The sequence below is a fragment of the Benincasa hispida genome, chromosome 11, assembly GCF_027475165.1.
Source record: "Benincasa hispida cultivar pf3 chromosome 11, pf3_genome.v1.1, whole genome shotgun sequence".
In the NCBI taxonomy this organism is placed as follows: domain Eukaryota; kingdom Viridiplantae; phylum Streptophyta; class Magnoliopsida; order Cucurbitales; family Cucurbitaceae; genus Benincasa; species Benincasa hispida.
This window is the reverse complement of record NC_143488.1, coordinates 71,578,368-71,650,456: the sequence shown is the minus strand read 5'-3', so window position 1 is coordinate 71,650,456 and position 72,089 is coordinate 71,578,368. Positions and strand designations below refer to the sequence as shown.

Genomic DNA, 72,089 nt, shown 5'->3' with positions numbered 1-72,089 from the left:
AAAGGACTTCATAATTTTTAGAAATTAAACTAAAATAATTTAGAAAATTGATTAAAACATCCTTCTCAAGGCTCAACATGATTTTTGTTTCAGTTTTTTAAAACTTGAAAATTTTGGTCTTTTGCTTACTTCATCATCAAGCAATTTTACAAATCTTTATTTCTTCTTCCGATGCAATCAACTTCGATGAGACCACACACTAGTTTCGACGAGTCTACACGAGTAGCTCCGACCGTCATCGTCTTCTTCTTCTTCTCTCCCTCTATTTAATTTGCGTTACAAAGAGAGACTGCCCACCAGAGTGAGACCAAAAAATGAGAGTAACAAAGTGAGACCTTAAGAGAATGGGAGAGATGCGAGTGACCTGTTAAAGGAAAGGGAACGAGAGAATGATAATAACGATCCAGAAAACCCATTTTACGTGTGCGAAGTTCCTTTTTGATAATTTCATCCGAATTTAACGTAATTAAAACGTCAAAAAACCTCATTTTCAAAAAGCTGGACAAATTTTATTTTTTCACCAAAATTTGGGTAGCCCAAAATAATTATCCTTACAAAAAAAAAAAAACTAAAATAATTAAAAGAGAAGATTTGGGGCAAATTCATAATTCAAGGAAACTCGGAGGACGATCAGGTTATTTCACCTTGGCCCTCATTCTGAAAACCCTAAATATAAAATACAACATCTTCTTCCACCGGAAGCTTTAGACCGTAGAAGGTTGAAGGTTCAGACAAAGTTTCGAAAACCCTAATCTTCACCTGCAGATTCTAGTTTATTACTCTTCACCATGGTATTTAATCATTTTCATCATCTTCTTTTTCTTTTCTATTATGATTACCGTATTCAATCACTGAGAATATAGTTTCAGTTACCGGCAGATTATAATGGCTAGATTCTAAGAAAATGTAGGAAGTCTTATGAAAAATTTTGTGGTTATCAATCTACTCGAAGTATAGTATCTGTTTGTATAGTCCCTGGAAAGAAGTGCCACGAATTTTCATACCTCTGTTTAATTTTCTCTCGTTGCCATTGTTCTTCCTTCAAATTTGTATTTCAAACACAAAATTTGAGGTAGCATTACACTTTGAAGGTTAGCTGATGGTTTACTCCCTTTGTGATGTGTATTATGTAGTCGAGAAGGAAGACAAGAGAGCCTAAGGAGGAAACTGTCACCCTTGGCCCTGCTGTTCGTGAAGGAGAGCATGTCTTTGGTGTCGCCCACATTTTTGCTTCGTTTAATGACACTTTTATTGTGAGTCATTTCACTGGATTCTTCATGTTGTTTTTTTTGTGTAATACTGATTGTTCTGTGCTTGAAACTGCAGCATGTGACTGATTTGTCTGGTCGGGAAACACTTGTCCGCATAACTGGTACGAAATCAATTCCACTCAATGTTAAAATTGATTGTGGCATTGCTTTTGGCTGCGTCTTGTGGTCACAGGCATGGTTTTTGGTCGATCATGGCTCCTGAATTTCATAATTGACCGTCATCGTGAATTTACTATTTTCCATCTTGTGTTGTTGTACTTGAAGTAATATCTTTTCTTTGTTCAGGTGGTATGAAGGTGAAAGCTGATAGAGATGAATCATCCCCTTATGCTGCCATGCTTGCTGCACAGGACGTTTCTCAAAGATGCAAGGTTTGGTCACTAATTGGATTTTATGTTTCTTTTGATCTGAATTTTCTCAGTCTAAATGGTGAAAACTGCTCTGTAAATGGCAAGAGTAATGCATTTGTATGAATTGGCTTGCTTGATTCAAATCTCAAACTTTGTTGGTTAGAAGTATACACTCTGTGCTAGTTGAATTATGTTCTAAGAAGCATGGACACTTTAATTTGGCTAGCGTGTCGGACAGGGACACTCCGACACTTGTTGGATACGTATCGAACACTTGTCAGTGTAATAGATATGTTAGACACTTTTGGTACAAAGCCAAAATAGGACCAACTTCTGGTAGACATGTGTCAAACTCTTCTTACATATACTGAGTCAACACATTTATGACAAAAGTAATAAAATTTGAGAGCGAAATACATTGAATTAATTGTTTTAAGCATAGAAATAAATAAACACATTAACTTTATTTTTTTTTTCTTGTATAAAAATGATATATATATTACGAAATATATATTTTAATAAAGGTGTCCTTGGTGTGTTCGTGTCCTAAATTAAAAAAAAATGGGCTGTCGCTGTGTCATTGTCGTGTCGTATCCGTGTCTTGTATCTGTATCTGTGCTTCCTTCATGAAGATTGGCTTGCTTTTGAGATAACTGGCTCTGTACTATTGTGGTTATTCTTCTGTGAAACAACATTCTTTGATGATCTCCCTGACTGCTGAGTTTTCTTTGCAGGAACTTGGCATTACTGCTTTGCATATAAAGCTCCGGGCTACCGGTGGAAACAAAACCAAAACTCCTGGGCCTGGTGCTCAATCGGCTCTAAGGGCCCTTGCTCGTTCAGGCATGCGAATTGGCCGTATAGGTACATCATATTTATACTTTCTTCACTTGTGGCCATTAGTTCTTGTATAAAACTGAAACATTTCATTCACCTAAAAATGAAATATAAATGAGAGAACTCCTCAAAAGCCAATAATGGAACTGTAGGAAAAACTTCTCCAATGACATATCATTGATTGCTAGTTGCTACAGTATTAGGCATCTAATGTATACGATAGTGCGTATTGGAGGCGTAATTCTCCTGAACGTATTCCCATTACATACTACTTCTGGCTTTTATGATTCCGTATGATTATGCATAGAATTCAAGTGGTGTATGAACGTCACCCGATTTTGAAGTTGGATATATTATACTCTCTAGGGAACAAATCTTTCAATGCTCATCATGTTCCATACATAATTCCATGGAGTTTTGAAGTTCATTATCTTTCGAACTAAGGATGTGTTTGGGCGTGAATATGAAATTATTAATATAATTTTTGTCATTTTCAAAATCACTCTTAAACATATGTTTAATCATTTAAACCATTTTGGATAATATTGAAGTGGATTTTAAAAGTATAAAATTAAATATGCAATTAATTTTCGGTGATTAAAGTATGTTTAAAAGTGATTTTAGCATTTGAGATTGTTGTGTTGATGCAATTTATTCCATCTTTCCAGAGGATGTAACTCCGATTCCCACAGACAGTACTCGTAGAAAGGGTGGCAGGAGAGGAAGAAGGTTATGATTCCGAGCCTCCTTCCAAATTGTCGAGCTCTTACCATGGATGTGGTGGCGGTTGAATACCGTAATAGGTTTTGGAGGAAAATTCGCTCTTTCTTATCTGCTAAATTGTGAGAACCTTGATGTTCTGGTTATTTGTTTCTCTACCAACATTTTTGCCATTTTTGATTTCATGGAATACCGTCAAAGACTACGAGTATAGTTCAGTTTTTGCTGCCTTTTAATTAATCTGATGACATCAATATGATGACTCGTTCGCATAAACATGCCGTACTCACTTTCAATTTCCTGATCTTGTTCTCTCCAGTTTGTCATTTCATCATTATTTGTGACTGACTGCAAATTGATATCGTTAAATTGTAAGTATGTGATAAGTAGGATCAAGAAGCTAAAATCGTGTTCTGTTGTTTTTATTAGGTTGGATATGATACTAGTCCTGTCCTGCCCACCTTTTCTATTTTTGAACTTACCATTTGAAATCTTTCAACTATAGTAGCTTTCATTTGTTTTGTTTTGCTATTGTTTTTTATTTTAACTTCTCAATCTTTTAATTTAATCCTCCAAGTTCGAATAAAATTTACATTCAGTTCTATATATGATTACTTTGATATGATAATATGGAGAATTTTGGTTTGAAGTTTGAAGTTGATGGTTTGAAATTGAGATTTTATTTTTATTTCTCATTTTTTCTGACTAAAATTTTGGCATGACACTTTGTTCTCGAATTTACTTAAATTGTAGTCACTAATTTATATTAAAAGATTTGTATAAAGGCTGTTTTAAAATTTTATAATTGAGATTAAATTTGTCACCTTTTTAATTATAAGCACTAAAATGGATATTTCAATAGTACAAAGTCTAAAATAAGCAAAAAGAAGTACGAGGTTCGAAAAGAGTATTTCATCTAAAATAAAACTAATAAAATCAAAACTTGATGTAGTTAGTAACTTATAACCTATAAGTTATAACATCTTTTCAATATTTTTTTTAAAGAAGTATTTTAAGATCATGGTATTAAATTATCATCATATTTCTAACGATATGAGAGATGAATGGATATTTGTATTATATTGTAGAAAAGATTTACAAAACACAAAAAAAATATGCATTAATATAAATCATAGATAGTTTAACTTGTATAAAAATTATAAAATGTTTATTTATTAATTTAAATTTGTATTTTTATAAATTTTTTAAAAAATATCTAATCTTATTATTTGTAGATCACATAATTTTAATTTTGAATTAGTTGATAAAGCGATTTTCTATAAGAAACCTCAAAAGTCATTGAATTTAGATTTTGGTCTTTACTATGTTGGTGGTTGACATTTTACCTTACATTCATTTTTTCAACCCATGTCAAATGTGATTTCACTCTTAAAGAGATTTCATGCTTAAGAGTTAAGAGAATCTTAAGAGCAAGGGCAAAAAAATACATATTTCAAAAGTTTAGTGACTAAAATAGATGTTTTTGAAAATTAAGAATCAAAATAGAACAAGATTCAAATTTCAGAGACAAAGATAGGATTTAAACCTAAAACAAACTAATATATTAATCATTATCTCATAAATTTTATGGTTTGATCTCCCGTCACTAAAATTGTTTAACTAAAAAAAAGGAGTATACTCGAATCCTGTCTAGTTATAATTAAATAAAAAAATTTGTGAACTTAAAAAGTAGAACATGGATACCAATAAAATATAATATTAAAATAAATATAATATAATATAATAATAAAATAAAAATAAATATTAAAATAAATTAAACATAATATATAAGTAAACAAAATAAAGTAAATTAGCATAATATAAAATAAAAAATTTCTCTAAATTCTCCACTTTCTCTAATATTTATGGAATTTACCCAATGTGTGTCTTCCAAAACCATCAAATACCACCATTTATAGGCAATTTGGCAGAGGTGAATTACATGGACACTAATAATGTTTAATATTGAGACACATGGACAACATTTTGGAAAATGGGGGCATGACACATAGTCAAATGGACACTAAGCATGAGCATCTATTAATTATCATAATATTTATAATACGTCCCCTTAGTTGCCCATTACGTAAATGAAATATGCCTTGTTAAAATAATACTCGAAAAAAATCCAATGGGAAAAGAAAATCATAGTGAAGAGAAAAAAGTACATAGTTCATATAATTTATACTCCTAAAAAGAATATAGTATATTTGCTCCTTCACATGGAAACATCACTTGAGATCTATAAGTCGCCGCATTCCAATATTGTGCACAAATTTTTCAAAGGTTACGATTGGTAATGATTTTGTAAATAAGTTTGCTAGGTTATCATTCGAACAAAGATGTCACCATTTTCTTCAAGATCACGAGTGTAGAAACGCTTTGGTGAAATATGTTTTGTTCTATCTTCTTTAATATATCTTTCTTTAATTTGGGACATGCATGCTGTGTTGTCTTCGTATAATATCATTGGAAGATTTTTACTAGAAGACAAACCACATGTTAACGAATACTGGTGTGACTCGATAGTTAACGAATACTGATTACTTTGGTCTAAAGAGTTTTAGCCATTACTCTTAATCGTTGGAGCTCATGATCTGTAGGTTCATAAGGCCCTCTACTAGCTCATAAAACATGAACACCTTGAATTATTTTAGGATACTGATTCTTGAAATCTTTACTATCGTAATGGGTTGGTACAATCTTTCAGAAAAGCAATTAAACGATGAACAACTTTATTAAACGATAAGAGTCAAACAAGACTAAACAGTCGCTTATAGTAGTTACTCGATCACTTACCAATTTGCTAAATGATCGTTTACAAGTTCTACACGATTGCTCAGTATTACTAAACGATCACTTACAAAATACCCCGCGATCGCTCACAAACTTCTACACGATCGCTTACCAAACTATTACACGATCGCTTACCAGTTTCTATACGGTCGCCTACCAATTGCTATACGATCGCCTTCCAAATGCTACAAGATTGCTGAGCTCTACTACACGATCGCCTAGTGGAAGTAGACGATGAGCGACACACTGCGATGACTTCTCCACGACAGTGTCTTTCGAACTCTTACTCTCGAGAGCTCCTCTTCCTCACTCTTGATATTCAGAATTCCTTCTCCTTTCTTTCTGTTTCCTTCTTCTTTTAAAACTCCACTTCTCCCAATGGAATTGGAAGTCATCCTTAACCGATTCAACCACCTCTCCTCTATTCTTTCTTTCTTGATATTGCCACATAATTGGAGTCCTATCAAATTAATAAATTGAGTGAATTTGGAATGATATCAATTTGAATTGTTCAAATTGAATTTTAATTTGACAATGTTGAAATTGAAACTAGGGTTTGAATTTGAATAGGTTCAAATTCGAATTAGTGTTTGTATAATTATATATGATATAATTAACATTTAGTTTATTGAAATTAAAGAAAATTGGAGAGTTTATAATATTTAAATATCGATTTAAATATTAATTACATGAATATGATTCATGTTTAAAATTAGTTGTGTAATTAATTTAATATTTGATATTAAATTAATTAATTAATTAAATATGTTTAATTAATTATAAATTCAAATGAATTCCAATTTCAATTCAATTTGAGAAATTGGATTTTTATTTAATTAAATTATGGATTTATTAAATCATGTTTTAATTAATTTAGAATTAATTAAAAGAAATTGAAAATTTAAGAATTTTGAAAAAATTGGAGAAAGTAGGTTTTTTCCACTTTCACCTCCATGCATGAGGTGTTCTTCATGCAAAATCACACATCAATTTTCACTTGAATCTGATCAAGCTGCTGGCATTCATGGCTAATGAAGTGCTTACATGTTGAAGAGTGATAAAACACTCAGAATTGAAGTGGAAGAGGTAGTGCTTTGAGCTGAAGAAAGCATTTCTGCACTCATCTTCTTTTTCCTCTCAAACCTAGAAAAATAACTTCACAATTTCACTCAAGTTCGAGTTTCACCACTCAAATTCTAGGTTGAGAATAGTAGAGAAGATCTCTTGGTGGTTTACGGTTGATTTGGAGCTGAACTGGGAGTGAAGAGCACTTGGAATTGGAAGAATTCATCAAAGGTATGAAATTTGAAACCCAACTTTTGATTTTCTGAAATAGCATGCTTTAGAACTCAAATTAATTAGAGTGCTTATTGATTCTGTTTGCTTCCGTTGCACGCTTGTTTATTCCATCATATGCTTAAGATCTAACTTGTATGGGTTAGATAACTAACCTGCATCTTCACAACCAACTAGATCATAATTAGATTTATAAGAATAAAATAAATCAATGTAAACTAATTCTCAAATAGAACATACCATATGGTTAACTCTAGTCCAATATCCTTCTTTTAAAGAAATATCATATATATGTAACAAAATTAATGAAAAATAGTACAAAGTGCAATGTATAAACTAGTAAAGCTATATAAGTGCATTTATTTTTCAAAATTTATGGTTCTTCATGACCTAATATTTTTCATCATCTTTATGAGATCAGATGATATATCCTTTTCGCACTGAGTGAATGAACTGCTATAGAAGTATTCAATGATGTATATAATCCACAAAAGATCTTTTATGTACAAATTGATGCAATTCCATTTGCTCTATGCTTTATTTGCAAACTAAGGTAAAATATATCACTTCAATTTCTTTCTTCAGAAATTTTATTGTCTTTGAAATCTCTTGAGGAGTTTCTGCTCAAATCATCAACATATAGTAAATCTCAGGTTATGATTTCTTTATAAAAACATGTGGACATATTGAGCTATTTTGATATCCTTCTTTTAACAAATATCCACTCATGCGATTGTACCACATTCTTCCTGATTGTTTCAATCCATATAATGATCTCTGTAACTTTATTGAATACAATTCCTGGGAATTTGATTTATATGTTTCAGGTTCCTTAAATCCTTTTGGGATTTTCATATAAATATCATTATCAAGAGATCCATACAAATATGTTGTGACTATATCCATAAGATGCATGTCCAAATTTTCATACATAGTCAGACCAATTAAGTATCTTAATATAATTGCATCCACCACTGGAGAATACATCTTCTCATAATCAATACTAGGTCTTTGCAAGAAACTTTGTGCAACTAATCTTGCTTTTTATCTTGTGACCACATTATTTTTATTTCTTTTTCTCACAAATACCCATTTGTATCCCACAGGTTTGACACCTTCTGGTGTTTGGACTATTGGTCCAAAAACCTGACGTTTTGAAAGTGATTTAATTCTACCTCGATTGCTTCTTTCCGCTGAAGCCAATCTTTTCTATGTCGATATTTTTCAACAGATTTTGTTTTAGAATCCTTATTTTCATATATATAATGGGCATATAAGGGAGAGCATTATAAATATTATAATAACGGATGCCTATTAGACATTCATGCTTAGTGTTCATTGACCATGTGTCATGCCTTCATTTCAAAGTGTTATCCATATGTCTCAACATTACACATTATTAGTGTTCATGTAATCCACCTCATACTTGCCAAATTGTCTATAAATAGTGGCACTTTCTTGCTTTATTCAACTATCTATCATAGACAACAAAAGCATAAATTTATTAGGAATACCTGCACCCGTAGCTCCCATCATCACACCTATCTTATAGATTTTTTTTTCCTGATTGAGCATTTCGGGTGAGTTTTCCCCAATTCACACATGATCGTTATTCTCATTTCTGAAGGATCCTAGATGAGGAGATCCTTGAGCGGAAGTGGATTGTCCCAAATCCCATTTTTACAAAAGTCATAGTTTTACAAGGATAGAAAATAATCATGCATTTAACAACAAATAATTACAGCATGCTAATAACGAAATTGCAGAAAATTAAAATGGGTTAGAAAACCCTTATCTTTTGAAGAACGTTTCTTCAATAGGAAACCTCGATCTCCAACCGGACACTACCACACACGCAATCTTGATATTCTCGAACCCAGGAAGAGTGGGCTTTGACTATTTTTGAAAGGGAAGGGAGATTGAGAGGAGAGAAAAAAAATGGTTTTTCACATAACTCTTCTGTGTGTTGAATCTCATATATATATATATATTTGCAAGAAGAAGAAGAATAATCAGGAATAATCCTCCCACTTAGATGTAGAGAGAATTAAGGGGAGGGAAGTTATTTCCCTCCTTTTAATTTAAAATAAAATAAAATAATATTAATAAATTAAAATATTATATATATATATATATATAATAACTAATTTATTATACATACATAACTATATGTTATATTATATATAACATATAACCTCTAGTTTCAATTCTCTCTCACAAATGGCTTTTAATATAAATCACATTTACATTAAATTCAACTATATGAATTTAATTCATATAATTAATATTTGGCTCATATTCAAATATTTATTTCCTCTCATAAATACTTAATATAATGTGTCAAATACATTATAGTAGTTAGTATCATATAAAATTAAATTAACTTAACTATATCACATATAATTAATTCTCTCAATTAATTTGAAAAATTTAAATTACTCCAAAAAATTATTCTCATTTATTCTCTTTTGAGCTACCGGGGGACCTCATGGACCTGTAGCTTGAAGCTCCAACGGCACGTGAATAATTAATTAAACTCTTTAATTAAATTATTCACTATCCATTAATGGATGGGCACTCTATGAAAGACCTATAGTTGCACCCTTCGCACTACATATATACTTCTATGTCCATTGGATATAACCAATCAACAGTACGATGACCATTCACAAATTGTTCGTAAGTACAACTGGATCAAAATCACCAATTTGCCCCTCTAGTTATATCTAACTCCTTAAGTACCATTGATCTCTCTAATGAACAATAAATCATAGTCCAACTATGACCAAACCCCTCTCGGGCCAGGTGTGGTGCCACATTGTTCAAGCCTTAGAATCAGCCCTTAAGGGAGCAATTTATCTACTTGACTCAACATTGGGAAGGAGTGAATTCCTTCTTGTGTAGTTGTGTTTCCAACTCCCCAATCAGACGAATCCCCAAAATGATAGGCTTATTGAGTTAGCGATTTGGCCAGTCTCACCCATACAAATCAAAGGACCGCCCTCATAGGCAGGAGTTTACAACTCATTCAGGATTCAGATCATGTTACCTATGACCATCCTAGCGAAATGTTAGTCTCTATTATGAATGAAGTTAGATAATGAGACTAAACATTTCGTGGTCCAGTCTTATACACACTCCTTTGTATAGAATATCCCCGCTCACATGTCTCCACATGAATGATTATGATCAGATTATTTGTAGCAATTTACAACAATGTAACATCTACAAAGTGGGCCATACTCGTAGTGTCACCAGGATAAGATATCCAACCTTATCCATCTACTACATACCATTTAGGTTATCACTTAAACACGATCCACCCGTATGTCTCTTCATACATATTTAAGCTACAAAATAACCTTGGATATTAGTTTATTAGTTTGTTGTTAATGCAACTAATCTTGAAATAAAACATCACATATTTTATTATATATAAATAAAATGTATGTACATTATAAGTACAAACTATGAGATCTTAAGAGATTTAGGGCATCAACCCCAACAATTTCATCTTCGAGCCCATATTTTTAGGACAGGATAAAGACTTTGCGCCTATTGGCTTTTTGGCCCTTAATCTCAAACTAATTAATTAATTAATGTTTTGATAATAACAAACTCAATTTTTAATTACTGAAAATTTTAGTGTTTTAATATGTCCATAGCGTCGAGCTCGGAACAACGATTCCAACATCTCTTGAATCACTCAAATCAGAGCTAAAACGAAGACGATATGACCGAAACAAGTCTATAGAGAAAATACCGTAGTGGATGAAGTGGCATAACCAAATCATTTGTATGTAGACATGTGGCAGCATATTGGTTGAATGGTGGATAATTAAGAGATTAACATATGATTGACTTTTGATCTTTGGATTGATTTAAAAAGAATGAATTTAAAAAGAAAATGAATTAAAAAGAAAATGAATTTAATATTATTTTATATCTGTGTCTAACGGCTTGTTTTTGACACATGGTATGTTTTTTTTGATTAATTTAAAAAAGAAAATGAATTTCAAAAGAAAAAGGAATTTAATATTATATTTTATTTGTATCTAACGACTAGTTTAGTTTAAAATCTTCACTATTAATTTTTCTTTTCCAAAATCCAATGGTCCAAATTAATTGTGGTTTCTAAAAAAATTTTCATCTCTATATAAACCATCTTCCTCTCCAAATTTTGTACGAACAAATTTTACATTTCATAATCCTCAAAAACTCAAAAGTTTCCATTGTTGTTCTCTCTAAGCTCCCAATTTTTTTGTTTTCATCTTATTATTGAGAGAGTGTTATTGTATTGTGAGGATAAATTTGTTGAGTGCTTAAACTTATAAATCCACTCTAGTGAGAGTTGTATTGTGTTCTTAAAAAATTCCAACATTTGTAACGGTTTGATCCTAAACCGTGGAAAGGATTGGGTTTGCTCTTGAACCCATAAAAGGAGTGGTGGTGTAACGGTTGGGCTCTAATCCATGGAAAGAGTCAGAAAGATTTTATTCAAATTTCCAAGAGGCACTTAGGAAGTGGAGTAGGTCGAGTTCGACTGAACCACTATAAAATTACGGTGTCTTCTTCTCTAACTCTTTCATTTTTATTTTTGCAATTAATTTAAGCAATTTATTGTATGTTTTAGTTTGTTCTTATTTATTTGCTAAAATTTGATAGAATTAAATTATCACACTTTTGTCATCTTATTTGTTGCATAAATTGAATTTTTCTTATTATTTATAAAAAGTGTATTAATTAGTTTAATTGGGTTAATTAAAAAAAAAGGTTTAATTAAACTCTATTCACCCACTCTCTAGGGTCGCCATATCGTTCCAACAATTGGTATCAGAGCGGGTTGCTCTTCTTGAAATATTTATTTCTTGATAAACTTAATTGTTTTTGAGCTATGACAACTTTAGGTTTTATCCCTTTTACCGATAGTCAATCTATTACAAAGCCTAATTTCTTTAATGGTACTAATTATAGTTATTGGAAAAATAGAATGAGATTTTTCTTGCTTTATATTGATTATGATTTATAGGATATTGTTGAGAAAGGTTTTAAAATTCCAACAAAAGATGTTGATGGTGTTAGTACTATAAAACCTAAGGAAGAATGGTCAATAAATGAAAAGAAAGCATGTTCTTTAAATGTCAAAACTATTAATTACTTATTTTGTGTCTTGAATGAAGTTGAGTATAATAAAGTGTCTATTTGCAAAACCGCTAAAGAGATATGAGATAAATTGAAATTACTCATGAAGGAACTAGTCAAGTAAAAGAAACAAAGATTGACATATTAGTTCATCAATATGAAATGTTTAAAATTGATGAAAATGAAGTTATTTCTGATATATTTATTAGATTTACTAACATTGTCAATGCTTTAGAAGGACTTGGGAAAAAGTACTCAAATCTTGAGAATATAAAGAAACTATTGTGGTCTTTGCCTAAACAATGGGAGCCTAAAGTCATCGCCATTCAAGAGGCAAAGGATCTCAAGTCTCTCTCCATTGATGAACTCATGGGCTCGTTATTGACGCATGAGATAAAGATCAAGAAAAACATGGAGGATGAGAAGAAAAAGAAAGAAAAGAGTATAGCTTTAAATACCATATCTTTAGAAGTTGACTCCAAAGATGAAGATGACCTTGATGAAGATGATGTTGCTTATCTTTCACGTAAGTATAAGAACTTCATCAAGAGAAAGAAGCAATTCAAGAAGCATCTCTCCAACCAAAAAGAGTCAAAAGGTGAAAAGAGCAAAAAGGATGAGGTAATATGCTATGAATGCAAGAAGTCGGATCATATTAGAACTGATTGCCCTCTTCTCAAATCATCCAAGAAATCCAAGAAGAAAGCAATGAAAACTACTTGGGATGATAGCGATGAAAGCGAAAGTGGGAGTGATAATGAAGAAGTGGCCAATTTTTGCTTCATGGCTCATAGTGACAAAGAGGATGAACAAAATGATGAGATAACTCTAGAACTTCTTTCTTATAATGAATTGTTTGAAGACTTTGAAAATATGCAAAATGATTTAGAAAAACTTAGTTCTAAGTATGTTGTGCTTAAAAAGAAATACAATGTTTTATCTAGTAAAAATAAATCTTTACTTTAAGAAATTGCTTGCTTAAAAGAGAATGAGCATGATGCTATGCATATTGATGAAATGAACATCTCTTGTGGCAAACATGCTTTTGATTGTGATGAGAAAAATGTCTTGCTTGACAAAGTTAAATTTCTTGATCATGATAGTTGTGAAAAAGATAATTTGATTAAATTACTCAAAGAAAAAGAATTTAGTGCTTTGCAAGAACCTGATAAGGCTAAAGAATCTATTAAAAAGTTGACAATAAGTGCTCAAAGATTAGACAAGATAATTGAAGTAGGTAAGCCTTTTGGTGATAAAAGAGGTTTAGGCTATATTGATGAATGTTCTACTCCTTCAAGTTCTAAAACTATCTTTGTTAAAGCATCTCATAATATGCCTAAGCTTAATATGCCTAAGGTTTTGTCTAAGCAATGTTAAATCTAATTTTGTGCCTATATGTCATTATTGTGGTGTTGAAGGCCATATTAGACCTAAGTGTTTTAAATTGAAATATGCTCATACTACTTCTCCAAGAAGAAATTTTTCTCAAAGGGCAAAGTTTCACAATGCTCCAAGGAATAATTTTTCCAAGAAAAGTAGAGTGCATAAATTTGTTGTAAGAGATAAATCTTTTCATAATGTTGTTTGTTTCTCGTGTGGAAAGTTTGGACATACAACTTATTCTTGTTACTTGTCTAAATCTAATGCCTTAAATGTCTATGCAAAAATGAAATGGATTCCCTAGTTTATCAATGCTAACCATCTAGGACCCAAACAAATGTGGGTACCAAAGAATCAAACTTGAACATTTGTGTTTGTAAGTTTGTTTGAAAGCCTCTAAGAAAAACAAGTGGTACTTGGATAGTGGTTGCTCGAGGCACATGACGGGAGACCCATCCAAGTTTGTCTCTCTCTCCAAAAAGGATGGAGGTCTTGTAACATTTGGTGACAACAAGAAAGGTAAAATAATTGGTAAAGGTAGTATAGGTAATGAATCTTCTATTTTAATTGAAAATGTACTTTTGGTTGATGGTTTGAAGCATGATTTACTTAGTATTAGTCAATTGTGTGATAAAGGCTTTAGAGTTGTGTTTGATAAAAAGAATTGCATCATTGAAAATGCCAGTGATAGAAAAGTTATATTTGATGGAAATAGAGATGAAAATGTTTATACTATTGATTTGAATGATTGTCCTATTAATGATAAATATTTATCGGCTTTGTATAATGATTCTTGGTTATGGCATAGAAGTCTAGGACATGCTAGCATGCACTTAATTTCAAATATTTCCAAGAATTCTTTGGTTAGAGGTCTTATCAAATTTAAATTTGAAAAAGACAAAGTTTGTGATGCTTATCAAATGGGTAAGCAAATTAAGTCCTCTTTCAAATCTAAAAATGTGATCTCTCAAACTAAGTCCTATTTCAAATCTAAAAATGTGATATCTACAACTAGACCCCTTCAACTATTACACATAGACTTTTTGGCCCTTCTAGAATTGCTAATTTTGGAGGAAACTATTATGCCTTTGTGATAGTTGATGATTTTTCAAGATTTACTTGGGTTTTGATGCTAAAACATAAGGATGATGCTTTGAAAAGCTTTTCTAGTTTTGCAAAAAGAGTTCAAAATGAAAAAAGTTTTTTGATTTCTAAGATTAGGAGTGATCATGGAGGAGAATTTGATAGCAATGCTTTTGAAACTTTTTGTGAAGAAAATAGTTTTTCTCATAATTTCTCCGCTCCAAGAACTCCTCCACAAAACGGTGTAGTTGAAAGGAAAAATCGTACTTTGCAAGAATTTGCTAGATCAATGTTGCATGAGTATGGTTTACCTATATACTTTTGGGCAGAAGCGGTTAACACCGCTTGTTATGTTTTAAATAGAGTTTTAATTAGACTTTCTTTGGATAAAACTCCTTATGAACTTTGACATAACAAAATTCCAAATATTGGGTATTTCAAAGTTTTTTATCGCAAATGTTTTATTTTGAATAACAAAGAAAAACTTGGAAAATTTGATTCTAAGACGGATGTTGGTATTTTCCTTGGCCATTCCTCTACTAGTAAAACTTATAGAGTTTTCAATAAAAGAACTTTAGTAATTGAGGAATCTATGCATGTAGTATTTGATGAATCTTGCAATGTTATTTCTAATGAGCCTATTTATAGTGATGTTTTAGAAGAAAATTTTGGAGATTTACTTGTTAGTGACAAAGGCAAGGAAATTGTTTCAAGTAAGCAAGAGGTGAGCTTAATTGAAAAGAACGAAGTTGGTTCTTCATCCATGCCTAACGAGTGGAGGTATGCTCCTTCCCATCCCAAAGAATTATTTTTTTGGTGATCCTGAACAAGGTGTGAAAACTCGTTCCTCTCTTAATATGTTTAATAATCTTGCTTTTGTTTCTCAAATTGAACAAAAAAGTTTTAAAGATGCTGAAAATGATGAATTTTAGATTTTAGCTATGCAAGAAGAATTAAATCAGTTTGAAAGGAATAAAGTTTGGGAGTTAGTCCCTAGGCCCTCTCATGCTTCTATAATTGGAACTAAATGGGTCTTTAGAAATAAAATGGATGAAAATGGAAATATCATTAAAAATAAAGCTAGACTTGTAGCTCAAGGTTATTGTCAAGAGGAAGGAATAGATTATGGAGAAACTTTTGCACCCGTTGCTAGATTAAAAGCTATTAGAATGTTGCTTGCTTTTGCTTCTTATAAGAATTTCATTTTGTATTAAATGGATGTGAAAAGTGCATTTTTAAATGGTTATATCATGGAGGAAGTTTATGTTGAACAACCTCCGGGGTTTGAAAGTTTTGATTTTCCTAATCATGTCTATAAGTTGAAAAAGACTCTTTATGGCTTAAAACAAGCTCCAAGAGCTTGGTATGATAGACTTAGTAATTTCTTGTTTGAGAATGGATTTAAAATGGGTAAAATTGATACTATTCTTTTTATTAAGACTAAAGAAAATGATATGCTTTTAGTACAAATATATGAGGATGATATTATTTTTGGTTCTACTAATCCATCTTTGTGTGAAGAATTTTCTAAGTGTATGCATAGTGAATTTGAGATGAGTATGAGGGGAGAACTTAGCTTCTTCCTTGGACTCCAAATCAAACAACTCAAGGATGATATTTTCATAAGTCAAGAAAAATACACGAGGGATTTGCTCAAAAGGTTCAAATTCAATGAAGGTAAAATTGCAAAAACTCCTATGAGTACATCCACTAAGCTTGACAAGGATGAAAAAGGTAAGTGTGTGGATATAAAAACTTATAGAGGTATAATTAGATCTTTACTTTATTTAACTGCTAGTAGACCCGATATTATGTTTAGTGTATGTCTTTGTGCTAGATTTCAATCTTGTCCTAAGGAATCACATTTACATGCCGTTAAAAGAATTTTTAAATATTTGCTTGGTACTATTGATTTAGGCTTATGGTATCCTAGAAATGTTGAATTTAATTTGGTAGGATATTCCGATGCGGATTTTGCGAGTAGTTTACTTGACCGTAAGAGTACTAGTGGGACTTGTCAATTTCTTGGTAGTTCCTTAGTTTCTTGGTTTAGTAAAAAATAAAATTCGGTTGCCTTATCCACTATCGAAGCAGAATATATTGCCGTTGTTAGTTGTTGTGCTCAAATTCTTTGGGTGAAACAAACTCTTTGTGATTTTGGATTAAAGTTTGATAACGTGCCTATATTTTGTGATAATACTAGTGCTATTAATTTGACTAAAAATTCTATACATCATTCTAGGACTAAGCATATTGATATTAGGCATCACTTTATTAGAGAGCATGTGCAAAATAATAATATTGCTCTTGAATTTTTAGGCTCTAATAATCAATTTGCGGATATTTTTACCAAGCCTTTGAATGAAGAAAACTTTTACAAAAATAGGCTTGAGCTCGGTATTATTCGTTGTGATGTCTCTTGATTTTATAATTTTTACTTGTTAAATCTTTTAGAAGGCATTTTGATAGGGGAGATATGAAAAGCATGTGTTAATATTCTTAGGGGGAGTTGTGCTAAATTTATGTTCATGTTTTTAAGGGAAACATTTATGTAGTTCTAATTTTTTTTTTAATTATTCTTTTTGATGATTCCAAAGGGGGAGAAGTGTAAGAAAAATATGCTATAAATTTGTTATGATTTTGATTGTATTACTTAGGGGAAGAATTTGTTTTTTTGAGTGAATTTCAAGAATGATCTTTATGGTGATATGTTGAATTTTATTATGTGCTACATATGGTTTACATGTATCTCAAGCTATTTTTGTTGAATGATTTGTCATCATAAAAAAAGGGAGATTGTTGGCCTTTTGGCCCTTAATCTCAAATTAATTAATTTTAATTAATTAATTAATCAATATTTTGATGATAACAAACTCAATTTTTAATTACTGAAAATTTTAGTGTTTTAATATGTCCATAGCGTCGAGCTCGGAACAACAATTCCAACACCTCTTGAATCACTCAAATCGGAGCTAAAACGAAGACGATATGACCGAAACAAATCTATAGAGAAAATACCATGGTGGATGATGTGACATAACCAGACCATTTGCATGTAGACATGTGGTAGCATATTGGTTGAATGGTGGATCATTAAGAGATTAACATATGATGGACTTTTGATATTTGGATTGATTTAAAAAGAAAATGAATTAAAAGGAAAATAAATTTAATATTATTTTATGTAACGGCTAGTTTTTGACACATGGTTTTTTTTATTAATTTTAAAAAGAAAATAAATTTAATATTATATTTTGTTTGTATTTAACCACTAGTTTAGTTTAAAATCTCCACCATTGATTTTTCTTTTCCAAAATCCAATGGTCCAAATTAATTATGGTTTCTAAAAATTTTTTCATCTCTATATAAACCATCTTCCTCTCCAAATTTTGTATGAACAAATTTTACATTTCATAATCCTTCAAAACTCAAAAGTTTCCATTGTTGCTCTCTCCAAGCTCCCAATTTTTTTCTTTTCATCTTATTCTTGAGAGAGTGTTATTGTATTGTGAGGATAAATTTGTTGAGTGCTTAAACTTGTAAATCTACTCTAGTGAGAGTTGTATTGTGTTCTTAAAAAATTCCAACATTTGTAACAGTTTGATCCTAAACTGTGGAAAGGATCGGGTTTGCTCTTGAACCCGTAAAAGGAGTGGTGGTATAACGGTTGGGCTGTAATCCATGGAAAGAGTCGGAAAGATTTTATTCAAATTCCCAAGAGGCGCTTGGGAAGTGGAGTAGGTCGAGTTCGACCGAACCACTATAAAAATTATGGTATCTTCTTCTCTAACTCTTTCATTTTTATTTTTGCAATTGATTTAAGCAATTTATTGTATGTTTTAATTTGTTCTTATTTATTTGCTAAAATTTGATAGAATTAAATTATCACATTTTTTGTCATCTTATTTGTTGCATAAATTGAATTTTTCTTATTATTTATAAAAAGTGTATTAATTAGTTTAATTGGGTTAATTTAAAAAAAAAAGTGTAATTAAACCCTATTCACCCCCTCTAGGGTTGCCAAATCGATCCAACAGCGCTGAAAAGTTTTTAGAACTTTTGGTTGAGCTCGAGCTTAGTGGAATTCTAATGTGCATAATGTTGGGTGAAGGGCCCATGGACTGTCTTGGAGGTATGATTTTTGTCACCAAGGAATGAAATATCCAATTTGTGGAAAAAGAGGACTTGGATTGCAGGTCTTTTTTTGTAAAGCTAGTTATACTATTATTATGATGCTCTTTTTGATGTGATGGAAGTATTGACCAGTAATTGTAATATGCCTATTCTGATGAAGTGCAAATTTCCTATTTATAGTGATAAGAAAAGGGGCACACAAGGCTTCCCTTGTAGTCTTTGGTATGGATACCGAGTCACAAGTGGAAGAAACTCATTGATAATGGAAACGAAAGTAAAGATTTTAGAATTACTAAGAAACTAGTAGATTTACAATGTGAAGCACCCTTTAGGGTGGGGGTGTGAAGGAACAACTCAGTAGGGTTTTGTCTTGTTTAGGCATTTGGTGCTTGAAAGGTTCTAGAATATACTCTAAAAGGTTATCTAATACATTCGACTAAAGGGAGAGGATCAAAATGGGAGCTTGATAAGTAAGTGCCTTACTCAATGCCTTTCTTCTTATCTGTAGCCCAGAGTTCATGCTATTTTAGCTGAGTAGCTCTAATCCTGCTATCTAGCTTTGTACCTGGAAGTAGTATCTCAAGCAGAGTTTTCTTTTTCTCTTTTTTTAATATTCTAATGAATCTTTTTGAATGAAAGTCAAGTAGGAACTCTTACAGATGTTGTAGCTCTTTGTTGAGATTGATGTCCTAATTCTCCCGGAATCTCGTAGTTTATAAACTTTGTACACATTGTTATTGATAAAATAAGAGTTATTTTATTTGCATTTACTCGTATCAAATAAACAAGGATATGTGGTTATTTTATGTAAACTTAAGCATGTATATAAGATATACAAGTGAAGGAAATCAGACATGAGGATTTCCATGAGCAGCGAAATGATCGTTCTAAATTCCATTTGAAATTGATCACTAACAATTACAATACAAAAAATGGAAACTAACAGGTCATGCACAGTATGAAATTACAGTATGCTTACAGATAAGATTAAGGGATAAAGTATACGTATCTTTGAAGACTTATTCTTCAAACTCCCTCGATCATGAATGCTCGTTCAGTCTACAAGATAGCAATACATGAATACTCGAACACAACAACCGCAACATAACACGATCAACAGCAACCACCACACGAACAATGCGAACACACAACGAACGACCTCTAAAACCTCAAACTCAATCGAGTTGAGTGAGGACACCACCTCAAAAGTTACATTGGTTTTCTCGATGTGAGAATCCAAAAGTGTGGGCTCTGTATGGACTTGGTTAAAGGAAGAGACTGGAAGAACAACAATCGTGTAGACGATTGAGCAAGTGGGAGATGAAAAGTGTCTCTCGTATAGACGAATTCTCAATCATGTAGAAGAAGGCAATCTATCGTATAGATAATGGCCTACGATTGTTTAACTACGACCAGCTGAGTGAACTATTATATAGTAACACCCCACGATCGTTTAATCTTTCAATCAGCTATCGTTTAGTGAAACAATTTCACTTGATAGTCTTTTCGTGAGTTTCTTGCCGAATTGAGTAACTCTCCTAAATTTAGGAAAATATTTTTTCTTTTATCTCACGGTTACCATAAAAACCATCAATAACCTTCCACTCAATTGGTTATTAGAGAAAAAGAGATGATTATCCATAATTAATATTATTATAAATATATATGATAACCAACTTACTATATTATATTTATAACCTATAGTTTTAATATTTCATCTCATGAAACATATAAACCATAGCTCTTTTTCTATTTTATGGCACTTAATGTAAATCATATTTACATTAAAATCCTCCACTTGATGTATCTCATACATCACACCGATTATATCGTATATAATCAATTTCCTTTTGTCAATTTGAACATTTCAAATCAACACCAAAAACTGATTCTCAACTTGAATCTATTGCGCTACCAAGAGAACCTTATGGACTTATAGTTTGAAGCTCCAACGGTACATGAATAACTGACTAAACTCTTTAGTCACGGGATCCACTATCTAGTAACTGTTGGACACTCCATTAAAGACCGACAGCTGCACTCTCCTTACTACAGATATATTTTATGTCCATATCAACCAATCAACAATGTGATAACCCTTCACAGATCGCTCGTGAGTACAGCTGGGACAATATACCGTTTTGCCTCTATAGTTATATCTAACTCCTTAAGTACCACTGATTTCTCTAATGAACATAAGTCATAGTCCTACTCTGACCGAGTCTTCTCTTCCAAAGAGAAGCTGTGACCACTATGTTCAAGATCTGGAATCAGCCCTTAATAGAGCAATCTATCTACTTACCCCTGCTTCGAGGAAGGAGTGAATTTCATCTTGTGTAACTGAGTTCTCAGCTCTCAAATAAGACAAATCCCCAAAAAGGTAGGCTTGTTAAGTTGGCAATCTGGCCACTCTCACTTATATTAATCAAAGGATCGCTCTCAAAGGCAGGAGTTCCCAAAACACTCAGGATTAAATTCATGTCACCCTTGGTCGTTTAGGTGTGATTTAAGTCTCAAGTATCAATGACATTATATAAAGAGACTATTCATCTCGTGGTCCGGTCTTATACAAATTCTTTGTATAGGACACCCTCGCTCACATGTCTCCACATGAATGGTTAGGATCAATCATTTGTAGTAGTTCACAATGCTTGTGAGCCTCTACAAAGCGGGTTGTATCCGTAGTGACACAAGGATCAGGTAACCCTCTTTAATCTTTATACTACAGACCTTTTTAGGTTATCACTTAAGGCATGATCCACCTTGATATTGACCTACCCAAACACCATATTTTAGAGGGACACTCTTAGGGTGCCACGAGGCCAATGGTAGATCTCACGGTCTAGACTATATGAAAGAAACTTGAAAGGTTTAAATGAAACATCATATGCCTCAAGTACCTCCCACTGAATGTTCTACCTAGGGGTTCATTAACCTAGACAATCTGTCTACTGATTTTAGTTTAAGTCGTCTTTTAAGTCCACTCATGAACAACTTTTGTCTATGAAATGAACAAGTTTAAGTAGTCACAGTGAAACACTTTAATAGACTGTCCTTAACTTGCATGCTTTCATCAAATCTATCTAATACACCTTTCCAGGTAGGTTTTCTGGTAGAGGTGTTATGTTTCCCGTCAACTTAAATACCCCAGCCTAGACAGAACCCACCTTAGACAAAAGGTCCCTTATAGATAGATTTGCTACACTTTAATCTTTTATTAGTCAATTTAATCCTATTAAACTGATTAAAAGATTAAAGCCTAAGGGTTACTAATCATATTAGAACCGTGATCTTAGGTCTATCTCATCCAAGTTTTAAACATTTTAAAACCATGAATTAAACCTAAGTGAGCATGCATGTCTTTCTTATTGCTTTTAATTCTAGTTTCTTTTTAACTATTAAAAAGAAATAACTAAAACACATTGCACATAACAAGGTATTTATAACGCTTATAAAGTAATCTATGTATCATGCTTCATGCAATGTCCGACCATTACTATTCATAACTTTTATATACAAGTAATAACCAAGCAAACATGCTTTCCATACACCCTTATACTATAACAATTATAATATAAAGATGATGCATGCCATTGCTTTTTATGCATGTATAAATATAACTTTTATATTATATGATGCATGAGCATGCTCTTACATAATTTAAATCATGCTTCTCTAGATTATAACATTTATAATAAAGAGATGATGCATGACCAATGCATAACCTAAGGTGGGATTTTCTATATGTACATACCATATGACATATAAATAAACATACATCTCATGTATTAAACCAAAGATTAATGGACCGAGATGAACCTTTACAAAAATCGAAATGAAAAATTCTATCTATTACATTTTTTTCATCGAGCAAACCGGTTCACAGACGAACCGGGTCTTAAACCGCTTGACGAAGCTCCATCGTTTAGTAAATGCCTTAGTTAAATTATCGCTTAGCCCACACTAGACGATAGTGCGAAAATGTTAAACGATTGCTTAGATGATAACGAGGCTGCGAAGTCTGATCGTCTAAGCAATCACTTAACGCGGCGAAAGGTAAATGATTTACCATGCAATACTCTGCGATCATATAGTCGAAAATTAAGCGATGAGGCTTACTGAACTATAAGATCGTCTAGTTTGCGCGCACGTTAAACGACAACCGAGCATCTGATACTCAGCGATCGCTTACCCATTGTTTACATGAACCGACCAATGCTTGGTCGTCTTCTTCCTCGAAGAACAGCAACCTTTGCTCCGAAATTCTTCACAAACGACTCAAAACTCAAACTAACTTTAAATTATAGACTCGATAGTAATTAATTATGCCAAAAAACGCAGGGGTCTTACAATTAACTGAAAATGTAAAAGAATTATTCAAATCGAGGTTTCATCCCAGAAAACTCCATTAATCTCCACATCCGCGAACGAATTAATAATTAAAACGAAGACAGACATGCCACACCCACCGAGAATGTATATGCAATTCTTTGCATCAATGAAATTGAAATATCAGAAACCTGGCTCTAATACCAATTGAAGGAACTCTTATACAAGAGTGCCTATGAGCACAAACGGATATTTTTGATTTCATTGTGACAAAATTTCCACACATACATTCTAACAAACAGATATGCATTGTAAACACTAATTACTGGCATGCTTTAAAAGATAAATACAAGAGATCGAGAAAACGTACCAGTTGAAGACTTTCTTCAATCGAACTCGGTCCAACGTGATCGAACTCCTCTCGTTCTTACTCGTCTAGCAAGCAACCGCCTAGCAGCACCACGGTCGTTTACACGATCAGTAGCGCACGAACAAAAAGCATCCGGGGATGACACCACCATTCGAAGCCATCAGTATTCTCGGAGTGAGAATCCAAAGGGTGGACTTTGATGGAATTGGTAGAGGGGAGGAGGAAAAGTGATTGTGTACTACGAACAAGCAAGTGGAAGAAAGGATAAGACTATCGTATAGTCGGGTGTGCTTGATCATTTAGAGCGGGGTACACGATCGTGTAGTAAATGTTAAGCAATCGTCTATCAAAATGTAAGTGATCGTTTAGTTACGCTTGGCGTGCTAAACGATTGTCTAACAAACATAAGCGATCGTTTAAGAAATCGACAGCGATCATTTAGGAAGGTGGGCGCTATCGTATAGGCTCTCAATGCTAAATGATCGAAGGCTTTCACACTGTGAACGAATTTTCGGATCTATGCAAAAATGAAAACTATTTTCATTTTATTCTCCAGTTACAAGAACTGAATCAAACTTCCCACTTTTGCACGAATTTTGGAGAAAAACTCGACAAATTATCTCATAACTGCCCAATTATTAAAATAATGAATATAATCATATTATATTCTTAACCTATAGTTTAATATCATATATCAACTTTAGTGTTTTCTCCTCTAATTTATATAAATCATATTTATATCCGATTTTCTCCAAAATAATGTATCTCATACATTTAGTCAATCATATCATATATAATTAACCAGTTCAATTATATCATACATAATCAAACTCCCTCTTGTCAATTTGAACATATCAAACTGACCCAAAAACTGATTCTCAACTTTTATCCAAGCTACCAAGGGGACCTTATGGATCTATGGCTCGAAGCTCCAACGGTACGTGAATAGCTGACTAAACTCTTTAGCCACGAGATCCACCATCCGTTAACTGCTAGACATTCCACTAAAGATCGACAGTTGAACTCTTCTTACAATAGATATATTTCTATGTCTATCGGATATAACCAATCATGAGTACAATAACCCCTCATATATGCTCGTAAGTATAGCTGGGCCAAATTACCGTTTTGCCCCTATTATTACATCTCACTCCTTAAGTACCATTGATCCCTTTAATGAACAATACAACATAGTCCAACTACGTGTGATTCACACCTCTCGGGCCAAGAGAAGGTGTGTGACGTTACATCGTTCAAGTCCTGGAATCAACCCTTAAGGGAGTTATCTATCTACATGCCCCTGCTTGAGGGAAGGAGTGAATTCTATCTAGTGTAGCTGAGTTCTCAGCTCTCAAATCAGACGAATCCCCAAAGTAGTAGGTTTAAGTCGGCGGCCTGGCCACTCTCACCCATACAAATCAAAGGACCGCCTTCAATGGGAGGAGTTCCCAACTCACTCAGGATTGAGGTCATGTCACCTATGGTCATCCTAGTGAAGTGAAGTCTCTATCATAAACAGTGTTATATAACGAGACGTTAACACTTTGTGGTCAGGTCTTATACAAACTTTTTGTATAGGACGCCTCCGCTCGTATGTGCCCTACACAAATGATCAGGATTAGATCATCTGTGACAAGTCATAACACTTGTAACTATTCCACAAGGTGGGCCGCATCCGTAGCGTTATCAGGATAAGGTTTCCCTCCTTTATCCATATACTACAGACCATTTTGGTTATCTCTTAAGACATGATTCACTTGTATGTCACCACATACATGTTTAAGTTACATAAAGTTAACCAAGGATTTTAGTTTATTGATTTGTGGTAAAGCAAATAAAACATTCAAATGAGCAAAATCAATAAGTGAAGTAAATATCATATATTATACATCACAAGCATTCGTACAAACTGTTTACAAACTACAGGATACGAGACTTTAAGGCATCAACCTCAACAGAAACATATGCAACAATGAACTTGAAGTTCATGATTCCAGACATATTTATAATTTGGCATGATAGATTAGGTCATCCAAGAATTATAATGATGAGGAGAATTACTGAGAATTCAAATGGATACCTATTGAAGAGCCAAAAGATTCTTCAATCTAATGAATTATTATGTGATGGTTGCTCTCAAGGAAAATTGATAATTAGACCATCACTAGCTAAGGTGGGGATTGAGTCATTTTCATTTTTAGAACGAATTCATGGTGATATATGTGGACATATTAACCCACCAAATGGACCATTTAGATATTTTGTGGTATTAATAGACGCATCCAACAGATGGTCACACGTGTGTGCTTATTATTAGGTCGAGATCTTGCATTTGCAAGGTTACTTGCTCAAATAATTAAGTTAAGAGCACAATTTCCTGATTATACAATTAAGACCATTCATCTTGATAATGCTGGAAAATTTAAATCTCAAGCTTTTATAATTATTGTATGTCAATTGGGATAAGTGTTGAACATTCTGTAGCTCATGTTCATACATAAATTGGTGGTTTCAAACCCCGGTTCAAACAGGAGAAGTACGCCCGAATAGCATTTCCTGCTACAGTTTGAGCGGATAGGGATAGAGAAAGAGGAAAAAAACGTAGCATAATTATTCATAAAACATTTATAGTTAATTGCTAGACCATTGCTTATGAGGACATACTATTTTGCATGCAACGTCACTTGTACGCATTAGACCACTAGCTTATCATAAGTACTTACCATTACAATTAGCTTATGGCTTTGAGCCAAATATACTCTACCACAATGCACTAAGATGGGTTCTTAAAGAAGGTTGGGAATATATATTGGATATGATTCCCCATCAATTATCAAATATCTTGAACCCTTGACGAGTGATGTATTTACTGCATGATTTGCTGATTATCATTTAATGAGACAAATTTTCCAACATTAGAGAAGTTAGAAAAAGAAATTACATGGAATGCATTGTTATTATCTCATTTAAATCCCCGTACAGATCAATGTGAACTTGAAGTTCAAAAGATAATTCATTTACAAAATATAGCACATCAGTTACCAGATGCATTTATAGATGTAAAGAAAGTAACTAAGTCACATATACTCTTTGCAAATGTTCCATTGAATATTGATATCCTAGACACAACAAGTTATCATTAATTAGTCTGGAACACGCCTGAAGTGTGATAGACCATTCAATTTCAAAGATAAAAATCATCAAAAAAAATAATCAATAAATGACTTAGCTAAAAATATGGATGTTCTAGAAGAAATCCTAGATATGGGTACTCATAACAATATTGAAGTAAATGAGGATAATAATGAGATCTCAATAAATTATGGAACCATATAAGTTGACAACATTTTTGTATACAATGTTACTCACAATATTATTTATGAAAGTGAGTATGAAAAATATCGACATAGAAAGGATTGACTTATGTGGAAAGAAACGATCCAATATAAATAAACTCATATTTCAAATCATGTGGCCTAGTAGTCTAGACATCAGAGAATGTCAAACATGTGGGATACAAGTGGAGTATTTGTAAAACAAATAGAGTGAAGTCACAAAATATAAAGCGAGACAGATCGCATAATAATTCTTGCATTAGACTAGTATTAATTATGAGAAAACATATTCTTTAATGGTCGATATACAATACCATGAGCTATTCAATTTATCTGATTGTGTATGAAAAGTTTAATATACATCTTATAGATGCAATCATACCACATGTATATGAATATCTTAATAATGATATTTATTTATGAAAATTCTTGAAGAATTAAAGGTATCATAATCTTATAATTCAAATATTAGAGAACCATATATATAATAGAGATTCTTATAAAATATTCTTGTTGGGATTGGTGTCCTAATTCTCCCGGAGTCTCGTTGTTTTGTAAAGATACACATTGTTTAATGAATAAAATAACTGTTATTTAATTATGACATTTACTCATATCCAATAAACAAAGATCATTGGTTATCTTATGTGAACTTAAGCATGTATATGTGATATACAAGTGGATCATGCCTTAAGTGATAACCTAAATAGGTTTGTAGTATAAGGATTAAGGTGGGATACCTGATCCTGGTATCCCACCTTAATCCTAGTGACATTACAGATACGACCCGCTTGTAAAGGTTTGTAAGTGTTGTAAAGTACTACAGATGGTAGATCTTTACCATTCATGTGGAGACATGCAAGCGAGGGTGTCTTATATAAAGAGTTTATATAAGACCTGAACCACGAGATGACTAGACTCTATATATAACGTCGTTGAAACTAGAGACTTACATCTCACCTAAACGACCATAGGTGACACGACCTCAATCCTGAGTGTTTTGGGAACTCCTGCCTTTGAAGGCGGTCTTTTGATTAGTATGGATGAGAGTGGCCAGATGAATAGCTACCCAGGGGACTTAATGGACCTATGGCTCGAAGCTCCAACGGTCCATGAATAGTTGACTAAACTCTTTAGCCACGAGATCCATCATCTGTTAACTGTCAGATATTCCACTAAAAACCGACAGCTGAACTCTTCTTACCACAAATATATTTCTGTGTCCATCGGATAAAACCAATCATGAGTACAATGACCCTTCACAGATGCTCATAAGTACAGTTGAGTCAAATTACCATTTTGCCCCTGTAGTTACATCTCACTTCTTAAGTACCATTGATTCCTCTAATGAACAATACAACATAGTCCAACTATGTGTGAACACCTCTCGGGCTAAGAGAAGGTGTGTGGTGCCACATCGTTCAAACCTCGGAATCAGCCCTTAAGGGAGCTATCTATTTACTTACCCTTGCCTTGGGAAAGGAGTGAATTCTATCTTGTGTAGCTGAGTTCCCAGCTCTTAAATCAGACGAATCCCCAAAATGGTAGGTTTGAATCGACGACCTGCACTCGTACCTATACAGATCAAAAGAACGCCCTCAATGGCAGGAGTTCCCAACTCATTCAGGATTGAGGTAATGTTACCTATGGTCATCCTAGTGAAGTGAAGTCTTTGTCGTGAACGGTGTTATATAACGAGACGTTAACACTTCATGGTCATGTCTTATACAAACTCTTTGTATAGGACACCCCCGCTTGCATGTCCCCAGCACGAATGATCAGGATCAGACCATATGTGACAAGTCACAACATTTGTGACCATTCCATAAAGCGGGCCGCATCCGTAGCATTACTAGGATAAGGTTTTCCTCTTATATCCATATACTACAGACCATTTTGGTTATCACTCAAGACATGATCCACTTGTATGTCACCACATCCATGCTTTAGTTACATACAGATAACTAGAGATTTTAAGTTTATTGGTTTGTGGTAAAGAAAATAAAACATGCAACTGAGCAAAAAACAAGACGTGAAGTAAATATCATATATTATACAACACAAGCGTTCGTACAAACTGTTTACAAACTACAGGACACGAGACTTTAGGGCATCAACCCGAACAATTAGTGGTTCATGGTAACTGTGAGATAAAAGGAAAATTGTTTTCCTAATTTTAGTAAGTTTTTTCGTAAAAAATTATTTTGAGATTTCTCTCTCGCAAAAAGAAATACACGGAAGCTTGTCAAGTAAATACAGATTTACTGAGCGACAGCTTGAGCGAAGTAAACGATCGTGTAGTGTTTTGTAGACGACAGACACTGAGCTAAACGATGAGCTAAACGATTGCTTAGCTTTAGCTATACGATTGGTCATCGACCTATGCGATAGGTTTCTGTCTTCTCCCACTTTCTCAATCGTGTACACGATTGTTCATTCCTCCTTCTTCTTCCTTAATCCAAGTCCGAACAGAGCCCCCATATGGATCCTCACACCGAGGCGATCGCTGAGGACGAGTGTGAAGTGTTCGTACAGTGTTGCGGTCGTGTTGTTCGAGCGTTCGAGGTTGCTGTATTCGAGCGTTCGTGAACAAGGAGTGTGGAGACGAGTCTACAAATGTTTGTAGCTTTCGCCTTGTTCATTTGTAGTTATCATGCTAGTTATCATGTTGTAATTTCTATATTAATTGTATAACCTCATGTTTCTGTTTCGACTGTATTTTGTAATGTGCATTCATTATTGTAATTTGGAATGATCTATTTTTCGCTGCTCATGGAAATCTCAGATTCAATTTCCATCACTTGACGAATGTAATATAATCATCTTATTCAATATTTGTTGGTGTGAGGGTACAAAATAACCCTATTTATCCATATCCTTTTATAAAGAAATCATAACTTGAGATTTACTATATGTTGATGATTTGAGCAGAAACTCTTGAAGAGATTTCAAAGACAATAGAATTTCTGAAGAAAGAAATTGAGATGATAAATTTTTCCTTAACTTGCAAATAAAGTATACAGCAAGTGGAATTGCATCAATTTATATATTTAAAGATCTTTTGTGGATTATGTACATAATTGAATACTCCTATGGTGGTTTATTCATTCAATATGAAAATGATATATCATCTGATCTCAGAAAGATGATGAAGAATGTTCGGTCTTGAAGAACCATAAATTTTTAGAAATAAGTGCACTTATATAGCTTGACTAGTTTATACACTGCAGTTTATAATATTTTTCAGTAATTTTATTACATATATATGATATTTATCCAAAATAAGAATATTGAAGTAGAGTTAAACATATGGTACGTTTTGTTTGAGAATTATTTTACATTGATTTATTTTATTTTAACAAATCTAATTATGATATAGTTGGTTGTGAAGATGTATGTTAGTTATCTAACCCATACAAGGTAGATCATAAACAGGTTACTTAGTACATGGAGAAGAATTTTTATATCATAAGTGAAACTGACCATAACGGCTACTTTCTTAAATCATGCTGAAATTCTTACAGTTTACGAGGCTAGTTGAGAATGTGTCTGACTAAGATCAATGACTCAGCACATTCGTGAAACATGTGGTTTGTTTTCTAGTAAAAATCTTCCAATAATATTATACGAAGACAACACATCATGCATATTTCAAATCAAAGGAGAATATATTAAAGGGGATAGAACAAAACATATTCTACCAAATCTTTTCTCCAATCATGATTTTGAAGAAAACGGTGACATCACTGTTTAATAAATCTATTCGAAAGATAACCTAGCAGACTTATTTACAAAATCATTATCAACCATAACCTTTGAGAAATTGGTGCACAATATTGGAATGTGGCGACTCAGAGATCTCATGTGATGTTTTCATGAGGGGAGTAAATATACTATATTCTTTTTAAGAGTATTAGATTATATGAAATATGTATTATTTTTCTTTCACTAGGATTTTTTATTAGTAAGGTTTTAACAAGGCATATTTCATATATATAACGAGGGGGAGTATTATAAATATTATGAAAATAAATGCCCATTAGATGCAGTGTTCATTAACCATGTGTCATGTCCCATTTTCAAAAGTGTTGTCAACGTGTCTCAACATTACACATTATTATTGTTCATGTAATCTATCTCTTACTTGTCAAATTGGCTATAAATACTGACATTTTGTTGGTTTTGGAAGACTAACATTGGGCAAAATCTATGGACATTGGAGAAAATAGAGATTTTAGAGAAATTTTTATTTCATATTTTGTTAATTTATTTTATTTATATATTATATTTATTTTATTTTAATATTATATTTTATTGGTATTTGGTTTTGTGCTCTTCTTCGCACCAAAAACCAAACTCTTTTTCTAAAATAAATAAAGAAATAAATAAAGGGTCGAATTAGACGGTAAAGATCCGAAAATTTCCCTTTCGTCAAAATGAAACCCTAAAAAATGAAATCCTATAAATTGAAAGCGAAGATCGACAGAAATTGTACAGACATATTCCTTCAAACCCTAATGAAGATTTCAATCTCGAAGCCGAGAGTTTTAACATCATCGACAATGTCTAAGCTGAAATTCAATCCAAGACGAGGAAGGTTTCCTTTAATTTTTTATTCTGGGGGTTGGAAATTGGAATAGAAATGTTTGCGATTAACAGGAATTCCATCGGAGTCCGAAACCTCTGATTTTCACTGGAAAGCAGCTGGAAGATGGCCGAACACTTTTGAATGTTTCCATTCAAAGAGGTTCGACTTTCATCCTTCGTTGATGTGCTCTCTCATTTTGAACCATAGGTTTTATTCTAAGGTTTTGAACGAATCTGTTTTATTTCTCTGGGTTATCGTTGTTTTAGAGTGCAACTCTTCATCTTGTAAAGGGTACAATCTCGCATCATCTTCTGTTGTTAATGTGCAGAAGAAGATATGTTTGTTCCCAATACTGATTTCCATTCGACTTTGTCAGCTGAAATTATTTACTTGCAGTTGATTTTCAATGAATGGAACATCATATTTTCATCAAACAAATTCTGTATTCTGTTGAAATGGGACTATAGTTGAACCCTATTTGCAATTAAATGCAACATAGAGCATCGAGTTCCCTACAGTGATTCCTCCTAAGCTTTTACTTGCTGTCAACTGATATATCTTTTGCAGTTGATATTTCTTGGTACATTACTGAAACTCAAGTTGTTATTACGTGTTCTTTATTCTCCTTTTCCATTATGTCCAAAGTAGTTTTCTGTAATTTAGTTGGTTTTTATGATGACATTGAATTTTGTCTGCCTGCTTTGCGGTTAATTGTTTTGCTTGTTTCTTTTGTGGGACTTTAAATTTTGTTTATCTCTTTGAGATTGGAACTTAATGGGTTTCAAACCCTATGAATTTGAGGAAGTTAAGGTGTGATCACAGCAATCGAGTTCCTTAATATATAGTTCCTTTGTAATTTAACCCTTCCCTTAAGACCAGCCAGCCTATGCAATTACTTTTTGTCATTTGTCTTATGGGATTTCTCGTTATGTTTGTTCTAGTTGTAGCTCACTTTCTAGCACTATCAATTTTTATCAATTTTTTTTTTTTTTTTGCTTCAGGTTGAAAATGGGCGCTCGTTGATGCGCTGAATTTACCTTTTGATGACTGCTCGTTGAGATCTTTGAAATCTCTGGCTTACCAAGAGGCTCGAACTTCACTGGGCCGATCTTTTCATTCTCCATGGTCTCCTGGGATTGGGAAGAAATTGAAGGTCCTTCACTCGGAATCTTCTTTCACGGCTTTCATTCCTCTTGAGGAATTTTCGATAGGGGGAGACATTTGGTCTCCTTTTTTAGGCTTAAGTTTGGGTTCCCTAACCTCCCCTTTCTCATTGGAGGTAATTAGATATATGTAGTTTTAAGTATTATTTACATACATATCTCATCAAGTACATCAACATTCGCATTTAAAGTAGTAAGTTTTGTATGTCGACTAAAAGCACAGGAATCGTCCTCATATCTACCCTAAACAAAGCACACGACCTTGACAAAACGTAATATTACAAGAATTAAGGTGTTTTTGTTGGAAAATTGTGTCTAAGTGGGTAACTTTTGTTTGTCGAACTGTCTACTACGTACAAATACACAACCTCATGCTGATGAAATAGTATGGCAATAATAATCCATTGCATAAGTTTACATCAACTTTCAAAATAGAAAGTTCAATGTACAATTTCCATTACAAAAACTTTATCCGTCACAACAATTCAAAATACTGTTCATTTAAGTTCATACATCACCCTTTTTTAGCTAATCTGAATTATACACGCCCAATTCACTAGTAGTATAGTGACGAATGGGATTAGAATTAGATTATTCAATTTTGAATTTTGAAATATAAGGACAAATTTGAAACAAATTTTGAACCTTAGAAGCCGAAAGTGTATTTTTTTTTTTTTTTGAAAAGGTCAAATAACTTACCGGCCTCATTTTTAGTTCAATGTCAATAATCTCGTTTTACTTCTTCAATTGAACTTGTGTTTTTTTTTTTCTCTTTTGGAATAAAATAAAATAGAACTACAAAATTAAGTCATTGGACACCGAACTACGAAACTACTCTGGGTAATAGATTAAATATGGAGAAAGACCAAACTGATTTTCCTCCATAGCTTTATGAGCCAAATAGTGAGCCAAGACATATTTTGACCTCAACGGGAGTGAATAAAGGAGATCTTGCGAAGACATTTCGACCTCGATGGGAGTTGATAAAGGAGATCTCCCCATAGTTTTAAAGCCAAGTACTTGAGATCTAATCCACCACAAAAATCACTTAATGTGAAATTAATTGATTGGTTACTAACCAGATTCACCACCTTCAAATAGTCAATTTTTACAACCACCTTGTCATTGACAATATCAAAGACATTAGACAACGATGTGGAGGAATCCATCCTTGGTCCATTGAGTGACGACTCCCCAATTGATGCTTTCCACTTGGAGAGCCATTCGAGCACCTCAAAATTGTCAAATGTCGATCAACAACACAAATAGAGTCAATATCGATATCAACCCAAAAAACTTGAAAAATGAGCTTGACCATGTATATTTTGGTTTTAGGCAATTGCCGAATCACGTTTTAAAAAAATTAATTTAAGCTAAAAAAGTACCTACGCTTTGACGAACCATGTTAATTTTGACCCGTTCATGATTATACTTATAATTAGTTGGAAAACAGCATAGGTAAACTTCAAAACATTGATAACTTCTAAACCCTAAACAAGTAAAACTGTTTATTATTAATATTTCATTCATATTTTTTCATTGATCACCTCTTCATATCAATATTCTTTTTTTAGAACACTCAAATCCACAAATATGTTGATGGTAGCAAAAATGATAGTTTTCTTTTTGGTTGATCATATATGTGTTTTACTAGTCAAGTATGCTCAGATTGATACCCAAGCAAGTACATAGTACATCTCTAATTCGTTCAACACATTAGGGTCTGATTTAAACATATTGGATATTTCAAGAAAATACTTTTGAGAAGTCCAAAATATTTACAAAACTAGACTATAATTTCAACTATCTAGCAATCTATGTTCAATACTTTAAAATATTTTTAAATTTATACAAATAACAGGAAAACATTAAAATAAGCACATTTTCAAATGTTATTTTATTACAAAATAATGAAATTGGATTGATTACCAAGATAAAAGTGATCTTTCAAACCATACAAAAAATTCAGTTAAGTATATTCAACCAATGGTGACAATAATTATTTTTTCCGTAAGTACATACAATCAACACATGATCCCATCCAGTTAATAGACTTATAGGCTATATGCAATGAGTCCCACACATCAATATTAATCATTAATTAATTGTAAAATGCAGCCAAAAAAAAGTATCATGCTCTATTGACTTGAATAATTTAAATCAAAACGAAAACAATCTTGATAAATACCAGAAACCAAAACATCAGACTGTCAGAATTAACAGATGAGAATATGCTATCTTCCCTAAAACTATTGAACTCAACAGTCGAGTGGTGAAAAGCACACGACGATTTTGAAGATGGCTATGAATCACAGTCTTCTTCCTCTCCTGCCACCCTTTCTTCGAGTGCTGTCGGTAGGGATCGGAGTTACATCCTCTGATGAGACAACAAATTAGGTTAATAAAACAATTTCGGATTGAAAGGGCAACTGTGGTAGAAAAGTCAACAAACTCGGAGCATACAAAAATTACTTTGCTAAAAGAACTCAGAGATACCATGTTTCTAATCACAAAAGTGATTGCATCCATTTCGTAACCACTCTCACAAACATGCTCTTGACAGAAAAAATACGAGTCCTAATAAAAATTGACTATAAGAAAACAGTTTGGAATTGTTAAATCACTTGTCATTTTCAAAATCATTCCAAAAATGATTTCAATAATTCAGAATCAATTTTAATAGTATGAAAATTGCATATAAAAGTGTAAAATTAAATATTCAATTGATTTTAAGTGATGAAACGTGTATTTCAGAGTAATTTTGAACATGACAAAAATGATATTAACCATTTCAAAATACTCCCAAATATGTACCTAGAATGCCTAATGTGTTATTTATAATGAATATGGGCAGAGCTCAAGCAAATGTTAACCATCACACAGTAGCTTCAACTTCATAAGAGAACATTTATACATCATATTACTACAACTCTATGCGCAACCAGAACAATAGCAACTGCACTTCAGTTACAATGAAATGCTAAATGGAGAAGCTTTGGTTTCTTACTGAAAATCTAGCCATTCTTGTAAATACTGAAAGTAAGAATATGTACCCATACGACCAATCCTCATTCCCGAACGTGCAAGGGCCCTAAGAGCTGATTGAGCACCAGGTCCAGGAGTTTTGGTTTTATTTCCACCAGTAGCCCGAAGCTTTATATGTAAAGCAGTGATGCCAAGTTCCTGTTAGACGCTACTAGCACTTAGAGAGATGAAAGATAATCCCATGGAAGTAAAGAGCACAAAAATGCAAGTGAATCAATACAAATGCTCAACTCTCAACATTCATAAAGCAGTTTTCACATTTAGATCAATTACATTTGAATGAAGAGAAACATAAAGCTGATTAGAGAGCAAACCTTGCATCTCTGAGAAACATCCTGTGCAGCAAGCATGGCAGCATAAGGCGACGATTCATCTCTATCAGCTTTCACCTTCATACCACCTAAACAAAGAAGAGATATATCATTGGTTCCGACAACCCAGAAGACAGAGAAGACCAAATACAGGGAAATTATCAACCGTTAGGATACGTCCTAACTAGAATTAAGATGTGGAATATATTGAAATATAAAAGATAACTACAAGATATAACAAGTGTAAAGGCACTTGGAAACTCCCCTCTTGAGTATGCTAACCTAAACTCTAGATCACTCAACAATTGCTTGTCTTCCCTCACTAACCCTCCTTCTACTTATAACAAGATACACTAACTCACTCACTATCTAATTACCCTTATGCTCCTTACTGGTATCATACTAATATCTCTAACTAAATACCTCACATCAATCAGTGGATCCACTCAAAAAATAAACCAAAAGCAATGCCAGAATCAAATCTTACAGTGACATGAAGAGATTACATACCAGTGATGCGAACAAGTGTTTCCCGACCAGACAGATCGGTCACATGCTGCAAATCAAGCATAGAACAAGCAATCAATTACACAAAAAAATCAAATAAGAACTTTAATAAAGAATCTAACGAAGATTACTCACAATGAAAGTGTCGTTAAACGAAGCAAAAATGTGAGCAACACCAAAGACATGCTCGCCTTCACGAACAGCAGGGCCAAGAGTGACAGTTTCCTCCTTAGGCTCTCTAGTCTTCCTTCTCGACTACAGATTACACATCACAAAGGGCGTAAACTTCCAATTTTGTGTTTAGAAGGCAAACTTGACGGAACATCGATTGAAATGCAGCCAAAATGAACGCCTCGATTTTGTTACACAAAACAAATTAAACAGAGGCATAAAATTCTCCGCTCTCCTTTCGTAGGCTAGTATAAACAGATAACATATCTCGAATCGATTGCTAATGACAAATTTTTTCATAAGATTTCCTACATTTTCTTTGAATCTAGTAATTATAATCCGATCGAAACTAAAATTTGCATGAACTGAATACAGGAATTGGAATGGAAAAATGATGAAATACCATGATGGTGAAGAGTAAATGGCAGGACTTCGCAAATGAAATTAGGGCTTGAGAGACTTGGCTTGAACCTTCAACCTGCTACCGCCCCACCTGGAAGATAATACTTTTATTTTATAGTTAGGGTTTTCAGAATGGGGGCGGAGGGAAAATAATTTTGATTCCCAACCCTCTAAATCTGCACAAATTATGAATTTGCCCTAAGCCCTCCCCCAAGGTAGGAATGGCAATAGGCCGGGTGGACAGGGATGCATTCCCCATTCCGTCTTCATGGTATTATTGTTACATAAGCCTCGTGGTTATTATTATTTCTAGTATAATTAAAGGTAGGAAGATTCGAACCACAAACTTCGGAGCTTCTAACATACTCGTATGTCAATTGAGCTATGTTCAGTTTGGCGTCTCATAGTTAGTTGATTAATGAAAAGATGACGTGACGAAAACATTACTTATTAATATATATATATATAAACAAACTAAATCATTTCGAATGTGAACAAAGATGATTACAAAAGATGTTTTTTTTTTTCTCGAATGAATAGTGATCGCAATAACCTTTATATAGAGAGCATATTGTACAAAAATAACAAACAGATTATACAACTGAATACCATAAAGATAAAACTAAAAATGATCAGTTGGAATAATTTTTCTTATCAATTTTTATTTTATTTTATTATTTTCCCGATCTATGCAAGTAGGAGGGTTCTTGTGTTTGCGATCTGTGTTCTTGCTAGCGAGTTTTAATCAATGAATTCGGTGGATTCAAGTCCAAAAAAATTTAATTAATCAATTTTGTTAATAATTAATAGATCCAATTTATCGGTGGTTCTTGATCTTAATTATTGATAATTGTGTGAATTAAATCCAGTTTTTAAATTAATAAGTTTGTGAATTGAATCTAAACTTTGATTGATGATTCAAGTTTAGATTAGATTGATAATATTGTCAATTTAAGTTTAAATTTGATTAATCCTATTGTGGATTCAACTTTAATTCATCATGTTGTGGATTCAAGTTTAATCGATCATGTTGTGGATTCAAGTCTAATCGATCATGTTGTGAATCTACGTTTGAGTTTGTTGATGTATATATATTTTTTATGATATTCACATGATTATTAGGGGTGGCCATTCAAACCGCAAAAACCGAATCGTTTCTAAAAATCGAACCGAACCGAACCAAAACTCAGTGAAATCGAAAAATGTGGTTCGGTCCGGTTTGAAGAAATTTTGAAACCGAATTAATTCAGTTCGGTTTGGTTTCAATTTCAAAAACAACCAAATCGTTTTTAACTAATATATTTATTTATTTATTTATATATTTAAAAAAAAGAGTAAAACTCAATTTTAAACTGAGTTGAACCGAACCAAACCATTTTTAATTAGAAAAAATATATAACATAGATATTTTAAGAATACTAAAATCGAATTTAAAACTGAACCAAACCACATATATGTGGTTCGACTTGAACCAATCAATCGATTCAGTCGGTTTCGCATATTAGAAATTTTGGTTCGATCTGGTTTGACCATCAAACTGAACCGTTTCAATGTATGCAGTTATTGAGTGAAATTTAGTAAATTCTAATTGGTGTTCTTTTTCTATTACTTTTGTACAATAATATAAGTATTATTGTGGCTTGTATTTTAGATTGAATTGACCAAATAATATGCTACCAAAGTAGCATCTGCTATCCATACTAGTTTAATTCTAAGATATAAGAAGTGCATGTTCATTAATTTATGTGGATAATTGTTGACCTAAAGGAAGATAATTATTTGGTCAAATTGTTGGTATGCATGTGGTAATGAGTATGCGACAATTATAAGGATTGCTCATGTGAAAAATAGTCAGTAAAAAAAGGCTTTTTTTTTTTTACCGAGTTTATTATCAATACTTTCATTACTACGTTGAGAGTATCATTTACCGTTGATGTTTTTACCTAGAGACTACATCAGTGTTGTGTTAGGTATCTTGTTAAAGGGGCTCACTATATATGTGAAATTATTTTGTCATATTTTAATTGTGAGTATATGCTTTATTGTTTATTGTCTTAGTTGTTTTACTTAAATATCTGGAAATCTGAGTTCAATCCCTAAGTTGAATGGATCAAACTTCAAGGTTTGGAAGGAAAGCCTAGAGATACTTCTCGGGTGTATGGATCTAGATCTTGCATTAAAGACCGATAAACCTATTTCTGCTGAGGAACAATTGAATATGACTAATAATATGAAGTGGAAACTGTTAAATCGCATGTATCTAATGACCCTTGGACACTCTATTCCGGAGTCATTTCGAGGTTCTATCACGAAGCACTTAAGTTTGTAGATCCATGTACAATATTTGAGGTTGAAGTAGAGGATGGGCAATACTTTAAGTACGTCTTCGTGGCACTTGGTCCGTGTATCAAAGGTTTTTTTAACTGCATCCGCTCAGTAATCGTTGTTGATGGGACCCATTTGCATGACAAATACAAAGGTGTGTTGTTAATAACAACATGTATCAATGACAATAATAAAAAATATCTTATCCCTTTCAGTATTGTGAATGGTGAGAACAATGCATCATGGACTTGGTTCATGACTCATTTGAAGGCTTCGATATGAGACATTCTGAATTTAGTGATTATATCAGATCATCACATCTCAATTGCAAGGGCTGTTTCAAGTATATTCCCTGATCCATTTCATGCCCTATATATATATCATATTCGAAACAATTTGATTGGAAAATTTCTAGCGGTGAAAGCTTATAGAATGTCTGAGTTTTAGATGTATTGGGCTAAGCTCCATAAATATCCTAGTGTGATGGCCTATTTTGAGGAAATTGGATTACAACAGTAAGCAAAGGTTTATCAAGTCTATTGTAAGTATGACAAGATGACGAAAAATATAGTAGAACAATGGAGTATTGAAAGATGCATAAGACCTATCAATCAAGAAGTTATTGGAACATATCCGTGAGTGACTATAAGGTTGGTTCTATGTTCGACGCACACATGCAATGGCATGCACATACATTATAACTGATTACGCAATGAGTATTCTTAAGGAATCGGAATTGATGTCGTATCATGTTTCTCCAATGGACATGCATATAATTAATGTGGACGATGGATATTTGGGGGGCTTGGTTGATCTTTGTTCACGGAAATATACTTGTATGGAGTTTAATTGCATCGAGATCCTGTGCTCCCATGCAATATCTGTAGTGACCCTGAGAAAAATTAATGTTCAAACATTATGTGCAAAATTGTTTACAGTTGAGTGTGTGCTTACTGCTTACACCGAAGCAATCTTCTCAGTTGAACATAGACAAGAATAGAGTCTAAGACCAAAATTTGAAGACTTTGAAATTTTACTACCACGAAAGGTATCAATTGTCGATCGACGTCAAACCATTAGGATACCTTCTACTGGAGAGGAGCCATGTCAAATACATAGGTGTATACGATATAGTCAGAGAGATCATAACAAAACAACGTGCAGACAAACATTAATAACACCTAACACTAGCCCATCTAGGCTCAACGATATGTAATTTGTATGCGATTGATTTGTTATAAATGGACGATCGTTTAGTTATTCATGGGCAATCGATTAGTTATTTATATACAATCGCTTAGTTATTTATGGGAAATCGCTTGGTTATTTATGGGCGATCGCTTAGTTATTATGTGCGATCGTTTACTTCGATCTATGCAATAACTTAGTTATTTCTATGCGATCACTTTATTATTTGTATGCGATTGCTTTGTTATTTGTATGCGTTATTGTAGTTATTATGTATGATCGTTTACTCAGATATATGTGATCGTTTAGTTAATTTTGGGTGATTGCTTAGTTATTTATTTGCTTAGTTAAATGTATAGTGCAATTTGAATTCTATTACCATAAATATTTATTTGCTCACACCTGGGCAACATACCGTCTTCTATACAATGCCATATTAGCTTGTGTTAAGCTAGCCCTATCAACACCACTTACACAATATTCTATAAATTTAGCAAAAAAAAAAATGCCATAATCTACAGACCTGCACTCTTGAAGGATCACCTTCGATCTCTTCACTTCCCATTGCCCGTACTTGAACCTTCTATATTGAATGTCAAATTGGACAGAAATCAACATCGAAGGTATTGCTCTGGCCACGAGCTGAACATAACCATCAACTATGTCGCTACCGATGTAGTTCGGCATGGAGTCAAATACAAAGATTGTGCACCTCTCAGATCGATGGCAAGTATAAGTCAGTGTTGTTTGATATTGATTGGCCCAAATACGAAGTCAACATCCGTCCACGTTGGCTTATATTTTTCATATTGTCCAAGCACGTAGTCAGTGAAGAAGTGAGAGTCTGTCCAAAATCTCATGTGTGCTTCATGATCCAACTAGCCTGCCACTTTGTCATCCTCCATTTCAAGACCTTTCTAACAAGATCTTAGAAGCAATTCCCTTTGGCTATATCAAAGCACCCTGGGAAAGGCAAGATGTAAATACATGATTGAGTGAGGAGTAATTTCAATAAATATGTGAAATTTCCTTACCGTGAAGGTTAAAGCAACCACCGTGAATCGGTACTTGCACAAGTCAAGTTTTGAGTGCAACTTCTAATGCACGTGCATCAATAGGAGATCTATAGTCTTGTCCAACAAAGAAAAATATAATTATAAATATTGTAAATTCTAATGATCATGTAGAATTATCTTAGAGATCGTGCATAATTTCCTGAATTAATAGAAATACTCACATCTTCAAGCACCTATGTGTTCTGCTCGAGTGTTTTGAAGAAATTCTTGGTCCTAAAGGTATATACTACCATCCGCTCCTAATTTTGGTTTTAGGATGACTTCCATTTTTTGTATGCATTCCACATAACATCTGGGACTGGGAAGCATAGGTCGTAGGAACTAACGGTCCTTATAGGGAAGTCAGGTACAGGGACCATTGGGTTGGGATTGATAACACCAATGGTCGGCTTTAATCCTACTACAGGTGGTTGAGCTTCTTGAGATTGGGGCTGAGAAGATTTTGAAGGTGAATAAGGTGGTTGAAGATTACTTGTATGAGGGTGTTGAGGATCACTAGAAAGAGAATCTCCCTTTTTCCCCCTTTTCACATCCTCAGGTGTGAACTTGGTTGGTTTTTCTTTTTCCAATGCTTGCGATCGTTTTTATCCTACATTTAAATTATAGATCAGTGACAATACAATGTTAAGATAACTGATTCATACAATAGCCTTACCTTGACTTTAGTGGCATCCTTTTGAGTTAAAGTCCTCATAAATTGGGCTGAATCCGTATCGAAATGACCCCTAAGATGGAAAGCTTGTGGGGAGTTCATGTATTTCATCAGTGGTCTGATGAACTGGCTGTTCATTGACATGTTCATGTGCACTGGTCTGAGGGAGATCTTCTCCATGTTCTTTGTGGGTATTATTACCGTCATCATTATTATCATCACGAGAAATTCCCTCATTATTGTCCCACTCATCATGATGAGTTCTTATATTATTACTATCTTGAACAAATCAAACGAAAATCCAAACAATCATTTAATAATCTTTAAGACTATTATTAGAAAATCCAAGTGATCATTTAAGACTATCTAAACGACCGTCTATATTTTCTAAACGATCATTTAAGGATATGTAAACGGTCGCTTAGAAAATATAAGCAATCGTTTAGATTATCTAAATGATCATTTAAGAATATGTAAACGATCGTTTAGAAAATGTAAGCGATCGTTTAGATTATCTAAATGATCGTCTATATTTTCTAAATGATCATTTAAGAATATGTAATCGGTAGCTTAGAAAATGTAAGCGATCGTTTAGATTATCTAAACGATCGTTTAATAATCCTAAAAAATCATCTATATTTTCTAAATAATCATGTAAGAATATGTAAACAATCATTTAGAAAATATAAGCGATCATTTAGATTAACTAAACGACTATTTGATAATCCTAAACGATTGTCTATATTTTCTAAACGATCATTTAAGAATATGTAAACGATCGCTTAGAAAATATAAGCGATTGTTTATATTATCTTAACGATTGTTTGATAATATTAAACGATCGTCTATATTTTCTAAACGATCATTTAAGATTATCTAAATGATCGTTTAGAAAATATAAGTGATCGTTTAGACATATTTTTTTAAACGATCATTTAGATTATCTAAACAATCTTATAAGACTATGTAAACGATCGTTACCATTTGAGAATGTCTAAACGACTGTACAGAAATACATACCTCATTCAGACGATGGACTATCATCTTTATTTCGTTTAGTTGTTGGCCCATCAGATGATGTTGGACAATAAATACATCTCCCATCTGACGGACCATGGCAATCAAGTTCGCCAAATCTTTGCGAACTTCTTTAATTTCCTCCCTAAGGACCTTGTAGGATTTGGAATGACGATGTCTTGAGGACTTCTGCTGCCTCTTACCTTTCAAAGAGTTAACTAAACCGGCATACGTGGTTTCGGCTCTATATGCTGCACATTTACAGGTTGATCTGCATGGGGTTCATGCTCTTCGTGCCCCCCTAGTGGACTCGTGAGTATCGATGGAGTGTTCAACCCCTTCGATCCTTCTTTGTCTAACAACATTAACCATATTAAGTCCTTCCAGTCGGTCCTCCTTGTACCTTATCTTCTTTGTGTTAGGTATAAGTCTTGACACAATAAGAGTGTACATAAACAACTAAGCAAGTAAAAATATATGAAACTATAAATAAATGAGCAAGTCAGAAGTGATCGGTTACTTACTTTTTTTTTGTTGGAAAACATTATTTCTCAATGATTGGTAAGATAGAGCACGGGAATAAGTCCATCTAAGAATTCTAAAAATTGTAACCTTGCTGACTTTGGTGGCTATGAACTTACTTGATGTAGATAAAATTTTGTAAGCCCAAACCTATGATATGGGAATTTTGTTACACGTACATAACACACATGTTCAATGCATATTAAAGTGAATTAGAAACAAAAATACATACTTAGAATGCAAGTACGAATCTCTTTATACAGTAATATGAGGCACGAAGATCATTTTTTGCTTTCTTTGAATCATATGTCTCATTCTTCCCACACATGATAGTCTTCATGCTATTCAATGTATATTTATAAAAGAGAGAAAGCCAATTGTAATATACAAAGACTTCAAGATCATCGACAATCCCAAATATATTCACATAGAATTGGGTTTTCTTGTCTTTTCCAATCATCACCATTTCGATGAATAGTGCCAATGCAACCTTGACATCAACTTCATCATTATTAAAATTGAACTTCTCGAATGTGATCTATACATACTTACAAGAACTATCCTTTTCATTTGGGTCCTTCTGTCCAATAATGAGTTCTCGCAGCCTTTCACCGCTTGTTTCGCTTTATACTATTTTCCCTGTTTGCCACAACCCAGTTATCAGGTTAAAATTGTCTTGGGAGAATGTTACCTTCTTCCCTAGAATTTTGAATGATATAAAGTCTGGCTTCGCATCCGCTACCTCTCTTAACAGAAAGTGGTGCAAAAGTTATCTATTAAAAACAAGATCTATATCCAACAGGGGACCAAAGGCAGTTTTCCTACACAATCTCATCTATTCTTTTGTCAACTTATTCTTAATCACAGAGGCACTTTTATGGATTTGACAAGAGACTGTAACAGGAAAATATTTCTAAGTAGGGATGTCCATCTTATCAATCTGATATCGTTGTACACTGCAACAATTAGTAAATAATCGCATGACAAAAATTAAATGATTGCATAACAGATATCTCAACGATCGCATAACATATATCTCAACAATCGCATAACAATTAGCTAAACGATCGCATAATAGATAGCTAAATGATTATACAATATAAACCTAAACGATCACACAATAAATATCTAAACGATCTTGTAACAAGTAGCTAAATGATCACATAACAAATAGTTAAATGATCGCATAACATATAGCTAAACGGTCGCACGATATAAACTTAAACAATCACACAATAAATATCTAAACGATCGCGTAACAGTTAGCTAAATGATCACATAACAGATAGCTAAACGATCGCACGATATAAACCTAAACGATCAAACAATAAATATCTAAACGATCGTGTAACAGTTAGCTAAACGATCGCTCACACGATATAAACCTAAACGATCGCACGATATAAACCTAAACGATCACACAATATATATCTAAACGATCACTTAGTATTCTCTATTTGATCGCATAGTAATCTCTATCCGTCACTTAATATCTAAACACTTGCTTAGTATTCTCTATCCGATCGCTTAGTATTCTCTCAACGATCGATTACGAACAAATACATGATTAAACCGTAAAAGATAGTCAAACCTCGAATATCAACATGTATTCTTCAAGGAGAAGAGTCTCATACCTTTCAGATCCCGAAAAAGGTGGCAAGTGCGTAGAAACGACTAGCGAGAAACTTGCAAGGAGTGCTCGACTGAAGTTTGGAGAGAAAATGAGAACAAATTTGAGAGAAAATTCTTCGAAGAGAAATGATTTGAGAAGGAAATGAAGGAAATGAGGGACTTACCATTGTAAAATATTCGTAGAGGCGCGCGGATACCAAACAGTCTGAATGCTTTTTTAAAATTGGGGGTAATTTTGGAATTTCGCATGGACAAAAGTCAGTGGTAGAAAAGTTTTTAAGAAGAGGTCATTGGTAGAAAAGTTTTTGGTTTTTAGATCATTTTGTGAAATTTTCCTTGTAGAAGGGGAAGAAGAAAGAGAATGGGGAGCAATGGAGAGACGAAGAGGGTTGGGGAAGGAAAAGCGAAAGAGGGATAGAAAAAAAGGAACTTAAGGTTTGGAGTTGTTTTTATTTGGCATTTTCTAACTGATAATTGAGAAAGGAGGGAAACAAAATTTGAGAGGGGAATGAAAATGGCGAAAGGAGGGAAACCAAAAAATAGTCACTCTTCAATGACTATTAATTTTAGTCATGAATTGGTGACACAAAAAAATTGTTATCATAGTCCAAAAATCCAAAATTTTCCCTCTTTTCCCGTCAAAATCATGCCCTTTTCATTTTCGCACATTTAATGACTGTTATTTATAGTCATAAATTCGTGACACAAAAAAAAGTGTCATAAATTTTGGAAAATCAAAAGAAACTTCGTTTTTCTCGCCAAAAAACGTCTGTTTTAAGCTTTAGTGACTCTTTTTTCTCTACTATCCATTGCTACTATTTATGTGTCATAAAATGTCCATTTTGTTGCAGCAATATGATATTTAATAAGTTAGTTAATTAATTGGATTTGATTAATTAAACTAGTTATATTTAATTAATTTTAATTAATACATATATTATTAAGTTTGATTTAATTAGTATATCTATTTATTGTTTATTGATTAAAAGACTAACTCCTTTTTGCAAAGAATTTACTATGGTTAGTCGACGTAGGCGTGATAGAGGAGGTGTAGGGCATAGGGGTGATAGTGGGTCACCGGGTACGGCGCCCTTGAAGAGCAGAGTAGTTTATGGGTCGTTTGTAAAGCATGTTGATGATTGTAATCAGTTTGATGTTTTATGTGATAAGGGGGAGACTCGTTGGCATTGGCACTAGTGCAGGCAGATCCTGATCTGTTGCTTGTTATGGATGGGATGTTCAGAAGTTTGGACAAAGGCCCACTAGGAAGTGGTAGGTATGATCTCTTGCAAGATTCATGATTTGGTATTCCTGGAATGTTAGGGGGTTGAATGACCCTGTGAAGTGTAGGGTGGTGGCAGACTTTCTGACTTCCTCTTCTGTTACTTTATGTTGTTTGCTTGAGACGAGGGTTCGTCGTGAGAATTTTGGTATGATGATGGGTAGGTTTGGTGATGCCTGGAGTTATGTGTGTAGCTATAGTGTGCAGGGAGTTGGGAGGATTTGGGTGATGTGGCGGAAGAGTGTCTATGATTTTTTCATTGATGTTAGTGAGGATTAATTCATTTCTAGAACCTTAGTGGATATTGTATTCAGTGCTAAGGTACATATTGGTGCTATGTATGCCTCTAATCACGTGAGCGAGAGGAGAAACTTGTGGTCTCAGTTGATTGATGTGTGTGCCTCGTGGCAGCTTCCTGGAGTTGTTTTGAGGGATTTTAATGATATTCGTAGTAGTTCGGAGGATTTTGGTGGTTTCCCTAACTTGAGGGAGATGGAGGAGTTTGATGAGATGTTATTGGAGGCAGATCTGGTTGAGTTTGGTGTGATAAGTAACTGGTTTACCTGGACTAGTAAACTTCAGAAGAATGGTATCTTGCGCCACTTAGATCGATGCTTGTCCAATGAGGTGTGGAAGGTAGCTTATCCGTATTCGGAGGTTAAAGTTGGTCAGTGGGGGATTTCTGATCATAGCCCTCTTCTGATTTCTACAGGGGAGACGAGGAGTAGGTCGCCTCCTACATTTCGTTATTTTTCTTACTGGGTGGAGGCAAGGGGTTTTCTTGATACTATCAGGTCAATGTGGAGAAGGTCTGAGGATGTATCTCCTATGGTTAGTTTTGTGCGAAATTTAAAGGCAGTGAAGTGGGTTTTTCGTGCATCGTTTGATAGGCGTATCTCTGTGTTAGCTGATGAGGTGCGGGCAGCTAGGCAGGTTATGGAAGTTTCTCAGGCTGCGGTAGAAAGGAATCCTGATTCAGAGTCGGTGTGTGCGGAGGCGGCTTGGGCCACTAAGGTGTTTTGGTCAGTGGTGAGATTGGAGGAGGTGTCTCTCCGGCAGAAGGCCAGGGTCAGGTGGCTGGAGTTAAGTGACATGAACACAAACTTTTTTTCATCACTGTGTTCGTTCTCGTCGTAGCTGCAGTGGTTTATTTACAGTCTTGGATGATGGGGGGACTCGTCAGACGGTGCATGATAGGGTGGCAGGGGTGGTGGTAGAGTTCTTTCGGGGTTGCTTAGAGGCTCAGCATGTGGGGTATAGGGATCTTACTGCCCGAGTTGAGGATATTGTGCAATTCAGCTGGCCCGAGGAAGGGGTGGAGGAACTTGGTCGACCAGTGAGTCAGGAGAAGATTCAGAAGGCTTTATTCTCGATGAAGTTTGGGAAGGCTCCTGAGCCTGATGGGTTTTCGATGGATTTTTACAGATCTGCTTGGAGTGTGGTTGGGGATGATTTCTGTGACGTTGTGCTGAATTTTTTTAAGACATGTTACCTACCTGGTGGAGTTAATTCTACTACTATTACTCTCATCCCTAAGAGACGGGGAGCTGAACGTATAGAGGAGTTTCGTCCTATTTCATGTTGTAATGTTGTGTAGAAGTGTATCTCGAGGATCTTAGCTGAGAGATTGCAATTGTGGTTGCCTGATTTCATTAGTGGTAATCAATCTGCTTTTTTTCCGTGTAGGTCGATTTTCAATAACGTTTTATTGTGTCAGGAGCTTGTGGGGAGCTATAAGAAGGGCAGAGGGAAGCTGTGTTGAGTGTTAAAGGTAACATTTAGAAGGCTAACGATTCGGTGAATTGGGATTTTCTGTTTGGGGTGTTGTTGGCTATAGGTACACCTCTTCAGTTTGTTAGTTGGGTGAGGACTTGTGTTACTTCGCCTAAGTTCTCTGTGATGATTAATGGTTCCCTTGAAGGATTTTTTCCTAGTAGGAAGGGGTTGAAGCAGGGGGATCCGTTGTCTCTTTTTTTTGTTTGTGATGGTGATGGAGGTCTTGTCTAGGTTGTTGAATAAACCTCCTGTGTGGTTTAGGTTCCATGATCGGTGTGAGCGCTTAGGCTTAACTCATTTGGTTTTTGCAGACGATTTGATGATTTTTTATGCAGCTGAGAGAGATTCTTTGGAGTTTGTGAGGTAGGTATTGATAGAGTTTGCAGAGCTGTCTGGGTTAGTTGCAAATGTTGGGAAGAGTTCCATGTTTGTTACAGGTGTGAAGTCTGAGGAGGCAGAGGAACTAGCTGCGTATATGGGTGTCTCTCTTGGTTCGTTGCTTGTTAGGTATCTGGGTTTACCTTTATTGGCGAGTCGGGTGAGGGCTATGGATTGTGCACCTTTGATACAGAGGATTACAGCTCGTATTAGAAGTTGGGCAGCAAGGTCCCTCTCATTTGTTGGGAGGTTGCAGCTTGTTAGGTCTATTTTACAGTTCTTTCAGGTTTTTTGGTGTAGCATATTCGTGTTGCCTGCGTGTGTAACTCATGAGGTTGATCGTCTGTTACGTAGTTATTTATGGAAGGGTAGTGTGGTGAGTCGGGGTGGTGCACGAGTGGCGTAGGATGAGGTGTGCTTGCCGTTAGGAGGGGGGTTGGGTGTGAAGCATGTGGCCTCTTGGAATCAGGCTACTATTATAAAGCTGCTTTGGCTTCTCTTAATTAAATCGGGGTCACTATGGATGGCTTGGGCAGAGGCATATGTTTTGCGTGGGTGGTCGTTGTGGGCTGTTCGGAGTGAGATTGGGAGGTCTTGGTGCGGGCTATCTTATGAAGTAGAGATAGATTCAAGCATCTGGTTCGTTTGATGATTGGCGATGGACGGTATTGTTTTGTTTGGTGGGATTCTTGGCTGCCGGGGGGCGCAATTTTGGATTCATACGGGTCTACGGTAGTTCATGATGCAAGGAGTAGTTTGGAAGTACGGTTTTCAGAGTTCTTGGATGGTAAGGAAGGTTGGAGGTGGCCTACAGTGTCTTGGGAGCTGCTTAAGATCTGGGGCCTTATCCAGGCAGTGGGGCCTAGGGTGAGGGGAGAGGATTATTGGGTTTGGGTATCGAATTCTAGTGGTCGGTTTTTTATCGCTAATGCTTGGGAGAGTATACGTCATCGTCGTCCTAGGGTGTCTTGGGCTGGTATTTTGTGGGCGGGGGTGGTATTCCGCGTCACTCCTTCTGTACGTGGTTAGCAATGAGGGACAGGTTGGGTACGCGGGATTAGTTGAGGAGTTGGAGTGTGTTGTCAGATGGGGGGTGTCTTCTGTGTGGGGGAGGTGTGGAGTCGGGGGATCATTTATTTTTTTAGCATGGGTTTGGGAGAGAGGTGTGGTCTAGTGTGTTGTGTCAGTTGGGTTCGATGCATCGAGTGGTTGGTTGGGATGTAGATTTGAGTTGGTTGTGCCGAGTGGGGTCAGGTGAGGGAGTGCGTAGTAAGTTGTTTCGTGTTTTTTGGTGTGCGTCCATATACTACATCTGGCAGGAGCGTAATTGGCGGCTGCATGGAGGTCGACCGAGGTCAGTTTCTACTCTGGTTCACCTTATGGTCTCTATGGTTCGTGCTCATGCTACTTCTTAGCGGGTTGACCTTCTTGGTCTTATCTAGTGTGTGTACGGATGTTTTTTCCTTGTGAACTTCACGTTGTTCTCTGTTTTGCTGTAGTCCCTAGTTTGTGGGGTTTTGGGTTATTTTCTCTGCCTTTCTTCCTTGTGGTTTGCGAGTTTGCGTCTGGTTTTGTTCTGGTCTTATCCTGTTGACTTTGTTTTGGTTTTGTTGGCCTATCTTTGCTTGTACTTTGTTGCTTTGATGCCTTGACCCCGGGCTGTGGGATTTTCCTTGTTGTTGTATAATAATATCACATATTCTAAAAAAAAAAAAGTAGTGGTAACTCCCTTCACATTGTTTGAAAACTTCTCTGATAGAGTTATACATTTTGTATAATTGATAGAATAATCCAACTCACAAGCTCTCTCCAAAAATAAAAAAAGATAAAAAAAAAAAACTTTGCCAAAAAGAAAAAGTAATACAAAGATTTTTTTTTTTGTGTGTTTTCTCCCCGTCTTTTCACAAAGGATCCCACAATCCCCTTGTTCCAAGAGAATAGTAGAAAAGGTCTTTGGTCGTGTTTCTGTCTTGCTTGTGACACCAAGTTTTTCATTCAGATTTTTCGTGTTGTTGATCAACAAGTTTGGGAGATGACCTTGGAGAAATAATACTACAAAGGTATAGTTCTTCTTTCTATTTAATCTTTTAGAAAAGGATGCTTAGTCTAGATGTTTTCTGTTTCCATTATGTATTTTTTTTGTAACAATAATTGAGTAAAAAGCAATTAAACGCTTCCGGGGATTCAATCTCTTCACACACAAACCTCAACAAACAAAACATGTACCTTAGCAACCTTCCCACCTACTATAATAATCGTGCCATCGCCCCACTCTCTATTGCATCCCAAGCACTATCACACGACAAATCTAACCACAGGGTGGTGGACAGACCCACACAACCCTCGTCACCACCCTTCCACTCATCACAAGACATTATTTATTAATTGATTATGATTACGAGTCAAAATATAATAATTAAAAACCTTTGCAAAAAAAAAAAAGAAAAAAGAAAAAGAAAAAGAAAAAAAAGAAAAGAATAAAATAAAACTAGTATCAATTTAAACCTTAAAATTTCATAAGTGAATTAGTTTTAGACCATTTGTTAGTGATTTTGTAACTAGTTTCATTCTTTCATAATTTTAAAATTAGTGTAATATCATCTTAATATTATTATTCTTACCCCAATATTTCACAAAAGCGAAAACAATTTAAGGCTAAATTATAGAAAATAATTCTTAACTTTGTATTTTCTTTTTTTAAAAAATACCTCATCTCTTCCTCTAATCTTTCTACCCCACCCACTTCTCGCCAATGTATCTCTCTTTCAATTGGTTGAACTGAAGAACTCCAAAAAATATCCATAATCCCAACCCAATCATGTTTTTATTATAAGGGGGAGATGTTCTCTTTGGGTTAAAAAAAATCAATTTTTTATATATGTGTGCGTATAACATTTAGTTGATAATTTATTAAAGGGTTATGAGAGGAAATTCTTATTTTGCCCTTACAATTTTCCATAATTCTTATTTTATCCTTCATCAAATAGTTCACTATGTTTGAAGGGATCACATCTTGTCTTTAAAATTTCATAAAATATTATTTTGTCTTTCCCTTCAAATAGTTCACTATTTAGGTTAAACAAGGTAAAAAACTATTTGATACCAGAAGCCAAAAGTAATCTCTATTGTGGTTAGGACTTAAATTCAAATGTTGTAACTCGTGGTTGAGGAATTATGAATTTGTGTAACCTACTAATTAATTATTACATTTATAGTATTGATATATTAACTATAATCTTTAAAACTTTTTAGTAGAATTTTATATTAAACCATGTCTTCTAAAGAATTTACATCCTATGAAGACATTTTATCAATACCGCAATCATCATTTCCCATTATGTTATGCTATAAAACGATCAAGCTAAAATAAATAACTAATCAAGTACAACAAGAGGGCTAAATCTCAACCCAAAAGGTCAAGATCAACTCTTATTCAGAAGCATTAAGACACGGGAGAGAAGGTGAAAGCGCCCATCTCCCAATACAACCTAAATTAAACCAAATTAACCTACCTCACTACCTCCACTTTCCCTGCTAATTTAAAACCACAAGGGAGAAAAAGAAAAAAAAAAGGCAAAACAAACATTCTAAGTTCTAATTTCTAAAGACTTAGTTCACCCTAGCACTTCTCATACTCCAAGCTCTTAGATAATCTACCGTGATAGCCTCTGTTCCATTGTTGAACACATGCAAATGGGCATCCCCAAACACCGCCTTTGTTGGATATACCCTTGAAGTTATGCATGTTTTTCCTCCCCCTCCAAAGCTCTCTACCACTGAGTGATCAATCTGTACAAATAATCATCGCATAGATAAAATAATCACTAATATATAGTTTTAGATTTATAAACATTGGGAGGAAGAGACATTAGACTATGATTTCAGCATACCAAAGTTCTTAATGGGAGCTTTTTACTCGATAAATTGATGTCGACAAAGCCCGCAAATGATGGCTTGTATAATCCATCTTCCTTCAAAGAAGAGCTACACCACCAAAAGAGAGGAGAGAAGGCTATAATAAGTTAACCAAATGACTGAGGCATATTCACTTGCAACTTAACATCAAACAGATTTGAAACAGTGAAAAAGAATTGAATGATAGAGGTTTATTTGATATAAGAGTGTTTTGGACCTTCTTGCATCAGAACACAGAAGAACCACGTGCTTGTGATGGGACTTGAAAATCCTGAAGAATACAGGAGTGAATTCCTCGAGGTTTTCTGAAGCCAGAGTCAGAAGCCCAAACGGCCCAACTCCACCTTGGGCCTTTGAGCCCAGTTGATCACACACGGCTTGTGCATCCACCCAGCTTGGATCAAATGGCTCCGCTTTATCTAGACTTGAAAAGCTGAAGACAACTTCAACATCAGCCTGTACAAAAGTAAAAATCAATAAGTAGAATTATACGTGGGAGTTCATGCTAAAAGCATTTTCAATCCAAAATTATCGTATATGAGAATAACCTAAAAGTGCTAATGTAAAAACAAGTGTTTGGATGAAAAGCTTGACATGTACTTTATGTGTGCTGAAGCACAAATCTATAACAGCCCGTTTTGTTAGTATTTCCGAAATCAAAGGTTTGTGAGAAAACAAATGTAATTTTTAAAACAAAAAAAACCAAATGATTAGATCATATTTTACCAAATCACTTAGAAAAGTCCAGACACACACCCACTAAATCACAACCTCTTCCAAGAAAATCAACAGCAGTAAAATGTGGTGTCACAGACCTGGGCTGCAGTAATTCCTTTAACCTCAACATGGTGTCCCTTCAACAGCTTCTGATGTCTCAACACAACTTCCTTCCCTCTCAGCTTATTCAGCTCTTCAACTGGCCACTGCAAAAGTTGCCTCCGGTTTGGATCCAACCATATCCTCCTAGGAATTAACTGCAAAAAGAGGAAAAGAAAAAAAGGGTCATTCACAAAGACCCATGTACGAAAGTGCTCTGTAACAAAACAGAACAAAACAGAACAAAGCACATTCCATAAAAAACATACCTGAATTCCAGCCCATCCTTTAGAAACATCATCCTGAGCACTATCAGACTCATTAGCCCAGCCCCACAAAACCCTCCTCTTCTTCATCGAATCATAGAACGACTTCGAAGCATAGAAATTTCCGTAGTCATATCTCAGCCCACTCCACCCATCCGCCGATGTGTTATCCGGTACATACCTATCCTTCTCCGGATAATACTTCCCCACCGTATAATACTCATATCTAGTAAGATCCAAACTCACCTTCAACACATGTTTAACCCAATTCCCAGTCACCGACGGGTCCAATCCACGTCTGCCCGAGAGCGGAACCGGGTAAAAATCAGGGCACTCCCACATACCTGTATTTGGAGCAGAATGTAAAGGGTGTTTCGCCTTCGTCCATTTCACAAAATCCCTACTTCTATACAAATACGCCATTCCCCTCTTTTTCCTCTTGCTGCCGATGATGGTCTTCCAGTGGCCATTGTCGCTCAGCCACGCCGTCGTCGGGTCACGGAAGGCGCTGGCGTTGACTCCCGAGTCCGGGTCGACGATCGGGTTGTCATCCGGTTTGATCCACTCGGTTAGATAGGGGTCGGAGAGGTTAGCCGGAACGGCGTAGTTTTGAACCTGGCGGTTTTGAGGGTCGATTCCGGTGTATAAGATGACGGGCTTGTTACCGGGGAGGATGGTGGCGGAGCCGGACCAGCAGCCATTGATGTCGAAGGGCTTTGAAGGGTAAAGAGCGGGCTTCAATGGCTTCCAATTGATTAGGTCTCTGGAAATTGAGTGAGCCCAAACTATATTCCCCCAAACTGCGCCTTTGGGGTTGTATTGATAAAACAAATGGTAAATTCCCTTGAATAACATTGGGCCTGTTGCATTGTTCAAAACAAAGTTGGTCAAGATAGTAATTAACCAGATCTATTATTCAGTTTTGTTTCATTGAAGCAATTAAACAGATACTTTGTCAAATGTTTTGTGAATATTTCGTGCCTTTTGTTTACAATTTTCATTTTAAAATGATACCTATGTCTGAAATCATATTTAAGTAAAATATTTAAAATTAGTTATGTCGTCGAATTTTTTGGCTTAAATGATAAATTTTAGTCATACGCCCCCCTTTTTATATAAATTGAATTCTTTTCTCATAAAATTTGGCCTATACTAACACTATAAACATTGAATTTAAAATGATATTTTTATTAAAATAAATATAACTTAATTGAACTATAATATTTATTATCGAGTAAGAGACTTATGTTTGAATCCAAACAACGTGTATATTTATTATGGACAAACTTGATCTTTTTTCTTCTCCCCATTTTCTACTTTTTCAAAATATTTTTAAAAAACATGTTGGTTTTCTCAATATTTTATTTTAATATATTCTTAACCATTTTTTCAAGAAAGCAGTTATGTTTTAATATTTAAACATGTTTAAGAAAATTAGGGAAAATTTAACATTAATACAAACAAGCTTCTTAGAAAATTAAAAATAAAATAAAATCATTATGAAATAAAGAGTCTAAATAACATAAACAAATCAAGATGCTTACTCAAGAAATTAATAAAAGTTCACTAAAAAAAATGGCTTACCATTTGGATCTGCATTTGGTTTTGTTGTGGACAGGATTGAGCACCACCAAAAGGTAACACAATAAGATTAAAAAAAAAATCTAGTTAGGAATCTTTGTTAGGAAACAAACACAAAATAGCAAAAATATTTCACTATTTTTCATATAAATCTATAGCATGATAAACATCTAAATTAGGCAATGTCAAACTATAGATATATGTTTAAAAATATTTCTAATACTCTTTAATGTTTAGGCTAAAAAAAGAATAATACTTTCCTACTCACCAATCACATTCACACAATTATTATTCTTTTTTCTTTTTCCTTTTGTTGGCCTTATTGTTTTGATTATGGTTTTTATTTGGTAATCGAAATGTTATCTTTTATTTTAATTTATATTTAATCCATAAACTTCTAAAGCTTACACTTCTCAATCTCAAATTATAATTATACTCATGATTTCATTAATTTTCTATCACTATTAAAACCAATTGAAAATTTTACATCATAATTTTTTTTCAAAAAAATTAATTAATTAATTAAAAGTTAACACAAATGGTCAAAACAAACATTACGCTAACTATTTATGAGTATAAATGTAAATTTTAAAATCTAGAGATCAAATAAAAATGATTCTTTTCAAATAAAAGAAAATGAGTTAACTTAGTTAATTTATAAGTATGTGATGGATGTTTATCGCGGTTTATTACAGATAAATAGTGATATTTTGTTATATTCAAAAATATTTTCAACTATTTTATCATTTAAAATCGAAATAAAAACTAGACTTAAAATTTAAGGATAAAAATCTAATACTTTGAAATCTAACACTTACTCAAAACTATATTTTTCTCAAAAATTAAACCCGTTCCTACGAAAGAGACTTAGGTGTATTTCGGAGAGTACTTATTTTCGTGTATTCCATCGAATCGTTTTATCATAATATAACACATGATAAGCTATTCTTATTTATTTTTTAAAATATTTTAATTATTTTTTGTGTAAATGATAGGAGGAAAAACCATTTTGAGATGCATACAAGTATTATCCCATTACTGTATTAACCATTCCATTAATATCCACGAGTTTAATCATATGTTAATGAAGATTGCTATAACAAAAATAGCATTTGTTTTATTTGGAAGCCCACGTGGCCCCAATACACAAAATGGCGTTCTAGTACAATGCAAGCACTAACATTAACATACCAAAATCTCTATTTTTAAATTTTTTAAAAACTAAGACTAATATATATATATATATATATATATATATATATTATAGGGCAGTATTTTTAGTGTAAGAGAATTGCCAAATTAACTAAGACCCACCAAAATTTTTCTACAAACAGGAAGGAGAAATCTCACACTTTCTTATGAATGGCACAACCAAATTTTGTCATTATATATATATGATTATTATACAAATAAAGAAAAAGTTCAAAAGCTAACTCCCAACATGTATAAGAGATTCCACACCACTTATTTAATTCCATTTTTTTAAATAATATTTTCCACTGACCAAATTAATGTAATAGGAAAAAAAAAAGGATGGCCAAAACATATAATAATATATACTTTACTTCTAATGATATATGCCTTTGCGCATGTGAATCTTTATTTAACTTTAGACTTATACCTACACTATTGACATTATATAATATTATGCCAATCTTAATACAATAAATGAATTTGAAGTTTTGAATCTTCCACGTTAAAAGAAGCAATAATATATGCCTATCAACCTATACTCTCATAGATTGTATATATTTCTTAATTTTTTTTTTAACTTGTACGTCAAATTTTTCCAAATCTTATAATTGGCCCATAAAGATTTTGAACCACGTCCTATCATACTAACACGAATTTGGTATCACATAAGGAATAAAAAAAAAGGGTAAAAAAAAAAACATAGGTCTTGATAGTGAACTATGGCCAATGACAAAAGTAGAAGCTACAACTACGTTTTTCAACATAATATGTATAGGAAAAGTACTTAGATGCATCTATGGCCGCATAAATCTTTGTATATTTCACTAAACTGTCAAATCATAATTTTCTATATAATAATTTTAATTCATTTCTTATGTATACGATGAAGATAAGTGGGCAAAAGATTACACCTTACTCTATAAAAAAGGAAAAAAAAAAAAAACCAAAAAAGTTCTCAAGTTGATTGACCTTTGGTGCAATAATATTGCCCACTCCTCAATGGCATGGAGCATGTAGTAGGTAATAATATGTGTGTGTGTGTATATATATATATATATATACTTGAAAAAAGCCATTTCATTATGCATCCAATAAGATAGTGAGTTTATGGACCCCACATCAAAATAATTATAAAAATAAAGTGCTCACGTGTATCCTACATCACAATATCACCTTAGCAAATGTCATTTATATATTTGTTTCTATATACTTGTAGATTATTTTATCATATGGTTTATACTATATTAAATGTTAGTTTAAAATGTGGCAAATCGAATTTGGTATTGCGAGTTACATGTTTGACTATGTAACTCAAATACATCCAACACAAAAATGATTTAAAATTATACTTTTAATTTGCACAAGCCTTATTATTTAATCTCACTTTCCATCCATTCATTAAATATTGTTTTTTTGCCCTTTTTGATCTCTCTGTTCAAGGTCCCACCATATTAGATATTTAATCCAAAAAGAAGGAAAAAAACAGGGAAAAAAAGTTTCCAAATTTCAACGGAGTTTTTTTTAATAGTGTTTTTACATGAACCACTTAAAATTAAAGACGTTAGACCTAAGAATTTTGTCTCTCTCAAAAACTCTATTCTTTTTTTTAGTTTATATTATTTAATTGAGATTCTTAAAATCCAAATTTCAACTCCAAGTCAATATGTACATGATTTTATAATTTAACTAAAATGATTTGAAATTTTTATGTCAAAAAGATATAAATAATCTTTTCTTTTGACAACATATGGAGTGAAAGAATTTAAATCTATAATCTATATTCAGTTGCTAAAATAATATTTTGAGAAAGTTTTGGAGAAAAGTTATTAAAAAATAGTGAAATTAAATAAAATTAAAATACATATATGTATATATAATAGTATTATAAGTAATAAAATATGAATTTTAAAGTTAATAATAAGTTTGAATATCCAATTTATTTGGATTAGCAAAACATTACAATAATATGGTTAAGTAAGATATGGAAAGTAAATATTTAGATGGTGAAAAAATAGGTTTAGAATAGTAAACCTTGCCCATCTAATAAAGTAGACCAATATATCCTTGAAAAAAAAAACAAATTAATAAGCATACAAGTTTAAGTTTAATTCACAATAATTATAACCACACACAAAAAAAGAGGGCATGAGAGTGAGTAAAGATACTTTTAAAAATGATAAGGAAAAAAAGGTAAGTGGTTTCAGGCGATAATAATAATAATGATACCAAATAAATAAATAAAAGCAGGAAAAGGGAAAAAAAAAAAAGAAAAAGAAAAAAGAAAAAAGAAAAAGCTGATCAGACGGTTAGAATTAATAGACCCACGAAAAGCAAAAACCAATCAGAGGGCCAGAGAGCAGCAAAAAGAAATACATTATCTTTGAAAGCAAAAACGCAAACAGAATGAGATGATGGGAATCTGCGTCGTCAATCAAATCATGATCGTTACGAACCAAAAACGCTCCGAGTTAATCCAAACACACACAGTCACAAACGCAGAAACGAACTGATATCATTTCCGCAACTAATTTTCCGATTGTGAAACACAGAGAGAATCGAAATTTTCAGAATGATCAGATCAGATCAGGTCAAATCAAACCAAATCAAATCAATACAAAAGTGAAGATGAATTGAGAATTTAGAAGTTACGAACCGTTGATCCAGTGACGGCGAGGTTGGAAGTGGAAACGAGTTCGATGGAGTGGCTTAATCACAGCGCCGTCGGTTTGAAGAGACTGTAATTCAGGATAAATTTTATGGAGAGCGTCGACGAAGACGACGCCATTGTTGATGAACAGAGAAAAGAAGGAGAATCCGAGAAGAAGAGAAGGGAGAGTGAAGAGATTCATGAAGGAATTTGGAAACCTAATGGAAAGGGAACGGGGAGAGGAGGCGGCTCCAGTAGCGGAGATTTGGAGTTGAACGTCGAATTATGAGGAGTTTGAATGCTTATTTATAGAGCGAAAAATATAGAGGATAAGTTATTTATTTATTTTCAAAAACTACACTTAAAAAGAGGATAAATTTGTTAATGTAATCTGCTACTATTTAATTAATTAACAACAGAAATGATAAGGCTTTTTATTATCTTGAGACACCTGTTTACTCAAATACAGGGGAAAATTAAGGACTTAATTATGATTACCGAGTCAAGATTTGTATTTACTTTTAGATTTTATTTTTAATACCACGATAATGTGAAAAGAAATTTGTCAAAATGAATCTAATTCAACTAATAATCAATATTGCCTGAAATTTATTATTTAAGCTTCTCATTACAAATACTTTGAAAAATAATTCCAGTATACTTCTTCAAATGTCAATTTTACAAAATATATGATTAAAATAAATACATGGATGATTCTCAATAGAAATTCTAACTGAATGTTTAAATTAATTAATTTATGAAAGTTTAGGACTTTCTTAGGTACATGTATAAATTTCATACGAAATTTTTCGGAATCAAATACATTGGTGTAAATTGATTCACTCACAAAAAATCAAGATTTAAATTGATACAATTAATTAATACAATCCAAATTTTAGGGATATAAATTGATATTTTACGGGTCTATTAGATATTAAAATTGACAAAAAATTAGATCTTGAAATAATGTGGTGATTGTGATTCAGTGTGGTTCTAAATCACTGTCACACCCATAAATTTTTACTTCAAAAATAATAGTAATATTATGCCTTTTAAAAAGAATATGAATATTAAAAAAGTTTTTTTTTCTATTATTTAGTGAAAGAAAAAAAATGTGTCTTTTAAACTTTCAGAAAAAATAATTATTTTCATCATTAACTTCAATTTAATTAGCAAATGTGCTAAATATGAATAATCTAACTTTTATTAGAGGAAAAAAATAGTATAGATTACCCCTATTAATATACCAATAGGAAAAGAACACGAACTTCTTAATTGCTAATAGAGTTATTATAGCTTTTGGGAGATTACCCCACTTAATTTGTCATAATTCAAAAGTTAAGTTACTATAGTTTTTATCCAATTTTCTTTCTCAAATTTTTAGAATAGAAAGATTATATATTTACATTCTTAAAAATATTTAGAATGTAAGATTTTGCCTCTCTTAAGAAAATTTCTAGTTTTTTTCTAAAGACTTATGTTTAAAAGTGGTTCTAAAATAGTCAAAATCTTTTTATTTTTTTTTATCATAATGAATATAAAATATGTTCTTAATCTCCTTCGAAACTATCTTTGATGATATAAAAATATAATTTTTAATATTATTTTAAGTAATTATAAACATATTTTAAAATTATTTTAAAACAATAAAAGTGATTTTAACTTCTAAGTTCTAAACATGCACTTAACAATCTCATATAAAAGTGTCAAGGTAAAAAGAAAATAACATTCAATTTAATTTTGGCTATATTATAAATATTATAGAAAATAGATGTCTATTAGGTGTCATACTTAGTGTCTATTGATCATGTGTCCTGCCCTCATTTTCTAGAATGTCAAATTGGGTGGGTTTTGAAAGACACAACACATTGGACAAATTCCAAAATGTTTGGATTAAGTCGAGAAATCTATAAATTGTTATTTTATTTACTTTTGTTATTTTATTTTATTTTATATATTTATATATATTATGTTTAATTTATTTTAATATTTATTTATTTTATTCCATATATTTATAATATATTTATTTATTTTAATATTATATTGACATCCGTGTTCCTATTGTGCTCCTCAATTTCACAACACGTTATCAGCACAAGCTCTTGTTGCTTCTATGGCTGAAGGTAGGTCCTAAAGGTAGGTTGGTTTTTTTTCTCTTTATTATAATTAATAAATTAAATATTGTTTTTCATATCTAGTACATATTAAATTTATGATATAAATACAATATTTTGTGATAGTGTTGTCATGACAAACCTTATAAAGTTAGAATTTACAACCTTTGACATTAATGACAATAATTATTTGTCATGGGTGCTTGATGTCGAAATTCACCTTGATGCTATGAACTTGGGAGAAACAATTAAAGAATGAAATACGACATCTAGGACAAAGCAAAAGTTATGATTTTCCTTCGTCATCATCTCCACGAGGGATTAAAAATGGGGTATTTTACAATAAAAGATCCATGTATCTTGTGGAAAAAATTGAAAGAAAGGTATGATAAAATAAATAGCTATTCTTCCTAAAGCTCGTCATGAAAGTTGATACAATTAAGGCTATAAGATTTTAAATAAGTAAGTGATTAACTCCACATTATTTAAAATCAGTTCAAAATTGTTGTTAAGCGGAGAGAAAATTACTGATGTTGATATGTTAGAGAAGACATTTTCTACATTTCATCTCTCGAATATGCTCCTATAGCAGCAATATCGAGAGAAATGTTTTAAACAATATTCTAAATTAATTTCATGTCTTTTTGTGATCGAACAAAATAACGAGTTATTTATGAAAAACCACAAATCTCGACCAACCGAAATAACATCATTCCCTAAAGTAAATGATGTGAATGTTAATAATCGTGGTTGAGGTCGTGGTCGTGGTTATAACCGTGGTAGAGGAAGAAATAATTATTATTTTCATGGTAGTCATTCTAATCATTCAAATTTCAAAAGAACCACACAAAATGATTACCACAAAGGAAAAGCTCCACAAGATAAGAGTTCAAAGAGTGTTGAAAATAAATGCTTCCGATGCGGAATGATTGGGCATTGGTCACATACCTTTCATACGTTAAAACACGTAGTCGATCTTTATCAAGCCTCCCTGAAGGAAAAAGAGAAAAACATGGAAACAAATTTTGCATATCAGTATAATGACATATTTTGATCCATCCCACATGACAAATTTGGATATGGCGTCTTTGAATCTCCTGAAGAGAAAATCGACAGAATTGATGGAACATCAAGTGTTTCATTTGACTTTAAAAGTATCTAGATTTAATGTTTTTTCTTTTTCTTTTTCATCTTCGTGTTTTTTTTTCCTTCTCTTCTATTAGTAGATGTTAACCTTTGTATATTCCAAATGTTCTTTTTTATTGTAATTATTTTTTTAATGAAGAAATCTGGATCATTTTCATATGTTGGGTGACTAAAAAATGAGTAAAGAAGATCTATGTCTAGTAGATAGTGCAACTAAACATACAATACGTACAACTACTAATATGGATCATTTTCATATGTTGGGTGACTAAAAAATGAGTAAAGAAGATCTATGTCTAGTAGATAGTGCAACTAAACATACAATACGTACAAGTAGAACATACAACTAAACATACATAATCATTCATAAAAAGTTTGTAGTTAATTGCTAGATCATTGCTTATGCAAGCTAAGCTTCCTACATTTGTATGGGACATGCTATTTTGCATGCAACGTCACTTGTATGTATTAAGACAATAGCTTATCATAAGTACTCGCCATTACAATTAGCTTATGACCATGAGCTGATATTTCCCATCTGAGAATTTTTGGACGTGTAGTATATGTTCCAATTGCTCCACTACAACACACTAAAATGGGTCCTCAAAGGAGGTTAGGAATATATATTGGATATGATTCCCCATCAATTATTAAATATTTTGAACTCTTGACAAATGATGTATTTACTGCATGATTTGCTGATTTTTATTTTAATGAGACACATTTTCTAACATTAGGGGGAGGAATTAAGAAATTGGGAAAATAAATTACATGGAATGCATCATTATTGTCTCATTTTGATTCTCGTACAGATCAATTGAAGTTCAGAAAATAATTCATTTGCAAAATATAACAAATCAATTACCAGATGCATTTATAAATGCAAAGAAAGTAACTAAGTCATATATACCACTTGCAATGTTCCATAAAAAATTGATATTTCAACATAATAAGTTGTCTATAATGAGTATGAAACACGACAGAAGCGTGGTAGACCAATGGGTTCCAAAGATAAAATCATCAAAAATGAAAAATAATTAATAGTGAAGAAGACTTGGCTAAGGATGTAAATACCTATAAAGAAATCCTTGGCATGATTAGTGAGGAAGGTGAAATACCTAAAGATAATAATGAGATTTCAATAAACTATGTCATAACAAGAAAATGATGGAACCAAACTCATGTAGTTATTGACAACATTTTTGCATATAATGTTGCTCTTGATATTATATCTAAAAATGAGGATTCCGAACTAAAATTTGTTTAACAATATTGACATAGAAAAAATTGGCTTCAACGAAATGAAGCAATCGAGGCAGAATTAAACTCACTTTCAAAACATCAGGTTTTTGGACTAGTAGATCGAACATCAGAAGATGTCAAACTTGTGGGAAACAAATGGGTATTTGTGAGAAAAAGAAAAGAAAATAATGTGATCACAAGATATAAAGCAAGACTAGTTGCACAAGATTTTTCACAAAGACCTAGTATTGATTATAAGGAGACATATTCTTCGGTAGTGGATGCAATTACATTAAGATACTTAATTGGTCTGACTGTATATGAAAATCTAGACATGCATCTTATGGATGTAGTCAAAACATATTTGTATGGATATCTTGATAATGATATTTATTTAAGAATCCCAAAAGGATTTAAGGTATCTGAAACATATAAATCAAATTCTCGAGAATTGTATTCAATAAAGTTATAGAGATCATTATATGGATTGAAACAATCGGGACGAATGTGATATAGTCACCTGAGTGGATATTTGTTGAAGGAAGGATATCAAAATAATCCAATATGTCTATATGTTTTTATAAAGAAATCGCAATCAAGATTTGCTATTATAACTGTATATATTGATGATTTAAATATAATTGGAACTCCTGAAGAGCTTTCAAAGGCAATAGAATATCTTAAGAAAGAATTTGAGATGAAAGATCTCGGAAGAACAAAATTTTGTCTTGGTTTTCAAATTGAGCATTTAGCAAATGAAATATTTATTCATCAGTCACCTTATGCAGGAAATTTTTTAAAAAGATTTTATATGGACAAAGCACATTCATTAAATATTCCAATGGAAATCCGTTTATTGGATACAAAGAAACATATATTTCGACCTTAAGATGATAATGAAGAACTTCTTAGTCCTAAAGTACCACATCTTAGTACAATTTGTGCACTTATGTATCTTGCTAATAATACAATACCATATATTGCATTTTCAGTAAATTGATTAGCTAGATATAGTTCTTCTCTTACAAAAGGACATTGGAAAAGAATTAAGCATATATTCCGTTATCTCCGAGGAACAATTGGTATGAGTTTGTTTTATTCAAATAAATCAAATTTTGACCTAGTTGGTTATGCAAAATATTTATCTGATCCATACAAAGCTAGATCTCAAACAACTGTTCACATGTAGAGGAACTGCTATATCATGGCGATCGGTGAAACCGAGCATAACGACCACTTCCTCAAATCATGCTGAAATTGTAATTCATGAGGCTAGTCGAGAATATGTATGGTTAAGATCAATAACTCAGTATATTCGTGAAACATATGGTTTGTCTTCTAATAAAAATCTTCCAACAATATTATACGAAGACAAACAACATGCATATCCCAAATCAAAGGAGGATATATTAAAGAAGATAGAATAAAACATATTTCACCAAAGTTCTACACTTGTGATCTTGAAGAAAATGGTGACATCACTATGCAACAAATTTATTCAAATGATAATCTGGCGGACTTATTCACAAAGCATTTCCTACAACAATCTTTGAAAAATTGGTGTACAACATTGAAATGCGGCGACTCAGAGATCTCAAGTGATGTTTTCATGAGGGGAGTAAATATATTGTATTAGTAAATATATTGTATTCTTTTTAAGAGTATTAGATTATATGAAATATGTACTATTTTTCCTTCACTAGGATTTTTTTCCTAGTAAGGTTTTAACGAGACATATTTCATATATATATATAATAAGCATCTAAGGGGGAGTATTATGAATATTTTAGAAAATAGATTCCCATTAGATGCTCATGCTTAGTGTCCATTGACTATATGTCATGTTCCCATTTTTCAAAGTATTGTCTACGTGTCTTGTAAATACTCATTCTTAATGTCAATGTAATCCGCATCTTACTTACCAAATTGCCTATAAATAGTGACATTTTGTGGGTTTCAAAAGACACACATAGCAAATTCTAAAAAGTTTGGAGAAAGTGGAGAAATCTATAAATTATTATTTTATTTTATTTTATATATTTATATATTATGGTTTAATTTATTTTAATATCTATTTATTTCGTATATTTATATTATATTGGCATCCCTGTTCCTATTGTGCTCCTCAATTTCATAACAGATCATACATAAATTTAGTATAATATTTCATTTTTCACTAGCCATATACAAAATACACTCTATGTTTCTTTATTTAAAATTATAGGAAACACAATTTTTTGAATCTAGTTATAATCTAAAATAACTTGACTATATTAAAATAATTAACTTAAAAAATTTAAGCTAATTTGAAATTTAAACATTCATTTAATACATTGAATTATTTCATGAACTCAAGATTTCTAAATATGCACTCTCTATTACCAATTCAAAATTTGGTATTAATTTAGGAAGAAATAATATTATTGGATTTTGAAGACCATCTCCTCTCTAATATCATGCTAAATCTAATTGATTTTTGATGAGAAATTATAATAAATTTAATTATATCAACACTTTAAGAATATTCTTCGAAGAAGAATGCTAGAACCAAAATTTAAAAGGCAAAAATACCAAATAAAGTTCAATTAAACGTTTAAAGATCAAAATCACATTTAAATCAACATTAAATTATGTAGTTCATCACTCTATTTCATACCACTTTAATTTCGTCTCAATAATTTACTAACTTCAATGGTCCTTCTAACAAAAATCGATTCAATTAGCATAACTTATTGACAACAAGGACCATTGTTATTAAATAATTAGAATATATATAAAAGGATAAAAACGTGATAAGTGCTGATGATATTGTTGTCAAGTAACCATTTTAATGAAGATTTTAAATAAAAAAAATGACTAAATTTGTTCTAAATTTTTTAAGTTTGATTTTGAGATGGTTAAAATTACTGTCGATTTTAAGTTCACATTTTTTTTTTTCAATACAATCAACAAAAACATAACTAACAAACATGAGAACAACAATAACCAATCTAAAAAAATTGACGGATTCAAAGTGGGAAATCCTCGCACCAAATTTGTAAATAAGTCTCATTAATTGTTCAAACTAAATAACGACTTGAATCATTAAAAATTAATTTTAGGTTATAAAAAAGTTTATTTAAAGGTATAAATTCAAACCTTAAATGATTTTGAATGTTTTTTTTAGTAAAAAGAATTTTTATTAAGGTCCTTATGGGCTAAAGTAAGAAAGTACATCTTGTTTAGCTAGATGAATTAGATGAGGGGGGAAGAGATCCACACAAACTCCTTCATAAGGCTTTTCTCTAGCAGACTTGACAGTGGAATCAGCAAAGAAGATTACTTTCTAGGAACATGAATGAAGGCAACACATTCAAAGCAAACTAGAACAGACTTAATTTCTTCTATCCAACTTCCAATTTCATTTAGGGCTTTGTTGTTTCAATGTAATAGTGAAATCGTTTGTTGACAGTCAGATTGGACAATAATATGGGAGAATTTCACTGTAATGACTAACTTCACACCTTCGAGAACGGCAAGGATTTCTAGGATTGGAGATTCGAGGTGAGAGTCTATAATATCTATAAATTTGTATATAGTGAAATCTATCTATCTATAAATTCTCTCTTTTTTTTAGAAGCACTACTCTAGAAGAAGCCATGAACTCTTATCAAGCCCAACATATATTTTTAAGTATTAAGAAAAAATCATCATTCTTCAACCAGAGATTTTCGATTTTGTATCTAAATCAACAACTTTCAAAATTGAGTATATCAGCCCATTACATTAATACTTAATAAAGTACTTAATAAACTTTTAATTTTGTCTGGCAAAATTTTTTTTCACTATACAACCAAATGCCTAAATAATATCTATCAGAAATCAACTAGCAAGTCACATAATTATTATATATACATAGATAGATATCAACTAGCTAGTCACATAATTATTATATGTATATAGTTAGAATACTACATCAATGCTAAAGTGGCAACGTGGATATAGGGACACAATTAATAGATAAAAAGTTGAAACGAACGTGAACGTAACTTAACCGACATATATAAAACATGTAGTTCTAGTAAGAATATTCAGATATATGATGTAAACCCCTGAACATGTTTTATTAGTTAATCAAGTTTAAGTCCTTTGAATTATGAGTTAAGATGTGAATTAACATCAATGAAAAAAGTAAGTTAAATATGTATAGTGAATGATGTGTCTGAAATGTAAGAGAAGGAAAATTTTCAAGTGTATGATTATATACGTTTAGGTTGTAACATGGTCGATGCGTAGAGAGTTGGAGAAATCTATTAATGGTTAGTTGGAAAAGGGCAAGAAAATATATTAAGTATGAACACTAGATTCTTGGGTGAAGTAGAAACAAATTACCACTTAGGAAAGATAAAAGCTTCCATGCATTGGAACTATGAGGCACCATGCCACCAACTTTATATGTCATTGATGAGGGCTAAGCTAGCAAGTGATGTGGCAGAAGGTCATGCATTGAAGGAAGAAAGCTTGGGCAGCCGCAAGACGATGCGATCAAGTTAAGCTGAGAAATTCAGTTTAATTAATGTGTAAATAAGTAAGCCAGGTGGAAACCTTGCAGACGTTAATAAAGGGATAAGCTTGTCAGGTGGCGATTCATTAAGCAAACTCTTCATACAAGTCTAAGTATAAATAGACTTAATTAAGAAGGAGACTGTTTTACTAAAAAATTTTCTAACACCTAAGTGAAGGAGTGCTGTTGCCATCTGAAGACTTTGAAAGTGGAAGAACTCTCAGCCAACTAAAGGAGAATATGAGGGATTTCTGATTGATTATGGAGGAAATGATGCTCAAATTTTAAGGTCACCAAAAGTTAAGATGTTTAGGAGCATTTTCTTTGAAAGGAGTTTAGTTAAACGAATGTTGGAATTAAAGTTACGAAGTTCTGGAAGTTTGAATTTGGAATGATGTTGTGGATGAATAAGCAGACAACTGTACACGAAGAACAAGCAAGCAACTGATTCATTGAGGTTACGCGTTAAGCATACAACATAGTCAACCCACAACAATGGCAATCTTAGTACATTGCATAGACTGAGAAGTATTTCAGCGCTTACCAAGCACCTTGAGAAAGGATTCCCAATTATTAGCCAAGTTAAAAGGTAGGATGACTAGGATAGTCGATATGTTGAGGATGGTTTTGATGCGTCAAACTTAGTTATATGAATGACTATTAGTATGTAGTAAAGATAAGCTATGCATTAAGCTCAAAAGGGAGCTAAGTATACTGACCAAGGGACCTTTCCTTTTTAGGGAAAACGCAAATAGGAGAGGCGTACAACCCCTTGAACAAGTAGCTTAAGACAGTGAGTGATAAGTTTTAATAAATGTTTTCTAATGCAAGTTTTATGAATGATTCCCAATGCATAGGCATTTCATATGAAGTTAGTATATCATAGTTTCTCCAACGCATGCCTTAAAATGAATGTTGATCACACGATCCATGTTTTTAAATGATGAAGTTATTTAAGGGTTTAACATGCATTTTCCAGTAAGCCTATGCCATGTTTTATTGCATGGTGAAATTAATCAAATATATTCCATACTTTACAAGGCACTATGTATTGATATGAAGCCATAAGGTATGATTATTTCAAGTGTGCATATTCTGTATAAGTTCTTAAATGTTTAAATGTTTGTGCCTTGTACAATCCTACTCCAATGTTGGTATTGAAGGTATGGTAAGGTACCCAGATTACAATGATGTTAGGGATCCTTGACACCAAAGATATGGTAAGATGATCAGGACCTAATCCAGCTTTACGTGCACGTATGACTATATTATTGACGTTGATGAGATCGAGCAAAATGGCTCCTTCTCAACTAAGGTTAGTAGAGATTGAGCAAAAAGACTTTCTCACATATTCGGGTAGTGGAGTAGTAGAGTTTTAGGAAGATGTTAATAAATTATTTCAGGGTTTTTACATGATGTATTTTTATGATTTCAGTTCCCTTTTGAAAAACCCCGACTCTCGAAGAAACAGGTTAGAAGAGATGATATGAGAAGATTTTAAAAGAATTTTTGAAGATAAATATTATCTAGCTTCATACTGTGAGGCGAAGAGGAACGAGTTCTTGAAGCTCGTTTAAGGTAGTAGATAGTTGCTGAGTATGAGCAGAAGTATACTGAGTTATCCAAGTATGCTTCCAGGATCATAACTGAAGAGAAAGACAGATGTAAACGTTTTGAGCGAGGTTTGAGAAGGGAGATACAGACTTCTGTTACTACTACAGCTAATTGGACTGATTTTTCTTAGTTAGTTAAGACTGCCATGCAAGTGGAGAAGAGTTTGATAGAGGTTAGACATCTCAAGATAGTACAGAAGAGGAAATTTACACCAAGAGAGTCTGACAAGAGAGATTTCAAGCCTAATTTTAGTGGGCCAACGACATCTCAAGGTAGTACAACTGTTAGTCAGCAGAAGAGAGGCAGACAAAGATCCAGTCAGACAATTGGGATATCATAGATTAGGACATTCTGGGGAATTAGTGGCCAGTACAGGTAGGAAGCAAAATTTCATACAGGCCAGTATTATGAGAGACAGAATGTTTGCTATCAGTGTGGATAACCTGGACATTACAGGAGGGAATGTCCCTAGTTGAATTTAGGGGCACAAAATGAGCAGAAAGCAACATCCCAGACAATGACACGGCCTAAGGCAAGCACAGTAAGTGACGCGGCCTGATGTCGTTACTGGTACGATATTTATTCATGATAGACCTCACATGTTTTATTTGATCCAGGAGCGACTAGTTCATTTATTTGTTGCATGTTTGTATTGAATATTAATAAGGTGCTAGAAACTATGCCTATAGAGTTAGTTATTTCCACCCCTATTGGTGATGTACCAGTAGTTGATAATTACTATAGAAACTGTGTATTTCACATAGAGGAATAATGTATGGAGATTGATTTAATTCCCTTATAGCTGTTAGAGTTTGATGCTATTTTAGGAATGGACTTCCTATTTAAATATCATGCATCTGTTGATTGTCATAAAAAAGAAGTGACATTCAAATTACTAGATCAAGCAAAGATAGTGGTTGTAAGGGAAAAGAAAATGTTCCCTGCTTGTTTAATTTCAACAGTTAAAGCCAGGAAGCTGTTGAGTAAATGTTGTACAACATACTTGGCCTATGTAACAATTTCTTCACCAAAGAAGATAAGACCAGAAGATGTTCCTATTGTACAAGAGTTCCTTAATATATTTCCTGAAGAGTTATCAAGGTTACCACTATTGGGATTGGTGTTCTAATTCTCCCGGAGTCTCGTTGTTTTGTAAAGATACACATTGTTCAATGAATAAAATAAATGTTATTTAATTCTGAAATTTACTCATATCCAATAAACAAAGCTCCTTGGTTATTTTATGTGAACTTAAACATGTATATGTGATATACAAGTGGATCATGCCTTAAGTGATAACTTAAATTGGTCTTTAGTATAAGGATTAAGGTGGGATACCTGATCCTTGCGACACTATGGATACGACCCGCTTTATAGAGGTTTGCAAGTGCTGCAAACTACTACAGATGGTAGATCCTCACCATTTGTATGGAGACGTGGAGCGAGGATGTCCTATACAAAGAGTTTGTATAAGACCTAGACCACGAAATGACTAGACTCTGTATATAACGCCGTTGATACTAGAGACTTGCATCTCACCTAAACGACCATAGGTAACATGACCTCAATCCTGAGTGTTTTGGGAACTCCTGCCTTTGAGAGCGGTCCTTTAATTAGTATGGGTGAGAATGTCCAGATTGCCAACTCAACATACCTATCTTTTTGGGGACTTGTCTGATCTGAAAGCTGGGAACTCAATCCATAAGATAGAATTCACTCCTTTCCCGCAGCAGGGATAAGTAGAGAGATTGCTCCCTTAAGGGCTGATTCCGGGGCTTGAACATAGTGATCACAACTTCTCTTTAGAAGAGAAAACTCAGTCATAGTAGAACTATAATTTATGTTCATTAGAAGGATCAATGGTACTTAAAGAGACAAATGTAACTACAGGGGCATAACAGTTATTGGCCCAGCTGTACTTACGAGCAATCTG

The 72,089-nt window shown here is 33.2% G+C and overlaps 4 protein-coding genes, 1 long non-coding RNA gene and 1 other non-coding gene across 6 annotated transcripts; 4 read left to right on the top strand and 2 right to left on the bottom strand.

Annotated features, from left to right (window-relative positions):
- The first annotated feature begins 611 nt into the window (after window positions 1–611).
- Window positions 612–3,454, top strand: LOC120090134 (small ribosomal subunit protein uS11y). The gene is made up of 6 exons (XM_039047653.2): window positions 612–791; window positions 1,134–1,253; window positions 1,327–1,372; window positions 1,557–1,642; window positions 2,356–2,485; window positions 3,127–3,454. The coding sequence occupies exons 1-6, from the start codon at window positions 789–791 to the stop codon at window positions 3,192–3,194; spliced, it is 453 nt and encodes a 150-aa protein (XP_038903581.1). The 5' UTR covers window positions 612–788; the 3' UTR covers window positions 3,195–3,454.
- A 27,993-nt stretch (window positions 3,455–31,447) lies between these two features.
- On the top strand, window positions 31,448–33,011 carry LOC120091298 (uncharacterized). The gene is made up of 2 exons (XR_005485688.2): window positions 31,448–31,790; window positions 32,633–33,011. It is a non-coding gene; the product is annotated as an uncharacterized LOC120091298 (long non-coding RNA).
- LOC120092281 (small nucleolar RNA snoR99) lies at window positions 31,954–32,052 on the top strand. Its single transcript, XR_005485990.1, has one exon. It is a non-coding gene; the product is annotated as a small nucleolar RNA snoR99 (small nucleolar RNA).
- Window positions 33,012–34,907: 1,896 nt separating the features above from the next.
- LOC120090092 (small ribosomal subunit protein uS11y-like) lies at window positions 34,908–37,487 on the bottom strand. The gene is made up of 6 exons (XM_039047584.2): window positions 37,232–37,487; window positions 36,793–36,912; window positions 36,661–36,706; window positions 36,154–36,239; window positions 35,848–35,977; window positions 34,908–35,171 (listed from the first exon to the last, which is right to left on the bottom strand). Exons 1-6 carry the CDS (start codon window positions 37,232–37,234, stop codon window positions 35,104–35,106), a joined length of 453 nt encoding a protein of 150 aa, XP_038903512.1. The 5' UTR covers window positions 37,235–37,487; the 3' UTR covers window positions 34,908–35,103.
- A 9,172-nt stretch (window positions 37,488–46,659) lies between these two features.
- LOC150032864 (uncharacterized) lies at window positions 46,660–50,730 on the top strand. Its single transcript, XM_090307060.1, has 11 exons — window positions 46,660–46,723; window positions 46,813–46,918; window positions 46,966–47,188; window positions 47,336–47,997; window positions 48,062–48,507; window positions 48,762–48,901; window positions 49,068–49,364; window positions 49,485–49,717; window positions 49,828–50,095; window positions 50,398–50,469; window positions 50,578–50,730. The coding sequence occupies exons 1-11, from the start codon at window positions 46,660–46,662 to the stop codon at window positions 50,728–50,730; spliced, it is 2,664 nt and encodes an 887-aa protein (XP_090163186.1).
- A 1,741-nt stretch (window positions 50,731–52,471) lies between these two features.
- Window positions 52,472–55,677, bottom strand: LOC120092091 (beta-fructofuranosidase, insoluble isoenzyme 1-like). Its single transcript, XM_039050291.2, has 6 exons — window positions 55,660–55,677; window positions 54,079–54,935; window positions 53,809–53,967; window positions 53,211–53,449; window positions 52,969–53,062; window positions 52,472–52,867 (listed from the first exon to the last, which is right to left on the bottom strand). Exons 2-6 carry the CDS (start codon window positions 54,928–54,930, stop codon window positions 52,688–52,690), a joined length of 1,524 nt encoding a protein of 507 aa, XP_038906219.2. The 5' UTR covers window positions 54,931–54,935; window positions 55,660–55,677; the 3' UTR covers window positions 52,472–52,687.
- Between the last annotated feature and the right edge of the window lie 16,412 nt (window positions 55,678–72,089).

Coding starts and splice junctions, on each gene's coding strand:
- LOC120090134 (XM_039047653.2), top strand. Junction 1,254..1,326: donor CGTTTAATGACACTTTTATT/GTGAGTCATTTC, acceptor TTGAAACTGCAG/CATGTGACTGATTTGTCTGG. Junction 1,373..1,556: donor AACACTTGTCCGCATAACTG/GTACGAAATCAA, acceptor TTCTTTGTTCAG/GTGGTATGAAGGTGAAAGCT.
- LOC120090092 (XM_039047584.2), bottom strand. Junction 36,707..36,792: donor CGTTTAACGACACTTTCATT/GTGAGTAATCTT, acceptor CTTGATTTGCAG/CATGTGACCGATCTGTCTGG. Junction 36,240..36,660: donor AACACTTGTTCGCATCACTG/GTATGTAATCTC, acceptor TTCTTTGTTTAG/GTGGTATGAAGGTGAAAGCT.
- LOC150032864 (XM_090307060.1), top strand. CDS start 46,660: ATGGTTAGTCGACGTAGGCGTGATAGAGGAGGTGTAGGGCATAGGGGT. Junction 46,724..46,812: donor GGGTGATAGTGGGTCACCGG/GTACGGCGCCCT, acceptor TTATGTGATAAG/GGGGAGACTCGTTGGCATTG. Junction 49,365..49,484: donor CTATTTTACAGTTCTTTCAG/GTTTTTTGGTGT, acceptor CGAGTGGCGTAG/GATGAGGTGTGCTTGCCGTT.
- LOC120092091 (XM_039050291.2), bottom strand. CDS start 54,930: ATGTTATTCAAGGGAATTTACCATTTGTTTTATCAATACAACCCCAAA. Junction 53,450..53,808: donor AAGGAATTACTGCAGCCCAG/GTCTGTGACACC, acceptor ACTTTTGTACAG/GCTGATGTTGAAGTTGTCTT. Junction 53,063..53,210: donor CTGTGTTCTGATGCAAGAAG/GTCCAAAACACT, acceptor TTGGTGGTGTAG/CTCTTCTTTGAAGGAAGATG.